This window comes from Psammomys obesus, unplaced genomic scaffold (assembly GCF_907164565.1).
Source record: "Psammomys obesus unplaced genomic scaffold, mPsaObe1.curated_primary_1811, whole genome shotgun sequence".
Lineage (NCBI taxonomy): Eukaryota > Metazoa > Chordata > Mammalia > Rodentia > Muridae > Psammomys > Psammomys obesus.
In genome coordinates this window covers 33,358,135-33,426,941 of record NW_026596046.1, presented here as the reverse complement: position 1 = coordinate 33,426,941, position 68,807 = coordinate 33,358,135, and the positions used below count along the sequence as shown (strand labels likewise).

Sequence of the window (68,807 nt, the reverse complement as noted above, 5' to 3'; positions counted from 1 at the left end):
TCTCTCTCTCTCTCTCTCTCTCTCTCTCTCTCTCTCTCTCTCCCTAACACCACAGCAGATGTCATTGTCAGTCCTCTCAACAAAGGCCACTGAGGACCAGGGGTAAAGGAAACAATTTCAAGATCCTCAGCCAGGGTTCCAACCCAGGCACCTGGTCTCCAGACTATTCTTGTTTTATTATCAGCCCACGGATTTGAGACCTATACATTGCTGCCAACCTTGCCCCATTCCCTCCATGCTGGGAGTCCTCCCCTCTCCACCTCTCCACGGCTGTGGGAGCCAAAAATGTCTCCAGGCAGTGGCAAATACAACATGAAGGGCAAACAAGGCCCCTGGTGAGAATTGCTGCATTCATGCTGTCCTGACAAAAAGCACAGAGTTGTTTTGAAAACACCAGCAGCTAATGAGATAAATACTGTTTCTGCAGATCTCTTTCCAAAATGAATGAACATTGAGATTCAAATTAGCCTTAACTGCTCACCCCCATACCCAGGCATTTTATAGACCAATGAGCTGTTCAGAGCAGTCAAATTTCCTGCTGCCATAAGAAAGCTGATCTGTGGGAGAACGGGAATTGGAACACTGGTCTTGAATTCCATATTTCTGACTCTGAAGTGACAGATCATTACTCTCTACTCTAAGACACACATTCTCCTTTGATTTAACAATCTTGGACTCGAGTTGTAACTTAAAACCAGTGAATGCATGGTAGAAATGCTTTTTAGTTCCTCTGAACACTATTTATGATTCAATCAAAAATATGTCTCAACAATTTCTTAGAATTGAGAGTTGGGACATGAGCCATGAGGACTGAAGGCCCGAATGGAGGAAGACCCAGAGGAAGAGACCACTTATAGCTTTCCTTGCTCTAAGCTCTCTGTTGCCTCTTCATCTTGCTGTCCACCTTGGCCAGCATCCTGATCTGCTGATGACACCCACCCACCTCGCCATTTCTAATTCCTTCTAGAAGTTTCTATCTATCAGTGCTTCAATTAAGTACTACAGTGTCATGAGTGACTGGACATTTTCTCCTTCATCATAGGTGACATACACCCCTGATTTACAGATGATGTTCAGAGAAGGATCAGCAGTCAGGCTAGCCACATGCCCCAGTTTCTGTTATGGTTGGGTTCTACATGCCCTATAAAAAAATCATGCATTAAAGGCTCGATCCCAATAAAATAATACAAAAGCTTGATCCCCAATGGATCAATCCATGACTAGGTCATAATTTACCAGGCTACTGGGAGGTGGCAAAAACATTAGTAGCTAGAAGGTGGTCACTGGGACATACCCCTGAAGGGGTTATTCTGTACACAGCCCCTTGTACTCTCCCTGCTTCAGGACCCCTCAAGGCAAGCAGCTTTGGTCTTCCACACTCTGTTGCAATGTCTTCCTTGACACAGGCCCAGAAATGACAAAGCCAGCCAGCTACAGGCTGAAACCTAACCTTTGAGAGTTGGAGCCAAGAGGATCTTTCTCAGGTAGTTTTCACAGCAAGGAAAACTGACTAACAACTCCTAGAGGCAGCATACAGCCCAGGCTTCACCTAAATGCCTGCTTTCCCCTCTTGCTGTCTTACCCTGATCTTCTCACTCAAGCTCCCAGGCCTGCCTCCACTCTCATCAGCAGAAAAGAGCCAGCAGCCTCTTCCAGGCCTTTCCAAGGATGAGAAACCCTCACCTCTCCTCCCACAGATGGCACAAGCATTGTGGGCTTGCTGTTCCAGCATGCTCTACCAGTACTCCACGTCTTCACAGCTAAGCTTAGACCCCTCCAACCAGCCCAATGGCGTACAAAGGGCCCTGGAGAAAAAGCCACAGGGACAGTGGAAAGAAGACACATCCCTAAGGCCAGTGGGGTGTCACTGAACCAGTCTCTCAGGGACAGTACCTCCAGCTAAGAAGCCATTACGAGGACTGAGCAGGCGTAAGGTCTGTTCTGGGGTGCATTCTCATGACCCATGGTGGGGCTGGGGTTGGCTGCAGAAGAGTGCAGACCATGGCCTTTGGCCCTGCACAGATACGGGCAAATGAGCTCTTTGAAATTTGATTGGCCTGTATGGACAATACACCAACCTCATCAAATCATGGTCTTTTAATGAGATGATGTGCCCAAGTCATTTCACATTGCCTGGCATAGAGGAGGCATCTGAGAAACATTCTGTCCCTCTTAAATGTGATTTAACTGCTGTAGGATGTGGCTCAGTGGGAGAATGCTGGACCAGCAGCGTGCAGAATTCAATCCCAGGCTTCTATTATTTAAGCACATGGATAAAACCCATGCCATGTGGAGGAAATTTAACCTTAAGTGAGCCCACCCTTGCTAGAGCTCTTAAATCAGCAGCAGCTGCCTTTGAATGTAATCATTTTCCTCCCAGAAACTCCCAGGCAGGAAAAGGAGCTGTCATCCTGGGGGAAATGCCACTGTGTGGCAGATGATTTAGAGGACCCAGATCTTCACTCACTGTTTCGGCTCTGTTACCCTTCTCTGCTAAAAGGCAGTAGCTCAGAGAGAAGCCAGTTCTAAAGACGGCAATGCAAGCTGTATGGGACTGCTTGACTAGGAAAGGAAGAGGCAAGATGGTGGTAAATACAGAGGTATTACATCGCAGGGAGGATGGAGAGTCCCACGCTAAGGTCATTATTGTGGAGGGGCCTGGGGGCATCAGGGGCCTTCTGGCACCTTGCTGCCCCTTGAATTTTGGCATCTGGCTTGACTGGTCTACCACTCAATTACAATAGTGCATTCCTGGCTGACCTGGGGCTTTCGATAAGATCATCTTCCTGAAATACCTTAAACCCTCCCTTCCCTCAGGGCTTCCTAAAGAACACTCCTGAGGAACTTTCTAAACAACCATTATTAGCACATCTTGGTGGGCCATCCTGTGATTTCTAGTCACTTAGTAACCCTGCAAAGGCAATTACATTCCTTCCGCCCTGCCTATATAGTTGTATGGAAAATTGGAATAAACGGAGACTTTGATCAGAGATACTGTCTTGGTCTTCATTTCTTGAGCCCTTGTCCCCTTTTTCATTCCCACTCCCCCATTCAGGATCTCTGGTGATAGATCTTCGGGACGGATCAAGGGGGATCCAGAGGGATCATGTCTCAAGCCTTAGAACATTTTGAGACAAAGACTATACCAATCGCAGACTTTATTAATAATCATGATTAGCAGTGACAAAGATGTTTTAGTTTGATGGTGTCTCCCACTTTCTAAGGAATCCAGAAACTGCAAGCCAGATGTTGCCCCACTCACCTTGTGTGTAACAGCCGCTGATCTTGGCCAGTTCAGAGTGTTCGAGACTCTAAGCTCAGCCTCTGTTGACTACCCTTGACCTGGGACAAGGTGCAGCACCTGAGCAGGACTTCCAAGGCTCTCAATCAGCTTCTGAAACTCTTTCATTTCTAGTGGCTTTCCTCTCCTCCTCCAGCTACTCTGCATTCCCCATTGGTCCTGACACACCCTTTGGTCATTCACTAGAAAGACATGGAGCAGCTGGTACCTGCCAGGCTGGCTCTGAGCTAGGAGTACAAGCACAGTGCAGAAGACCCGGGTCTAGAACTTGAACTAGAAGCCATTTCTAGAGAGGGAAGCCTGGTTTGGGGAGCACCTGGAGCAGTGCTTCTCAACCTTCCTAATGCTGTGACTGTAACTACAGTTCCTCATGTTGTGGTGAGCCTCAACCACAAAACTGTTCTGTTTCTACTTCATAACTATAATTTTGCTAGTTATAAGTCATAATGTAAACAGCTGATATGACCTCCAAAGGGGGTCACAACCTCAACCTCTGATCTAGAGAAAACTCCCCGGTGAAGAGAAAACTCAGACAGCAAAGAGGTGAATGATACAAACAGCAAGCTAGAGTAAGTGAGCCTGACAGCTTGCAGACACTGGTTTTTGGGTTTGTTTGCTTGTTTTTTGTAATACTGGGTATTAAACTTAGGCTCTCATAAGCTAGCAAAGTGCTCTACCAGCTTTCAAGGTGCATCGTGAGCATCTTCCTGTATAGGCTGGGTGAAAGGGAGAAGGCCAAGAAAAGCATTAAAGATGGGGCCACTGGTGGGTCCGGAGCACTTCGCACTGGGTCCTCACTCGTGATCAGCGGCCTCAGTGTGGAGGAACTCAGGTGAGCCGACCACACTGGAGAAGAAACCCAGAAAGGTAAAGTAAAAGATGGTGACAGTTTGGACTAGGGCGGCAGCAGTAAGGGTGGTAACTGGGGGGGAAGTAGATAATAGACATCTGGGCTTGAAGAGTGAGCAGCCTAGCATGTTGCCTCTAGGGTCCAATCTTTGCAGATAAAACATCTAAGAGTAATGGCTGGCATGATGTATACTAAGGGATCCAAAATCATATTCTTGAAAAGAAATATCCTAATATTGAAATTTCTCCTTCAGAATGCTACTGGAGTCTAAGACAACCATATATTTCAGAACATAAGCATTATAGCAAATATGTAAATGCACCCGTGCTTGCATACACACATGCACTTTCAAAAAAAAAAAAAGATGTAATCAATATCAAGTATTTCAGAGCAAACTTTTATGGTAACAAAACCCTGAGTGTGCCCAGCACTAACCCAGACCCTGGCCTGCTTAATGAATCTCTCCCTGTGACGCTGACACTAGTCCAGGATTACTGTTTACACTAGTCAGAGTTGAAAGGGCAGACACTGCTCACCTGCCAAGACATGATTCAGTCTTTCTTCTGTGTGGTATGACAAAACACAGCATTCACAGGACACTTCTGCTCACCCCTGGCCTCCACCACCATCCATGGGTGTGATCGGAGAAAGCTGTCCTGTTCTGTCCTCTGTAAAATGAATGGCTGTCTATGTAGCCTCCACTGTGCCCTCCAGCCCTCAGTCTCCATGTGATGGCTAATCTTGGTTGTCAACATGACTACATCTGGAATCAACTAAAACTGGGTTTTCTAAATCAGATTATTTGGAGCAGACAGACCCACCCTAAATCTGGGCCACACCTGGTACAGCCCAAATAAAGAATATGGAAGAAGAAAACTGGTTTTTTGCCTGCTTGCCCCCTCTCTTTCACTGGCAAGTTTAGCCATCCCGTTGCCACAGCTGGTACTGAATTCAGCTTCCTCAGGATTCCAATGTAGACTAAAAACCATCAGCTCTCCAGGAACCCTACAGGATTCCAGCAAAACACACACACACACACACACACACACACACACACACACACACACACACACAGTGGCACGGATAATACTCATGGACCTTGCATGCAGGATATCACAGTTACAAATACTATCTGCTTGGGGGGTGGGGTGTCACTGTCAAATAACAGCCCTGTTTGCACTAGGATAAAAAACTTAAATGGTATTTCTCAGCGGCTTCAAGCTTGTTCTCTACATCTTAGTCTACTTTACTGGAAATGGCAGTGGCAAGCCTGGTTGAGTTACATGCCATCATTCAGCAGTTTAGAGAGGTGATGTTTTTCAGGGAACAACTATTGCTGTGACAGGCTTCTGCAAATGCTGTTGCTTGACCTGCTGACTTTCTGTGCTCTGCGATGTACATGCTCTGAGCTTCAGGACAGGAGCACCCAATAACCACACAGGTTCTCCCAGGGCTTCCATCCAGGAACGGGCCGGGCCAACCCAGCACAAGTAAGAGCTGCTTGATCCAGAGAAGCCTCTACAGAAAGTGGCATCTACGTTGAGGCACAAAGGCTAAGCAATGAGGCTGGCGATGTGCCACACAGGACATCACCTCTTCTGATTGGCTAGATGACTCCTCACAACCTGAGTTCTGAGTTCTCTAAAAAGTCTGTTTATGCTACCTTGAGAGTGCCGTTTTATTCTGCAGCGTGTCCCAGTTAGGATGGTCAATTATAGTTGTCTCCCTGTGGCCCTGATTCTGGCAGCCCCTAGCCTGCATGTCTTGCTCACCCATGACTGAAGGCCTGGATTCCATCTTACTCCCCTTTGTATCCAGGGCATGGGCTCTGTTCCATTCTCCTCTGTAGCCATCACACTTAGCCTTGTGCCTGAGGCTAAAACAGTTGGAGCACTTCAGCCATCCAACATAACATTTGAAATTAGGTTAAAAAGTAAGCAAGAGTCAACACATTAGACCTGCAAACCTTCACAGCAGGCTGGAATTCTGGTTCCATAGCTCGTTAGGTGTCTGACTCCTGAGTCTTGGGCTCTCACCTGGAAAAGGGTTTTATGTACCCTCTTTATGGGATCGAGGTCTCAGAAGACAGGTCAGGCAAACAGCCTCAGCACAGGCCTGGCATACACCAGGCACCTTAGAGCGGCTGCTACTGTGAACAGTAACTCTCCTACTGCTGTAGGAAAATCAAATCGGCCCCTCACAAGCGTCCCACGGGGACTCCGCTAACTACATTAAATGAATGCTTAGTCTAGTGCTAGGTGCTGGCTGCAGACCAGATTCTTGAATTACAAGACCCATTAATCAAAATTACAATTTAGAAGTCAGAAGTTTTGACTTCTCTAAGTCCAGTTTTAATAATTCAAAAAGCCCCTCATCCTGACGTCCTTACGAATAAAGAAGCAGATGAGAGAAAATGGCAGGACTGCCCACTATATCTCAGATCTTAATTAGCAGCCTTTAAACTCACCCCTCCTCTAACTGTGCGGAAGTTACTCACGTAAGCAGTGAACTTGGATATGTGGGTCCAGCTCTTCTTTGCTGTCAGCCTCTTGTGTTTAGTGATTAATGTACATAGAGAAAATAGAAAGGACTCAGACTGAGGCAACCGTTTTCTTGATCCCTCAATTACAATATCCTCTTTTGCAGTATATCCCTGTTGAACATTTGGAACGAATTAGGACTTTAAACTCCCAGATGTTCCAACTACTACTGTAAATTTAAACTCATTAAAAAGGGGGCAGATTTACTACCTCTACTTAGTTTTGAAGTCTGTTGTTCACTCTGTCCAAGTAGTTTATGGAGACAAATACAGTGGTATGCATTCTGTTTCCATCGCACTCACAGTGAGAGATAAGGGGCACAAAAACAGGTCTGGAAGTTAACTGCCAACCTAGAGACCAGACTTACTGTTCCTAAGTTAGCAATTACTTCCTGACGCTCATCACGGAGATAGCTTTATGCTAATCTATACTAAAAATTACTTTGCTTTTCCTGGCCATAGAAAGCTGGCTAGAGCAGCGTTTGACGATGGCATGGAGAAAGCTGCACCCACTCTCTTGAGATAAATGGACCTGGACCCACAGCCCTTTGTGGTAGTAATGTCTTGGCAGCCGAACAAAGGCAGCGGCATTTCTACATCCAGTTTGTAAAGCCTCAGAAGTTGCAGACTCCAACTTTTCTTTTTTTCTTTCAAGGAACCCATGTCGACTATAATGAACGCATTTTCAATGTTGTGCTGAAAGCTGGCAATGGATGAAGCAAGAACGTAAAAGAAGCCTATGTCCAAGGCAAATATTTCCTTTACAAACCTTAAGAATGAAGTGGCTTTCATAATCAATTTTAAGATCAAATGCCTGGGCTGAAGTACCTGGTTCTGGCACTCGTTAGCTATAATTTGGGAGAGCTGATTTACCTCTGTGTGCTTGCTTTCTCAACTGAAAAATGGGGCTAATGCCTGCCCAAGTTTCCCTGGGAAATGAATGAGATAATGAAGGCGCTTTGTCAGCTCTGAAGAAACATATAAATAACAAACACTGCAAGTCCAACTTTCCTGTGTGCCTGATGAATCACTTCACTTTACAGTGTTAAAAAGTGGCTGCCCCCAGAAGAAATGAAAATAAACCATATCCAGCTAAATTACTAGAGGGGATGGTCTCCAGAGGAAAGCTCTTCCAACGCAAACTACTGACCTACTGGAATCCATATAAGACTGCAACTGCAACAGAAATTATACGCAAATCTGGATAAAGGATTTGTTCCCATCTATTTTACAGGACCATCATCCTACAGTAGGATTCAAATTCGTAAATTTTCCCTCCCCACCCCACGTGAGAGTAAATGTCAAGAGCAAAAATCCCTACAATTGAATGTTAATTCTTGAATACATTTCTTATGACATTTTGCAAGCTGTCTAGAAACATGTTTTTATTCAAACTCCACAAGGCTTTTGTGGATACTTCTATTTTCCTTTGCCTTAATTTTAATAAATGTAATCTACTGAAGTCATGCAATTTGTGTGTGTGGTTAATTGCAAGTACAATTGCAGGGGCTGAAGAAATGGTGGTTAACAGAACTAACTGCTCTTGCAGAAGATGGGGCAGTTACCTGCACCCACATGTGGCAGAGTTAATAACCACCCGTTAATTCCAGCTAAAGAGCCTCCAACGCCTTCTGGACTACGAGGGCACCTGTACTCACACATGCACACACAACCCACACACAACAATTAAAATAAAAATAAATTTTTATTTTTATCTGTGCAACTACCACTAACTCAACCACTACCAAGAATCCATTTGTGAAAATCCTTTTTCTGTTTATTGAAAAAGGGTTTCACTGTTGTAACTTTGATTGGTCTGGAAGAACGTAGGCCAGGCAGGCCTCAAAATCATACCAAGCAATTCCTCTACTTAAGAGCCCACACACCACCACATCTGGCAGAAAAACACCTGTTAACTAGGGTTTTTGCCAGGTGCAGCTCTGGCAAAATGGTTGGCTGGCATACATGAGACTTTCACAGCCCCACAAAGCCCCAAAATAAAGAATACACACAAGCACAAAAGATGGCACCTTCAAATGCTTCTGGACACATGGTGTGGTGGACTAAAGTGGGAACTGTTTTGCAACTATTGCTGTCAGGGGGAACTTACTGCTCATCCCTTCCACCTAGGCTAGCCAAGCGACTGGCTTTGACAGTAAGCATGTGGTGTAAGTGACACTCCATGAGTTCCTGAGTCCAGACTTTGAAGGTCCCCTTGCCACCTTGGTACACCAGGGCCACAAGATTAACAACATGGAGAAACCCAGCCATCCCACCGAGAACCCAACAAACCTCCCAACCAAAGGCAGAAAGCTTACATGATACTTGCAAAGACTCATTTAACCAACCTCAAAACTGTGGAAAGCAAAATTGTTTCTTTAAGCCATTAAGCCTGGGCAGCAGCAGGTCACTGACAATAAATTACCTAATCCCCACAGCACAGCCTTATGTGGGAAATATGGTGAAGGGAACAGGCCCAGGTTGGGTGTCAGCCAGTTACAACACTTGTAAGTGTCCCACGAACTAGATACAGTCGGCAGGCCATCTCTGGTCTCCTTCACTGCCACCCTGAATTGGTCAGCTCTCTCTGTTAAAGACAAAGGCATCATGCAAAACTCTAACATAAAGTCATTCACTCTTACAACCTGAACGAGAAGCGTGTCCTGATCTGACACGTCTACCAGGCCCGACCCACTACTACAGCAAACGCCTCCAATTCTGCTAAGGCTCAAATAACATTAACTCACCTCAATACTAAACAGCGCAACTAAGTTATAGAATTCACCCATCAACATTTTAACCAGCCACAAGGGCTGTAATATAAATTTAGCAAATCAGTTACTGATATAATTTTGTTTTCCTACACCTTAAAACACAAACATAAAAATAAAAACTGGAAAATAGTTCATCTCGAATTGTAAAAATTGTAAGGCTGATTATAAAATAGACATTTTAAGAAAATACACAAGAATGTGTTCTGACTTGCGAAAAATACCTCATCTGAAATTTAAACAAAATTCACATTTTATTTAGATTGAAATAAACTATACAAAATTGATTTTATTCACCAAAAATAACAGCAATTTTTCTGTATTATTTTTTAGATAAACCACAAAGCATTTATTTTTGTAGGTTTTGCTTATGAATCAAGATGAGGCAGTAGACATAATCATGTAAAAAGACAGAAGAAAACAGACAAGTCCACTGCCTGTACGGATAGCCTCTGGGTCTGTCTTCACCATGAAGCAGAAGTGAATTTACCTGCGAAAAAGCCTGTGAAAATGTGGGCTCAACAAAGGAGTGTAAACAGCGACGACCAAATGTGGAGAACAGTGCCATAACTTGTTCCTTTGAGGTTCTTCCATCCTGACAGAATCTACATGAGAGCTGCTTGCTGAGCTCACAAACTTCTCTCGTAATTCCTGTGACTGTCCATTACACAGCTGGATTTTATTGTCTTTTGCTTTGCTGTACTGAGGCATGAGCCTAGGGCTTGCACATGTTACGCAAGAGCTCCACCACAGTCCTCATTCTTTTTTTTTTTTGAAACAGGGTCTCACTGTGTGGCCCAGACTGGCCTAAAACTTGTGATTCTCATGCCCCTGCCTTCCAAGTGCTGCTACCACAGATTTTACACCTATAACTCCTACAAGTCAAAGGTCAATGGCGTACTTCATTGTAACACATCATAAAATATATTTCTCTCACAAAATTCATTTTCCAAAGGCCTGATAAGTCAGTAACTGACAACTAGCTCCACAGTGATAATGTTAAATCTAAAACGACTTGTAACTGAAAACATCTCCAGAGTGCCACTAGCACAGAAGCACTTTGGAACTCCCAATGCCAACTTCGGAAGAACAGACAGGTATTGACAGCATGAGAGTTCAAACAGGGGCTATTTAAATATGTGGATTACCAATAGCTAATGAAGTGTTCAACTGGAGGTCTACCGGCAAGGTGCGCAGTGATTAACTGGCCTACTATACCTTACGCTTTTCTTCCAAACAGCAAATATAAGACAACGGCCATTTTTAAAATCTTTTAAGTATTTTCAATGGTTTCTGAATTACTTGTAGGAAGCTCTGATTTATTTGTATACAGTTTGATGTATGTGTCCACCATTAAATCCAGATCATGTTTTATATCAAGATTTATGTTAAGCAAAGCCAGATTACTTGACCTCTGGTCTGTCAACGTGTTCCGCAAGTATGCTTTGAGACGCTTTCGTCCATTTTCATAGCGCTCATTTTCAACTTTCATCACAGGGAGAATACACAGGACCTTCAGCAAGGCATACACATTAGGAAAAAACTTGATGTCAGGAAGATGGAGGGCTTCATAAATGGTGGACGGGAGCTCGATATCTTTCCCTCTGTGTTTCCACTTGATCCTCCAACAGTGAAGCTCGGCGGAGAGCGTGTCGGGATTGGGTAGGTCACTTCTGTACATGTCAGCATGGTGCTCTTCTGATGTGTTGAATTTGAGCTGCCCCATCACTGAGGGTACCAGAGATAGGCATTTCAGAGCCTTGAGGTGCTGTTCAGAAAATATATCTTTAAGCTCCTGAATAATGTGCTCCACTGTTGGAACACTGAGGGTGTCTTTATAGTAACTCTCAGAGGTTAGCTGAGGTTCCAGGTTACCTTGCTGGGCCCTCCGGAACTTCCCTGGGAGTTTCATCTGAATGTCAAGTTTGGTTGCTAAATTTGTGGCTTCCTCAAACCAAAACTCATGATAAACTTCAATATTTTCCATCACCTCGTTAAGTGAATGCAGTACCGCAGTCAAGCTGCTGGCTGCAAAGAAGACGTCAGAGGTTTGTCCCTGGAGATTCTTCCCAAAGGCCCTTGTAAAAGATAGCACATTTTTAAGAACAACAATGGTAACAATAAAATCAAAATCTGTCACTGCACTACAGAGTAGAAATGCTCGTCCAGCTATACAGTTATTCCACCTAATATTTGTGTCGCTATTTATACCATCTAAACATAAAACAAGTGCTTGTAGTAGATCCACTAAGATCTCAAAGGCATCATGCCTGCCTGTCCAATGGGAATGGCAAATTTCCTTCAGCTCTTTACCCCGTTCTTCACTGTTCTGGAAAAGAACAGAAATTACATTGTCGAGTTCTAAAAGCAGCTGTGGTGACCGATGGAAAAACGAACAGACTTCCTCAATCGTTCCTAGAGCCACGGACACACCCATCACCGGGACAGACTTTGCCAACCACGAATTTAAGGCACAGGAGGAGCAGAGTGTGTAGACAGCCTGGGGATATTTTTCTAAAAGTCTTGAAGCAACAACTTTCATTTTGGAAGAAAATCCACTGGACACAATGTAAGCTTGACCACGACAATACTCCATATTCAATCCCCATTTCTCAGTTATTGTAGTGTGAAATTTCACAGCCAAAATCTCTGCATCAGCTTCATACGGCAGGAAACCCATAAACTCTTCTCTCAAGTTATGAGCTTCATCGACAAACCTCACCAGCACGGGCAGGTGCTCTTCTCCCGCTATGTCTACCACATCATCTGTGATAATGGAAAAGAAGTGCGAGTCTCTCACTTCCCTGAGCGTCTCCTCCCGAATGCAGCTTTCGCAGATCTCCAGCATCTGTCTCTGCTGAGTTTTAGAGCAGAATAACGTGTTGACCGCCGTGGTCTCAAAGCGCTTCCTCAGAACCTCTTCTCCAGAATTGATGCGGCACTCCAGGAGCGCCTGGAAGTTATCTGGAGCAAAGAGGCCTTCTGGGATCTCGTCAGCCTCATGCCCATCCAAGGGTATGTTCTGCTTTCCCATGAGAATCAGAATCTCAAATAATGATTTGAGGTACTCTTTGTTCTCCTTTTCTTCAAGGGTTAAAGGCAACACATTTCCATCCTGCTGATTTCCCCCTTCTGCATTGGAGTTTTGAGCATTGCTGTTAGTTTCTTGTTCTTGTTCAGAAGTTTCCTCAACTGGAAAACAAAGAGTTTTACAAACAGATTCATGAGGAATCATAAAAGACAAGACAGATTACACTTTTGATTGGCTAAATATTTAAAATCTACAAACTCATTCATTCACCATTAATAGAACATCAACAGAGTAGAAGACAAATTAAAAGGAAAGAAAATACCACAGATTTTAATAAACGTAAATGCTGTCATAAAATATGAACCATTTTTAACAAACTTACAAGGCACTTCACAAACTATTAACATGAGTGACAAACGGTCCATGCCCAGGTGAGGAGAACAAGTATTTCCACAGGCACACTGTGTCCAGCATTTTACGGGTATCACACTCTTTCTTCAGGCAGATGGAATCAACCCCACTCGACAAATAATGACAGTAAATGACAAAGCCACAGATACATTTACAAGGATAAAATAAATGAAATCTGCAACCCACAGAGATGCTACTTCTACCTAACTGCTAAGCCACACTTCTATATGACAGTTCTACAAAACCAGCATAATACAGAGTCAGAGAACAGGGCATAGCTAATGTTAGAATACCAGAAAGCTCAGCCTTGTCTCTTCAAATCTGGATGGGGAACCTGCCCTGTTTATAGTCATGCAGGCCAATAATGGCTTCAGGAAAAGAATTAAAAGCTGAAGAATTATTTAAAATGCAGCTCTTTAAGTCTATGAGATGGCCACCAAAAAAAATTGCACAGCATCACCGAGGGACAGAAAACAGCTGAACACAAAGTTGCACTTGGCAATGACATGAGTATGTAGGACACAGACAGGGAAGGCACATTAGGTGGCTGGTGTGCGTACTCCAGTCAAAGCACTAAGGTGCCAGAAACAAGCAGGCTGCCTGGTAAGAGCAAAGTCTAGAGTGACTGGGACTGTGCAAGCTGTACTTCTAGGCATCCCAGGCTCTCAGAGTTCACCAGGGCCCAGTTGAGTCCAGGAGCAATGCACATGGCTCCTTCTCTATTATATATACCACCTAGAAAAAGGTTAACCTGGATAGCTGCCATCTTTGCCTTCTTTGCTGTCCCTTCTCCCTTCTATCCTCCTTTATCCCTTCATTTCCAATCAACAAGTATTTATCCTACTATATTATTTCAAAAAATTGCTCAACAAAGCACAAAGCATATAGAGTGTTTCCAGTCTCTCTTCTTTGGACACCTTTCCGTACGTGAGTCACCCATATACAAGTTCCTCTAGTTCTGGCCCTTCTGTCCACATAGTTGCCTTTCCTAGAGTCTGTAGTGCCTCATGAAGCCTGGCCATGTTGTCACTAATTACAAAGCCCTCAGTACTTCAATGGCAGCTACAACTCTGCAAGTTCTGAACTCTGTGCTCTCTCCACCGGGCTCACTGGCCGCCCACCACTGGCTATTAGAAACCCTAAAAACACTAAGAGTGTGGTTACTGCAGCAGCCTGTCTTATACTACTCTATGTTTGTATTGAATATTTTTCCTGTCTTTCTTTGCTGAGTCTGTTTCCTCATCTATAAAGGAAAACAATATTACTAATGATGGAACTACTGTGAGAATTTTAAAAAGCACCAGAATGACAGAATGATATCAATCAAAGCTTATGTGTATAGTAGCACGACAGGATAGAGGAGAAATGGGGGCAACTGTTAAGAACAGAAACAGCTTCTAGCCTCGCCTTCTGATAGCACAGCATACATATCAGTACCTACAAAGACTCTGTAAACACGACAGCCCATGTACCAACTGTTTCTACAGCAATTAATCCTCAGGCCAAGAAATAGTTATGTATACAGGGTACATGGGGAGAACTGGAGTGGGCTCCTCTGTGGTCTGCCACTACTACCACACTGAGAGCACCTCAAGGTGAGAAAGACTCCCTCTGAACTCTGTAATGGCAATGCATATAGCACAGCAATCCTTTGCAAAGACAGAATGAACTAAGACTTTAGTCTGTAACAATTCCAGGCCGCAGGACAGAGTCAACCACACTTTTACATTCACTCTCAAGGGAGGTTTTGAAAATAAAACATATTTATTTGTTCTTACCAGGTCAAGGCCTTTTAAAAAGGCATTCAGGGCTGAGTCATTAACACTATCACTTACTTTTTTTCTGTTTCAGTGTCCTGATTTCATCTTCACTCTAAAAAAGAAAAAAAAATTAAGAAAAATCACCTCTAGTAAATCATCTTAGACTTACAAAAAGGCTGTATTGAACGAAAATGTTCTCATTTAAGAGTTTAAGGGGTCCTGTTACTGTTGTTGTTTAAAGAAAAGTATCTCATGTATTCCAGGCTGCTCTTGAACTCACTAAGTAGCTGGGGATGACCCTGAACTTCTGATCATCTTGCCTTCACCTTGCTGGTTTATGTGGTGTTAGTGATCAAACGCAGGACTTCATGCATGTTATGTAAGCACTGTAATCAACTGAACTATATCCTTAGCTTCAAAGAGCATCAATTCTTCATGTAGAATGCATCCTTCAAAAAATGATAGGAAACAAAACTATGTAATGTGCTCATGATTCCAAGTTTAAAATAGAGTACTAAAAGAAAAAGCAGATGCTATTTAACCTCTTTCTCCCTGAAGTATCCTAACCGGACAAATGTGTGTTGAGTAATAAATGGGATGAAGGTACACCACAATACTTAGGATCAAATTCAAGAGGACGCAACAGATTCCTCTTATAAATCTAACCCTAAAGATGTCACTAAACAAGGAGGCTGCTGAATCACAGAAGCTACAGAAGGTAATGAGAAGTGGCTAGGAAACAGAAAGTGACAGCATTAGCTCAGAAGAGAAATAACCATGCCCCAAACCAACACTCATAGGTAGACTAAGAAAGCACTGTCCAGATTTATCTTTAATTCTCCCCTCAATGCTCTCTAATGTTTACATCATAATCTCTTATACTATCTGTGGCAGGAAAACAACAGTGCCAACAGAAGCCAGAGATAGCAGTACCTGATGGCAGCTCTGGACACCACTACTAACAAGAAACATTAGCAGGCTGGTCAGCTGGACTGGTCCCTCCTAACCCAGAGGGCAACAGCTAACGGACGCCAAGCGTGGAAGTGCACCTGCCATGAAAAATGGTACAGGGATGCAACAGCCACAGAACAGGCAGAGGCATCTTCACCATCGGACAGACTACTCAGAAGAAAGCGAATGCAAAGAACTGCCACGTAAGCGTCAGCATTCATCTACCAGAAACACCAGAGAAAAACGAGGAAGCAAAATTAAGTGTGAAACACTAAGATGTAAAATGGTCAAAAGACTAGATAATAAAGGGAATGAAAACATACTATGGCATCTGTTTTTTAAAAAATAAAAAGGTATTGGTGGTGCTTGGGCATCAACCCTGTCCAATAAAATATAAATGTCCACAATAAAAAGCTCAAAAACTTTCAGGAAGGAAAAGTGGATTCCTTGAAGAGAGGTGAGAATTACGATGCCAGACTTCAAGGACAACAGAGATGCACAAACAAGATCTGTGGACTATAGGTATCCTCTATGCATCACTTAACACCTGCAAAAAACATCAAGGTTTTACAAACAAGAACAATAACTGTAGTTAAAGAATTAGGAGAAGGCCAGGTGTGGTGGCACAGGCCTTTAATCCCAGCACACTAAGAGACTGAAACAGTCAGATCTTTGTGAGTTTGAGACCTGCCTGGTCTACAAAGAGCGTCTAGGACAATCAAGCCTATGCAGCCTGAGCTAAGGAGGGAAAGCGTCACACCTCTAAGCTGGAATAAACACACATGAGCCAAAACATCCAGGAAGCTTAAAACAAAACAGAAAGATACTTCCCCAATCAAGAGGACATTAGTAAGATAGAGTGATTGCTGATTAACTACCAATTCCAAAACACTACTGAAATAGTTTCAGGAGCAGAGAAAGCAAAGCATTAAAAAAAAAAATCTAGATGAAGATCACAAACTTTTGAAAACACAAACCACAAGAAGAGAGAAAACCAAGAAACCGGGCAGGCAAAGAAAACCTTACACCTATTCCAAGCAATGAGGACTTCACTGAGTCCCACCTAACTTTTAAGGGCAATATCTACAATATGCAAACTTTCCTCGAAACAAAACAAAACAAAACAAAACAAAACAAAACCCAAACCTCTGAAGAGCTAACAACAGGATCTTGTCTTCAAAACCAGATAAGGGGAGCTAAGCAGGAAGCTGGCTTAGCAGGTAATGGCTTGTGCCACACAAGCCCATCCTAGGGCTCCAAAGGTAGGAGCGACCAATTCCTAAAGTTTGCCCTGGAGCGTGCATATGCATGCCACTACTCGTGTATTTAATTAATGTATAAATAATTACAAAAATGGAACAAAACTGAACAAAAAGGGCCTTGATAGTGGTAATTTGTCAGTAATCGTGTTCACCTAAGGTTAACAAAAGATAGGCTGGTTTCAGCTATCAGATCTGAAAGGTAGCAAAGGACGAAAAAAGCACATATAAATAAAGAATAGGACATACAAAGCTACTTTTTTTTTTAAGGTTTAATACAAAGTTTTTTAAACTTTTTCTAGAACCTGTCAACAAAAATAGTGAAATCCTTCTCTCTAAAACAATCCAGATCTCAAGTTCCAATACTTTCTTTTTCTTTATTCTTTTGTGCTGAATCCTGGAAACACAGCAGTTTCATTTTCCTTGCTTCAGTCCCAGGAAAGCCATGAGCTAGTGGCCTGTAGTCAACAGCACTTTGCTCCAACTCAACAGCACCAACTGGCTGTATTTGGAAAGTTTTTCCAATTTAACTAGTACTAAGACAGACTGACTGTCTTAATAAGCATTGCCTTCATTTCTGAGCATACTACGTGTGAGACACAGAACTTGGATAAATTGTTAACAAATGCTTCCATACTTATTTAACAGGATTATGGAGAGATGGGAAAGCTGAAGAGCCACACATACCAATTCTTTTATTCGTTTTCTGTGTCTGCTATGTGGATTGTTCAAGTGACTGGTAAGATCAAATATTGTTGGTATTGCATTATCTCGAAGAACTGTCCGATAAGGACTCTGAAAAAAAAAAATGTACCAATTCAGAGATGGTCCTTCAAAAGAAGGTAAATAAAATTCTACATTAATGACTTCTCCAGCACTTCTTTACCTATCTCTAAAGTACAGACTTGCAAACTCCAATGCCTTCTGGAGAGCTTACCTTTTCTGTCCTTCCATGAGCTACCAAATCTATAGGAATCACATGTTTCCCAATGATCTACACCCTTTCATGTTCAATCACAACATTCCTTCCTTACCTGAGGTTCGTACCACTGCTGTTGTTAGTACCAGGAAATATAAAGGCACAGTAACATTAACTTAACTAACAACTCATTAAGAAGCCCTAGTAAAACTAACTCCCTTTTTAGACCTCACTTTCTTTTTCTAAATAGGAGTCAGGTGTGAGTAGATCATATTCCAAGATGAAATTATTAACATACTAAGGATAACAAAATACACAACCACAGCTCTACCAATACTCAATTAGGTATTTCTAAACTCCCTTCTTGACCCAATGATCATATCACTGAAGAAGCACCTTCCTCTGCCCTGCTTTGTACCTTGTCTGAAGCAGTGACAGTCTTCCATAGTGAGCCAAGAGGAAGATGGGACAAGACATTAATTAAGGAGAGTAACTGATGAATAACTGTTATCCCACTAGCTAGTCCAAAGAGACAGTGGTTTTTATTTCTCCCTCCAGTTACAGCAAAAAACACAAATTACAGTTCATCTGAAAGAACTTTCTTGCCCAGCAGTGGTGGCGCATGCCACTCTAGAGACAGAGGCAGAGACAGGTGGATCACTGTGAGCTCTAGGCCAACCTGGTCTACAAAGAGAGTCCAGAACAGCCAAAGCTACACAGAGAAACCTTGTTTCTTGGTAGTAATGATTATTTCAAAGCTGATTTCTTAAAAAAAAAAAAAAAAAGCTCTCTAAATTGCTTTACCTTGGTAACGAAGGTTGGAAAAAAAATAGGACAGGAAAATATATCTAAGTGGAACAGATTCCTTGTCTTCCAACCAAAGAGAGGATGAAAATACTCTTGAGAGAATTGCTACTTAGAATGAGTGTTTCCTAATTCAACCCCACACAGCACAGAGAATAAAAGGAAGTCTTGATTTATTATTACTATATTTAATTTTTGGTATGTTGGGACATAGCTTCATTATATTATTCAGGTGGGCCTCAACTCACAATTCCATCTACCTCTGCCTCCTGACTGCAGAAATTACAGTACATGTAGAGCCACCATGCCAAGCTAAAATGTAATTTATTTATTTATTTCTTTTTTTTTTTTTGGGTAATTTCTTAGTGATACTCAGTTTCTATGCTGGACTAAATACTCTCAGTCTACCAGAAAGTTTAGGTTGGGATTGGTTATGGACAAAACTACAAAGAAAAGCAAAATGCATGATAATCCAGGTTTTTCCACTTCCTCACTAAGCCAAAGTCTCAAAATAAACAGTTCACATCAAATAGCTGGGTGACTGGGGGAGGAATAAGACACCTAAAAAAATAAATAAATAAATAAGTGGATAGATAGATAGATAGATAGATAGATAGATAGATAGATAAATAAGTAGATAAATAAGTGGATAAATAAGTGGATGAATGAATAAGTGAATGAATGAATAAATGAATGAATGAATGCAATTTACTCTAGCAGACAAAGCAAAGGTCAGAAAAATTAGAATGTGAATGAAAAATGGAACATTCTATGTTCATTTATAAACACACATTTCAGGAAGATTATATCTAACTCATATGAACAATTTTAAACTTTATACCAAGATTTAATCTTTGCTAATATAAAGGAACTACACTGACCTTACTCAACATCAAAGATAATAAAAATTTTGGCTTTAGCAGAACTACTGATGTATGTTAACAAGATCTTAAATGCCAAACTAATGAAGACAAAGAGCTTACATGTTTCAATACAATTATTGTATAGGCCATCTTTCAACAGCTGCTTGTTCTACACAAACAGAAAAAATATTTCTCACATTTTCGTTAATTTATTCAAGATGAAAGACTCTTTGGAAAATTAAAAAGAGCAAAACTAGCTAATCTTTCTATTCTGTATGCTGAATAAAGTCAACTACAATAGGGAGCTATATTTTAAATTTTTCAAATTAATCTGAAAATTATGCAGTTAAAAGATTATATTTACTATACTAAAATAAAAATAAAAAAGGCATGGTTCATGTATTTAATTTTTGATATTTTTATTTAATGTCAAGAACAAAAAAGTAGTTTGCTTTTTAGGCATATGAAACCTTTTGGCTGATCAGTATTATGCTTGTAACAAGGCAAGGCAAAAAAAAAGAAAAAAAAATCTCTGAAATATTTGTGATTAAATTGTTGAACCAGAACTGCTCCCTCCCAATGACTTCACAAGTATTTGCTTCAATTAATATTGAGGAATAAAATAACCCAATCATTCTTTAGTTTTCTGATGCCTCTGCAAAATGCATCTAAAAATATATTAAAAAATTGCTGCACAATTACATAGTGTACCTTCAAATTTATGTCTATACTAAACCTATTATAAAATGTTAATTATACCTAACTAAGAACACTATGGATTTACAACACTCTTCCTTATTAGTTTTTATAGTGGTTCACACATGTCAATCAAATCTGCCTGGCTCTGCCTTTATGATTCACAGCAATAACAGAGTCCTAAAACATTAGAAATTTTAAGTAACAATTCAGAAAAGGCTACCTGGTTTGATCTCTTTAGAAAGAGGGGCCCAGAAAGGAAAGGTCAGTGTGCCAGAACGTCATGTTACCTGTGTTATATTGATTCTTGTTCTAGCTAGTCCTTACGAATTAGATACTAAAAACAAAGTGTCAGTTCTTAAAAGGACAGTAAATTATGAACACAAAGAATATCATTCCTAGATGAGACTGTTATTCACAAGAATGCTCTAGAGAGGGGTCCGGGCTAACTCAGTGGTAGAGTACTTGCCTAGCATAAGGAAGGCTCCAGGTTCTAGCCCCAGAACCACATAAAAAAATAAATAAACAAAATTCTAGAAAAATTGCTTGATATAAGTACACAGAGTAGTATACACTTACATTTTCTATACACATGTATAGAAACATGTGTACACTGAACAGCTTAAAAGGTATTACCTCTAGTGAAGGGAGATGGGGCTTCAAGAACAGGGTTTTAAAAAAATCAAGTTTTTGAGAACAAGATACTACTAAACTCCAAATGCATCTTCAACTTAGATGGTAGGGTATAGGTAGACAGTCCAATAATAAATAAAAACGTACAATGCACACAAAATACAGCAACAGAGAAACAGAAGCCAAGCTGGCTATTACTTACAGTTTTACAGATCATGGAGGTCTCAAAGTGTTTGGCACATAGTCGATAATGCTTATTTAGTTGATCAGGTGTTTTATCTTCTAAGTCTGCTCTTCTACAATTCTCAACCCACTTCTGGCATCTATAAATAAAACCAAAATAAAATTATGAAATATAAACTCAGAATTTACATTTTAGCGTTTGGGCCAGGTATAGCATTACACTCCTATAGTCTCAGCACTTGGGAGATTGAGGCAAAAGACTGAATTTGAGAGCAGCCTCAGCTCTCATACAAGTCTCAACCTAATTAGAGCCAGGCATGGTGGAACATGCCTTTAGTCCTAGCACCTGGGAAGCAGAGGAAGACAGTTTCCAATGAGTTTCAAGCCAGGCAAGACCACATAGTGAGACCTCAAAAATCAAACAAAAAAATTAATTTTGCTCTAAGGCAAGTATGTATTATTAAGAGTGGATCCCTGCTGTACTTAATCGAGAGCACAATCTGGAGACATCCTTTAGAATAACCCCTTCAGATACAAAGTCAGGAAATAATTTGTTCAGGCAAGACATCTACAAACCAGTGAGAACTCAACCAGCAGCAGCAGTTACTCAAGCACAATGCCAACAGCCTAACATTTCCTTCACAATTTCACCCTAACATTTTCTTCACTAATGAGATACCACCAGCACTACAGTTCTACAAACAACTACAGTACCTCGTATGAGCATAAAGGACATATTCATTCGCCTAATAACAAACAAGATTTAGTTCACACAAGAATATAGGTTTCAAATAAAAAAAGCAAACTCCAAGAATACAGAAAAAGCAACTGCACACTATTATACAAAAAGTATTGAAAATGCTAATAAGGTAAGTACATGTGTTTAGCGCTTAAGATTTCAGAAAAGCAAATAACAATGTTTACTAAGCACTTACTAAGGGGTCCAAGTCTTTCCAAAGGTAAATACAGATCAAGAAATTAAGAATTAAGATGTTTATAATTATTAATTATTATAATTAATAATTATAAATATTATAATAATAATTCCCTAATGGTTACAACTGGATCTTTCCCTCATTACAAGTTACGAAAAACAAAAGTTATGCCATGGAAAAAGTGTCATAAGTTTGAAAGCAAATTCATGTCCTATTTATATATTATAATGTATTATAACAAGAGTATATTATTATGTTACAAGTATAATATATATTAACATTCACATATATATTCTTTTATGTCTTTTACTTTATTTTTGTTTGTTTTTGAGACAGGGTCTCATTATGTATGCCTGGCTGGCCTGGAACCAGATGTACAGACAAGGCTGGCCTTAAAGAAAGGCACCACAGCACCCCGATCCTTTTAGGTCTTACTCTACATTAACCCCGGCACTTATTGTACTCTTAAGTAGGTGAAGCCACAGTGACTGATATGATTTGCACACCTAGACTAAAACCATATGCCTAAATTGTGTATCATTTCATTTAGCCAAAAAGTATTATGCTGGGGGCTGGAGAGATGGCTCACAGGTTAGGAACACTGGCTGTTTTTCCAGAGGTCCTGAGTTCAAGTCCTGACAACCACATGGTGGCTCACAACCATCTATAATGAGATCTGGTGGCCTCTTCTAAAAAGCAGGCAGAACAGAGTACACATAATAAACAAATAAAAATGTTTTTTAAAAAAGTATTGTATCAATCAGTTACCATGCCTAAGGTATCCATATTTTAATATTTTACACAGTTGTAAATTATGATTATAAACATTCTGTTTCAAAATACAAATATTAGGCACAAAAATGCCTTATTATAAAATAGTATGCCAAATTCCTACAGTTACATTTTTAAATTATCAGTCTCTGGAGATCCTCCACACAGGATACTGCTGTCCACACTACCTCTGGTTTAAAGTAAAATCAGTTCTTTGATACCAACAGCAACTCAAGAACTGAATAGATGTGGGCCAAAAAGATCAAACTGACTAATCCTATGCATTTCCACATCAAACATCTAGGAATAAATATTGGGAAAGAAAAGATGTATAAAGTCTCTCTTAAACACAGAGGTACAGAAGTTCATGAAAAATTTAACTCTAAACAAATCATTCCCCCTAAATTGATTTTCTGATTCAATTCAATCCCCAAAACAAAACAAAACAAAAAAAATCTTTCGAAAACAATAAAAAAAAACCCAAAGTAGCATTAACAGAAGTGAAGATAAATGTTTTTGTCTTTAAAAAAACAGTACTGAGTAAGATATCCGTATGAAAAAAATAAATCTTCACAACATAAACAAAAATATGTTCTGAGTGACTATAAATCTAAATATTAAAGATAAAACAAGCTGGGCATGGTGGTTCACTCAGGAGAGTAAAGCAGGAGGATTGTAGCTAGTTCAAGGCCTGCCTGGGTAACAGTAAATTCTAGGCTAGCCTGAAAGCCCATTTTTCTAATAAATAAATTAATAAATTAAGTATATTTTGAATAGACAAAGATCTCTTTTAAAAAGCCACAAACCACATATCCAAGGTTGGTTCAAAATATATAAACATATTTATAAATAGACTTAAAACAGAAATCTATCCAGGCATGGTAGCACATGCCTTTAATCCCAGCAGAGGCAAAGGCAGTTTGATTTCTGGGAGCTTGAGGCCAGACTGGTCTACAAAGCCAACCCAGGGATACACAGAGAAACCATGTCTTAACACAAACAACCAACCCAGAAATTTATGCCAAGGGTGGTGGTGCACACCTTTGGTCTCAGTACTCAGGAGACATAAGCAGGCAGATCTCTGAGTTTGAGGCCAGCCTGGTCTACAAAGTGAGTTCCAGGCGAAGGAAGGAAGGAAGGAAGGGAGGAAGGGAGGAAGGGAGGAAGGGAGGAAGGAAGGAAGGGAGGAAGGAAGGAAGGGAGGGAAAGAGAGAGAGAGAAAGAAAGAAAGAGAGAGAGAGAAAGGAAAGAAAGAAAGAAACAAACAAACAAGAAAAGAGAAAAGATCCCCCAGTCCATATGTGGTATAAAGATCCCTATTTTCCCCAGTACAGGGGACAGAACCTAGAGCCTCATACATGCATATCAAGCTCTTTGGTGCTGAATTCCATCCTTTGGCTGAAGCCATCTCTCCAATGCTCACCAAGCCTGTCAGATGTCACATTACAAACCAAACCTTTAATTCCCCACCCCCAACAAACTGTTGTTTCCTAGTCTTTCTTATTTTGAAATCTCAGGAGTCTAGAGAGAAGACTAAGCGGGAGAATTACTTTGCAAGCATGGGAAGCCGAGTTCAGACTGCTGCACTCACAGAAAGAGCTGTGCAGGTGCTGTGGGGAGTGGAGACAGGAGGATTGCTGGGGTTTGCTGGCCACTAGCCTGGCTACAGGTTCAGAGACCCTGTCTCAAAGGAAGGAGAGAACTGACACCTGAAGTCCCCTCTGGCCTCTGCATAGCCACACTCATACATGTGCCTAACCACACTCATATCACACACAGAACCTCGGGAGTTACCCTTGACTGTTTTGTAACCCACACCCAAACTACTAGTGAATCCTGTTGGTTTCACTGTCAAGCCTTACTAAGTGCATCAATTCACCTCTTCCCCCACTTCTACTGATCTGGATTACCGCAACAGTCTTTCACAGGTCTTCCAATGGGTTCACCTTTGCTTCCCTACAGCCAAAAAGCAGCCAGTAATTCTGTTAAAAACTCTCTCAACTCTAAACTCTCCCACTTCACTGGGAATAAATACCAGAGTGTTTTCCACAGGCAACAATTTCCTAAACAATTTGTGACTCCTTATACACCTCATCAGCAATCAGGCCTTGACTTCCCTCTTACTGTTTCCAGATGCTTTTCCAACATATCTCAAAACTGTCCCCTCCCCTATTTCTTTTTCTTTTCTTTTCTTTTTTTTTTTTTTTTGCTCAAATTCACTGTGGGGAGACTTTTGTTCCCTTTGTTCAAAATAGCAATTGTGCCTCCCTTGTTACAGGGCTTTTTCTTTCTTTTTTTTTTTAAATGGATGAATTAAACAAGATCTCACACTATAGCCCTTGGTGGCCTGAGACTTAGTTTAACCCAGGTCAACTTCAAAACTCAATTTTCCTGACTCCTCAGAGCTGAGATTATAGACCATGTCACCATGCTCAGTTCTCTGGCTACACTTTTTTTTTCCCCCTTTGGTTTTTCAAGACAGGGTTTCTCTGTGTAGCTTTGGCTGGCCTCGATCTCAAGTGATCCACCTGCGTCTGCCTCCCAAGTTGCTGGGATTAAAGGCGTATGCCACCTCCTAGCTATAATTCCTTTTAAAACTCTTACTTACTTTACGTGCATGAGTGTCTTGCACATCGAGCGTGCCTGGTACTCACGAAAGCCAGAAGAGGTTGTGGGATCCCCTGAACTGTGGTGACTGTGTTAAGTCACCTGAGGCTGGTGCAGAACCCGGGTCTTCTGCAAGTGCAGCAGGGCCCTTTGGCGCTGAGCTGTCTTTCCAGCTACTCCCTGGCTAAAATCCCTTCCACACTCTGCTGTATTTTTCCTCAGGAGACTTTTCATTATTGGACGCACTATCATGAACATTTTACTAGCCAATTTCCCAAGGCTTGAATGTAACCTCCGAGAGCTGGTTCGGGTCATCCACCCTAGTGCTCAGGACAACTTCTGCCAATTGTAGGCTTTCAATAAATATCTGCTCGACTAATAAATGCCATGCTACATTCCAATGCCTGTTGACAGATCCGCTCCCTCCACGGACTACGCGCTTTCTGCGGACGTCACTGAATCCAGTCGGGTCTCCAGCACCTGACAGGAGTGCTTCAAATACGTACGGTTAAGCACTGATTTCCAAATGAATGAACCAAGAGCTAGGCCTGTGCGTGAAACACCTGCAGCCAATCACACGGGGTCCCCATCGCACCGAGTCTCTAAAAGTCCGACCCGGCGGGAGGGCGACCTCCCAAAGAGTGAAGTCTCAATACCTGTTCCCACGCCCTCACACGCACCCTCTGCGGGTCCCCACAATAACCGAGGGAGACAATGCGTAACGGTCTGCATTTGAACATGGTGATGACAAGTCCCTAAGGAGGCGGCAGTTGTGACCTGATTTAAGATCAAAGAAAGCGGCCCGACTGCCCACAGAAACGCTGTCCCAGAAGAGACGGGCGACGCGGAGGAAGGCAGGGCCCCCGGGGCCGCAGCCCCCGAGTCCTAACCCTTCTCTGACAGCTACGGAACGGAGCCGGGCGACCGTCGCGTCCCCGGGTGGCACCCTCCGGGCCGGGTGGCCGCGAGCGCACGTGCGCCGCGGTCCCCGCCGCTTCCGCGACCCGCTCACCTGGCCGGGTCCCGCGGGAACCTGAAGAAGGCCAGGTCGGACTGCGTGCTCTTCCGAGTGCAGTTGGGGGCAGCGCAGAAGTTCGGCATGGTCGCTCGGCCGCCGGCCGGTCCAGCCCTCCCCTCCCCGCCTCGTCAGGGCAGCTCGGCCGCCCCGCGGGGCCGGGGAGGGGAGCCGGGCCGGCCGGCCGGCTCCGCGAGGCCGCGCGCGGAGGAGGGGCCGGCGCGCGGAGCCGCGAGGGGCAGGAGGGGCGCGCGGGCCGAGGCTGGGCTGGGGCCGCGGCTCCACACTGCTGTGTGCGGCCGGGAGGATTTACCGCCGCCGCCGCCGCTGCTGCACCTCCAGCCCGCCCGGGACGCTGCCGCCTCCTTCCCACAATGCACCCCGGCGCTCGAGGGTGCCCTCTCTTCCCTCAGCCCTCCTCCCCCGCCCTCCGCGCCGGCGACCTCTCCTGCGGGCGGGCATGCGCACCCGAGCGCGTCCGGCCGGGTGTGGCGCCGAGTCCGACGCGGCTGTTTCCGTGCGCATGCGCACCGCCCAACCCGCGCAGGGAAGAAATTGCGCATGCGGCGTAGCCTCCGGGACGCCCGAGCAGAACCCCAGGTTGCTTCGGTAGGTTTGCTGTGTGCGGGTGTCCGCCGGTCTGGGCTGAGCTCGAACGTTCCATCAAGGCTGCGTCTTCCCTGCCTGTTTTAAGTTGCCATTGTTTATACGTCCACAGACTCTTGAGAGCCACAGATTCGGGACCACCTTGGTGACTGCTTTGCAGACTACTCGCACGGATTGGACGCAAACATTGGGTTGTAGAGGATTTAATTTTTCCTAGCTTTGCCTCTTGGTTACTCTATGACCCCCCTAGTGCGAGATTGACAGCCTCACGCCTCGACTAGACGCCAAGGGCAAAAAATCAGAAAGGCAGTAACTTCCCTGTTGGCTTCCTGAGGCGCAGGAATAGCGAAACGATTAGGCCAGGAGCACCCTAGAGAGGAGTACCTCAGGTTTCCCACAGTCCTGGCCTCATATCGTTCCTGTATGGCTTAGTGCCAAAATGAGTGACCGCTATTTAGAACAAAGGATTAGCATCAAGTTTTGCGTGAAATTGAACAAGTCTGCAAGTGAGACCTACCATCTTTTGAAAGAAGCCTATGGGGATGGAGTGATGTCCAGGGCTCGGGTTTTTGACTGGCACAAAAGGTTTAAAGAAGGGCGGGAAGATGTCCGAGAGGATGCAGGAAGTGGTCGCCCAGTCACCCACGGGACGGATGAAAATACCCAGAAAGTCAAGGACGTGGTTTGCTCGAACAAGCAGTTAGTGGTGTGAATGATGGCTGAAGAATTAAATTTAGATAAAGACACCGTTAGACTCACTCTGAAAGAAAACTTGAACATGAGAAAAATGACAAAGTTATAGCGAGTATTTTGAAGGATGAGCCTAAACTTGAGCAATTTGAATTCCCACCGACCATTCAAAAAGGAGATTAGGAAAGCCAGCTTATATTGAGGAAAAGATAACAAGCTCTGAGATGTGGAGTCATCTGCGGCAGATAGCTGGTGGGGAAATTTTTCTGCCTGTGTCAAATCCCAGAAGCCACTCCCCCACACACACTCAGGCCCCTGCCAGCCAGCTTCTGCAGGGGCCATCCTCAGCAAGCATTCCCATTTTCTCAGGATTGGTTCACATCCCGGTGAAATGAGCCTGAGGTAGCCAGAACGTTGCCAGGAAGCTGTCTTCATCTGCTTCTCATCTGTTTCCTGTCTTATGTTCCTCCACAGTTCGCAGGGTCCTCCTAGAGTACTGACCTATGAGGTCCTCTTCTTTGCTGTTCTCCACTATTTTGGAAGGCCTGTGGCTGTTGACTTTTGGTTCTAAGTTCTTGATTTCTTTGGCTTAACAAGTTGGCTCTCTTCGGTGTCTGCACCTGAGTTTGTGTTGCCCTGCCAGTGAGAAGTGGGGATAGGAGTCTATTTCTGTGCCCAGGGAGCCACACTTTTCTGAGAGGACAGCAAAAGACGCCCTACAGCTTCAGCCTGCTTCACAGTCAGGGCCTGAGAGGCATGGTGCAGAAGGCAGTGGCGGGCTGATTTGAGTGGTGTGATCTAGCCGAATGACTCAGGGTTGGCCACTGATACAGAGTCCCCCCGACAGGATAGCTAAGTATGTTTCATCCTCCTGTGCTTTGCAGCACTATTCTTTTGGGCATTCCCTTCTGGCACAAGGGAAGGATTTGGCCCTGAAGATTTAAGCCATGAGACCAGGGCCAAGACTGTGATGTCACATGAAGAGATCAGGTGATTCTTCAAGCCCTACAATAAGGGAGTCAGGTACAGTGCTGATTCACACACTGCATTTATTTAGTAACTGAGGCCCCAATAGTGTCAGGTGTGTTTTGAGCATCACCAGGTTGAAGCTCTGAAGTGAGATCTCTGTGGGTGGGTGGGGTTTGTGGAGGAGGTGGGGGGCTTTTAACTATATCCATAAAGAAGGGTGAGACAAAGGGCTGTGAGGATTAAAGGAGGTTCCCAGAAGTTGGTAAAACATGAGGCTTGGAACCTGTATAAATAGACAGTTTAAATGACATTTATACAGTTTAAACTGTATAAATGACAGTTTCAGCTAAAATAGCAAAGTCTGGGGACAAGGGTAATGGTGTTTCAGATGTTTGAATTATTTTGCTTCCTCTTTTCTGTCCTTAATCTTAGGAGTTTATAAATTACTACCCCTATATCTGCAGATAGGTTTATAGTAACTCACTTGTTTGAGTAGCTAGTTTTCCATTGGGTTCCCAAAAGCAGGCTCTACAAATTGAAACAACCTCTTCCTGCCTCCCTGCCAGAGTTCATGGAATGAAACTTGTATCAAGTGGGTTGCAAATACTCGGTACAGACCAGAAGCATCTCAGAATGCCTAAAAGGGTGCATCAAAAGGAAGGGAGGCAATAGCATCTCATAGCAGTGGCCAGTGTGTGCCAACCCAAAGGTTCTGACACTTACTGAGTCCTCCTACTAAGTAATGAGGCATTGTTGACCAGTGTTGAGCACGATCATCAGTCAGTTTAACAGTCTTTACCATCTCTCTAGCTTTCAAAAAGTTTCAAGGCCAGGCGATAGAGCACACACCTTTTATCCAAGCACTTAGAAGGCAGAGGCAGGCAGATCTTTGAGTTTAATACCCATCAGTTTTGAAGTTCTTTAAAAGCTAGATCTTGTCTCACAAAGATATTACCTAGAAAAACTCTTAAAAGGGAGCTGGAGAGATGGCTTAGGGGTTAAGAGCGCTGGCTGCTTTTCTAGAAGACCCAGGTTCAGGTGTAATTCTCAGCACCCACATGGCAGCTTACAACTGTCTGTATTCCAGTTCCAGAGGACTCAACATCCTCATACAGGCAAATACCAATGCATATGAAATAGAAGTAAATAAATTGAAAAAATATATAAATAAATTTAAGAACAACCCCTGTAAACAACAGCTTACAGACATCTACCTGCTGAGTAGTTCCAAGACACCCCACTTCTAAAACATTAAGTCTCCCTATGAGATGAAGTCCTGTTCCTCCAGAAGTGCTTGCCACCAAGCACAGCACGTTTTTAGAATGAGGTTCCTGCTATTGTACTACTATTGATAAATTTGCTAATCTTTGGTGCAAATTTGCTTTGCGTAATTGTGCACAGATCAGGGTCCCACAACCACCACTTCAGGTCTTATCTCCATCTTCTTTCACTTTATTTTGGTTTTTTGAGACAGGATCTTTCCATGTAGTCCAGGCTGGCCTAGGACTCAGAGATCCACTTGTCTTAGTCTCCCAAATGCTGGGATTAAAAATGTGTGCCACCGCTCATGCCCCTCACTTATTCTAACACAGGTCCTGAGAGAATCTGTTTCTGTGTAGAGTGCTGGAGTGAAACTGGCAACGGTGCTGGACTAAGACCCATGTTGAAATACAAGGTGGCAGAAGTGAAATGGTCACAGGTTTAGACACAGGATATGCAGAAAGCAGGTAATTTGGAGTGTGAATTCAGATTGTTCCAAGTGGCTTCCCTACAAAAGGGAGTTCATGTATTACTTGAAGTCTTGCCCAGAGCAGAGTGCTTTAGTATAGGTCCTAGGTGCCAGGAGAGTTTCTAGTAACAGTGCTCGCTAAGTGCCTACCTCGGTCCATGTCATCAATGACCCAAGCTCTGGCCTGGCCTGCACCTTTTTTCACAGTTGTCTAGTCCTATAGACTCAGGTCCAGCCATAGCCTCATCCCTCAGTGTTTTCTCCTTGACCCTCCAGACACTCAGTTTATTCTCTTCTAGCTTGCTATTGATTCTCTTCTAGCTTTTGCTATTGATTGCTATCCCTGTTGTTTGTTTTCTGATTCCCGGCCACACCTCCAAGTGTGTCTGCTTTGGGCCTTTGGGTGAGAAGATCCTTGAATTTTTGGAATGCTTTTCCACTCACATAACTCTCCTTTCAGATTTTTGGGCGTTTCTTCCTGCTCCTGACTTAAGATGTGGTCCAGTTGGAGCAGAGAGTTCTTCAGCTTTGACTACAAATTCTCTTCCTATACCAAAGAAGGGGGATGGGGAGGGATGGTAGAGGGGCTAATAGCCAAGCTCTTGCAACTTATCCCAGGCAGCCATGCACTGGTCTCAGCCTTGTCCAGTCCTAGTAATTACTGTGCAGCGTGTATCATACTTCATCCCATATTAATACCTACAGACAAATCTAATGGGGGCCCTCTGAGGATCCACTTGGACCCAGTGCGGCTGTCAGCAGAGTGGGATAGGAAACACCCTATATTTTGTGAGCCATTTAGTTTCTTAGTGCAAAAGCAGACGTAGCTCATATGGAAACAGATGAGTGTGGCCGCATTCCAGTTAAACTCTATAAATGGATTTTGGAATTGGAATTTCATAGTTTTCATTAAATATTTTGATTTCCTCCTCCAATCATTTTTAAGTGCAAAAAAAGAATTTTTTTTTTAAAAATCGGGACCAGAGGAAAAGAGTGATAACCACATTAGTCTGTGGTCCTGTCCTTGGCTTGTGTATGTGAAGTATATAAAAATGTATAGAAATGAATAAATGTATACAGTGTATATAAGGCTGACTCGTGATTGATTGTTTTCCATTAACAATATTGTTCATGCCAAGTCACTCTGGCATCATCTCACAGCTTACTCTCTAGAAAATGTAGCATATTGGAAAGAATATGAGACCAAGAGAGTGAACCCAGGCTTGGCCACATTCTGATTCACAAAATGAATTTTATTCTGTTTTTCACTAAAAATGGTGTTAAACAAACCATTGTCTGCATTAGTCCTGTGATTTATCTCAAACCTATTTGGCAGTGCTGAAAATGATGCCATGCTGCAGCAATCAGTAAGAGAGAGAACTTTGGTCCATCCAAAAATGCCTTGACCATGGGCCGGATTTGAATCCGTTTATGTCATCACCTATTAAAGTACATCCTGTGGAGGGGATAGACTTCACCAAACTATGTGGGGTTTTTTGTTTGTTTGCATCCTTACTAAAAACAACTATGTATAAATGCTGTGACCAGTGCTCGGGTGTGTGGTTTTAGGTAAGTCTGTGTGTTTACCCTGACTAGGTCTCTACTGTGTTGTCTTCATTGGAACTGCTTTTCCATCACTGTGGTAGAATTTCGGGATTGAACAGACCCCTCTACAGGATCGCTTGATCAGACAGTCAGTGTTTCCCAGGAACCAGAGGTGACCAAACCCAACAGCAGCTGTCTGACAGAAGATTCTGTGTCAATTCACCCAGCAGATGTGTACTGAGTGCGCCGCGTGCCAAGTCCTGCCCCGCAGGCTGGAATACAGCAACGGACACTAACGATCCGAGCCTCGGGTCTGGCCGTGTGAAGTCTGATTGTGTCACTGTTGAAATCTGTTGTCACGTGTGCTTACACTAACTCACTGTTAACTGCTTACCTGGAAACGGGTGACCCTTGGCATAGGCCTCTGTGCCAGAAGTCACTGTGCCTCTCCAGCTTCATTAATATCCCGAGGACTGTATGTTCCACTTAAGTTTTATTATCCTTTACACAGATCCATATTGGTAGAAAAAACATGCTGGCAATGTTGGAAGTGTAAATTGGCAACAGCTCTCTGAAAGGCAATTTGGCAGTATATGTGGGGAGCTTTAGAAATGTTTGTGTCCCCTGATCCTCTAAGTCCACTTCTGGGAATCTGTCCTAAGGAAACAGTCTAAAATATGGGCAAAATTTATGCTTAATAATTTGAAAGTCTCACAGTAGAAATTGGTTAAACACATTAAAGTCTGACTGTCATAGGCTAGTGTGCAGTCAAGAGTATCTAATGGCATAGCAGAAATGCTTGTGATGTTTAAACAAAAATTATATGCATACATCCACAAAAGTTTTCAAATGACCAGAAAGGCTTTGTTAACTTTAGGGTTAACATTTTTTTAAAAAAATTAAATTTTGGGGGCTGGAGAGATGGCTCAGAGGTTAAGAGCATTGGCTGCTCTCCCAGGGGTCCTGAATTCAATTCCCAGCAACGACATGGTGGCTCACAACCATCTATAATGAGATCTGGTGCCCTCTTCTGATGTGAAGGCATATATGCAGATATTGTATACATAATAAATAAATAAAATAATATTATATATATATATATGTATATGCAGAAACAAATTTTAAAAAATTAAAAGTTTAATTTTTTGAGGTTTATATGCTTTTGAAAGATATTTCTCTAAAATTAGTACAACAATAAAAAAAACAGCATCAAAACTTGGCAGTGAAGGAATTGAGGTTCTCTCACTAGTAGTTAACTGGCTTGGTCACGTGGAAACTGCCTGGTCGTGTGCTGGCAGCTAGAGTGGGACAGAAAGGGAAAGGATCCCCACCTGTACCCCTGAAGGGGTAGACTGGGTCCGCTACAAAAAGCCAAAGTAGTTACAAAGACAGAAGTGACACGTCTAGCATGTGGCCCTAGGTAGGAGAAAAGCTTTCCAGAAAACCACTGAGCCCCCATAGAGTGTCTTTAGTGCTGGGAAAAGCTTTCAATGTGCTAATAAGTCTATTGCCATCCATAGTAGGACATGCAAGCAATATGGCTGAGAGCTGCAATACTTGTTCTACATTGAGAAAACCACACAAATCATAAGACATTTAAGATTATAACTTGGAACTCTTGAGATTCAGAAATGTTACTTCATTGCTGTCTGGAATTCCCAACACAATTGTGTTGTGTTTATTTTTAAGATTTATTTTTAAATCTTTGGCTACGTGCATATGAGGATGGGTGCCTGTGATGGGCAGGGTAGGGGCCAGGAAGGGAGTTCAGATCTCCCTGGTGCTGGAGCTATGAGTGGGTGTTGGGAGCTGAACCCAAGGTCTTTGCAAGAGCAGCAAGTACTCTTGCCCAGTGAGCCATCTCTTCAGCCCTTATGCTGTAGAATTTTAAGTGATAAACTAGCTGATGTCTCCCCACAGATAAAATGTGCACATCATCATTGCTTTAGTAAAATATGAAAATGTTTGATGTATCACCTTAGTAAAATTCCAAGGCTTGAAATAAAAACATGAAATAAAAGGCTACAATTTAGAGTTGTGCAGGCCATAAAGTCTATGAACTGCGTGAGTTCCTCAGCACCTAAGTGTTAATCCCTCTGTATATAGAAGGAGTAAGAGTGGGCTCAGGCTTTGATTATAGCTCCTCAGCTGGCCATGTGAGTGAGCGGTTATCTGCACCGTGAGTGCCTCAGTTACTCCTCTAGATAAGAGGGAAAGAATACCACATATGGACAATGGCATTGTCCATTTCTCCTGTTCAACAAAAAGTGCCTGACACTGTCCTAGGTAGAGCATATGGTAACATACAAGATTAAAAAAAAAAATCTGTGTTGTCATACACTTAAGTAAGGAAAATGAGTCAAAAATACAGCATCAGTGTGTTTTAATAGCCATGACTCCTACACCGAACACCGAATGAGGTGGAAGACGTGGTCCATAGCCAAGCGCTCCACTGTCTTCCTGACAGCTCCTAGGTATTCTACACAATGGCAGAAAGCAGCAAAGCATGACCCATTCAGTTCTGCATTTGGTCTCTGGCTGGTTAGTACCTAAGCCAGTTTTTGCTCAAGACAAACAAATTCTTCCATGTCCTATGATTCTTACAGTGTACTTCCAGATGTACACATTAATCCATGTGGGACCCAAATCCTTAAACGTGACTTTATCTAGAGCTCGTTGTCAGGAGCCCTTGCATGGAACTAGATGGTAGGTGCTAGGCACACCCATGCAGTGTTGCCCTCTAAGCACAACATATACAATTTTAATGGTTGTTGCTCTTCAGGAAAAGCCATCTTTTACGTCCACACCAGACACCGGAGGAGCAAGCCGTGCTTACAGTGTTAGAACTGGCTGCTGTGGTATTTATGAGAGACAGGGACATTGACAAAAAGCCAGGAAAAGGACGTTAATTTGTGCTTTGTTGATATTTTTGCTTGTTGAAAATTGAGAAAGTTGAGAAATGTTTACAGAAGCAGCCAGAAGTTTGCCCATGGCCCTGGAGGCCTTCACCAGCCCCATCCCTGCCTCAGCTTCCTTCCTCTGGATTATCTAGGAAAGTGCCATTTACTGAATCCCTTCGGGCCTGGCCTGTAGACACAGACGCCATAGTCCTTGCCCTTGGCTGCTGCCTGGCTTTGAGGGGTGGAGGGAAAGGGCCAACTCTGGAAAGATGTGCCTATTGTGGGCTCTTGCTTTAGAAGACTAATCTTTCCCAAAACCAAGTTATAAGAACCGAACAGTTATAAAGAAAGCAAAAAGTTTGAACTGTTACTTTACATTTAAAGTAATTGTATAAATAAGAAAATAGATAAGAGGCAAAATATGCAGTGAAATAATTATGAAGCTCATGCCATCACTAGTTCCTTTTAAAGCAGAAGGGCATCCAAGCCCTAGCTACAAGGCACTGGTTTGAAATACTACCTCCTGGAAGAAACTGGACATAGGCCTGACTTTAAGAACTGAGTAAGTGGGGCTGACAAAATGGCTCATTAGGTAAAGGGGTGTCTTGCCAAGCCTGATGAGCTCAGTTCAATCCCTGACACTCCCATGATAGAACTAAAGAATCAACTCCACAATTTATCCACTGACCTCCATAGGTGGGCCATGACACAAGCATGCCCCTCCCACACACACAATAAATAAATAAAAATGTAATTAAGAGGCTGGAGAGATGGCTCAGTGGTTAAGAGCACTGTCTGCTCTCCCAAAGGACCGGGGTTCAATTCCCAGCACCCACATGGCAGCTCACAACTGTCTATACTTCTAATTCTAAGGGATATGACACCTTCACAGTAATGCACATAAAATTAAATAAATTATTTTAAAAATGTAGTTAATACAAACCCTAATAAGTAACAAATATGAATTGAAAGCCCAGGTCAGATGATGTCTAGGTCCAGGGAGGTTGGACAACGTCTTGAATCTCGTTTGCTTGGTGGCAGAGCTGGGATAATAACAAAGGACCCTGAACTCATCCAACTCAGGCTAGTGAGATGGGTTTCCTTTTCCTATTATGCCCTGGGAATAATTTCTTTTAAAAAATGTTTGTGCTTACATTTATAGAGAGTTTTTAAGAATATGGTCACCACACAGAACATGACACAGAGGCTTCCCATGTTCCCCTGGTGTTCACGGCCCCAGTCCTTCCACAAATGTGTAATTGTGACTACATACTGGCATGTCCTCCCCACGTTGTGTATTGCATTTTTGTGTTTTTAGTATTTCTCATGGACACGTCCATGAGAAATTTAAAACCTGGACACATAAATCTTCATAGCGCGTGCGCCCAGCTATCTCCTCAGTGCTGGCTCATGTTTCTGTTTGTTTATGACACAGTATATGAAGTCATGAATACTGTCACGTCATTTGGGCTTGTATCCCCTGAACTCTAACATTTCTGCAGATTCTAAAAAATTCTTAACACTTCGCTTATGAACCCCACTATAGTGGGCCACAATGTTTCCATAGTAACATGTTTCAAACAGAAAAACAGGAAGCTGGAAGAAGAGAGATGATTCTAAGGAGGGAGAGGGGAGTAGCGAAAGGAAGGGTGAATCATTAGATGTGGTCCAACACAGGAGGGGAGGCACAGTGAGGCTTGTGCACACACACATTTCTCAGCGTGCATGTGAAGTTCAGAAGACAGCTTGTGCAAATAGGTTCTCTCTCTTCACCATGCGATTCCTGGGGACCAAATGTGTCAGTTTTTACCTCTAGCCACAGAGCCACCTAGCAGACCCTATATACACTATTTTTATTGTAATTATAAACATTACTTTTATAACTATAAATTAATGCATATGAACACTAAAATTACTTTTTAAGAAAGAAAAAAAAATACCCATATTATGACAGGAAGGTGATCTGCCCCCAAGGAGCTGATGACTTAATGGGAGGCATGAGATACAGACACAAATAAGTTTCTTACAAGGCAATAAGGACGATAATGGAAATTTTACCAAGTGTGGGTAGAAGGCTCAGCTCTGCCTGGGAGAGCTGTCGTTTGGTGAGAAGAGGTGACATTTGCACAGGGTCATAAAGATGAGTAGAGTTCTCTAGGGCTTTGTAGATGGTTAAGCGCTGTGCAAACGTAAGTTAGTCTTCAGCCTTTGTTACTACTGTCAAGGCTTACCGAATATAACCTCTCTTTCTCCTCTCTTTCCCATGCTCCCCGAAGCCCAGGGTCCCCGAACACAGTTAGGCGGCTACACACCACTGCTGTAACGAGTGAACTGAAGTGCATCCAGAAGATGCAGGTTCAGGACCAAAGGACATAAAGTCACTGCCGAGCTGAGCCAGGAAGGCCAGATTCGCCTGGGCCTCCACCCTCACTCATGTGGACGTCTCTACCTGGGGGATGGTAAAAACTGAGAGCAAGTATCACACATCAGTCTGTGATTTACCCTGGCAGGAAGTGACACCTTAAAAGTCTTAGGTCCTCCAGACAGGGTGGAGTAGGGAGCATGGTGTGAGCCAGGGGACAGGATGCGTGGTCTGTTCTAGATTAATGTTTCCTGATTGAATCCTCCTGGTCCCCTCCCTACGGTTCCCATCACATTGTCACAATTCTCTGCCTTCAGGGTAGGAATTAGAAACCTTCTTATTTCAATTTCCCTATGGAAAAATTGTCAAAGTCTGTTCTGTGGCAGAGAAAGGGCCTGTATAAGTCCCTCGATACAGAGTGTCCTCCTTTGCCTGCTCTCACTTACTTACTTGCTTCACATATACTGGATACTCACAGTATGTTTGAGAGGCGGAGGAAAGCAGCCAAGACTTTAGGCTCCCATGGACTGGGCATACTATTTTATTTAGTTTTTCTTGGTTTGTTTTTATGTAGCCCTGGCTATCCTGGAACTCACTATGAGCCAGGCTGGCCTCGAACTCGCAGAGATTTGCCTGGCTCTGCTTCCCCAATGCTGAGATTAAAGATGTCTGCCACCATGCCTGGCTTTATATGGTTTTTGAGACAGATAGACTCTCATGTTGCCCAGGATGGCCTCATACTTTCTGAATAGCTGAGGTGGACCTTTATCTCTTTTTTCCCCCAATTTAAAAAATTTTACTTTTATTGTATGTATAAGTTTGCCTGCATGTATGTACATGCACCATGCTTACCTGGTACCCTCAGAATCCAGAAGAAGGCACCAGGTTCCCTAGAGCTGGAGTTATAGACACTCATAAACTGCCATCTAGGTTCTGGAAACCAACCCCACCTTGTCTGCAAGAGCAACACTTGCTCCCAACTGCTGGGCCATCTCTTCAGCCTCCTGAACTGCTGACCTCTTGATACTCCTGCCTCTGCCTCCCAAGTTCTGCAGTTACAGACATACTCCACTAAGCCTAGCTGGATTGATCACTTTCGTTCTGGGAAATATAGAATTAAATTCAAAATAAGAAACTATCAGCTCATAAATACCAAGACGGAAACAATAGTCTATCGTTTTTATTTCTGTGCTAGGGTTCAAACCCAGGACCTTAGGCCATGCTGGACAAATACTCCTGGTATTTGAGCCTCTCGTCTCACCTCTTAAAAGTATACCATTTCTAACACTACCACACTAAGGAGCTAAGTTTCTAGCACAGGAACCTCTGGGGACAGACGCAAAACATGCACCCAAAGCAGAAGGATACCATGCTGTCATGCATGGGGTGCCTTTCTTTCTCCGAAAGGACAATGTTCTCTTTTATCAGGCTTGGCTCAAGTGTCACCGCCTTAGGAAAGTCTATCCTGCTTTCCCAGGTGAACGGCCACTGTTGCTTCCTCCTTGTTAACCCTGAGTAGACTTGTGTCAGTAGACCTGTAAGAATTTGCCACTGTTTTTACTGACTGGCTGATTCTGAGACAGTCTCAGTGTGTAGACCAGCCTGGTCTCAAGCCTGCCTCATGTTGGCCTCGAACTTGAATCTTTCTGTCTGGGTGCTGGGGTTATAGGCACCACCCCCATGCTTAGCTTGCTTTACTGTGCTAGACCACCACTGCCTCCCAGGAGGCAGCAGTCTCATCCAGGGTGGCCTGAGCTTCCTATATAAATGTCTGGTGTCCAGAAGAGAGGCTAGCAAGGGGCATCTGAGCAGTAGCCACTTGTTTCAGGAAAATATGATCCCTCACATGGCACTCTCATCAGAACTTTACTGCCTTTTTTAACTGGTGATTTCGTTAGATTTTTATTTTATTCTATGTACATGAGTGTTTTGCCTCACGCATATCTGTGCACCAGACTCTTGTGCCTCGTACCCACAGAGGTCAGGAGACAGCGCCAGATCCACTGAACTGGGGTTAGGGGCGGTTGTGAGCCATCACGTGGGTGCTGGGAACTGAACTCATGTCCTTTGAAGAGCAGCAAGTGCTTTCAACTACTGAGCCAGCACTCCAACTCCCTGATGGTGCTTATTACATGTAGACCTGATGAGTGCCCAGCCCTGGGCTGTGGGCTTTCCAGCCCGCTAACTCACAGGCTTCACGACTCCCATGTGCCGGACTGTATAATATACTACCATCAAAACTCAGACCAAGGAAGGTCAGAAATACAAATGTGAGCTGAGAAATGTCTTCATTTTTTGTTTTTATTTATTTTAGGTGTAAGGATTATGGATGTGTGCCTGCATGCATACCTGCACATGTGTGATGTGCCTGCAAAGGGAATCACATTCCCTAGAACTGGAGTTACAGGTGGTTGTGAGCTACCATGTGGTTTCTCGAAATCAAGCTGTTCGGGCTGTGGAGACCGGGCCGGTGACGCACCAGGATTCTAAGCCTGGATACCACTACTGTTTTTTTGTTTTTTTTTTTGCCCGAGTCTTCTGGAAGAGCAAAGCAGCCATGCTCTTAACTGCTGCGCCATCTCTTGAGCCATCTGAGTTTTTTTTTGTTTTTTTTTTTTAACAAGTAAAAAATTTTAACATGTGTTATTTTAGCCAGGTGCAGTTGCACACGCCTGTGATCCAGCACTCAGGAGGCAGAAGCAGGTGGGTCCCTGTGAGTTTGAGGCAGCCTGGTCTACAAGGTGAGTCCAGGACAGCCAAGGCTACACAGAGAAAGCCTGTTTCTAAAAAGAAGAAGAAGGAGGAGGAGGAGGAGGAGGAGAAGGTGGAGGAGGAGAAGAAGGTGGTAGAAAATGAACTGCAAAGCATATTAAGATTCTGGCTTCTGGTGTGTCTGTATATCATGTCAAGCATATGTGCAGGTGCCCAAGACGGCCAGAAGAGCACACCAGATCCCCTGGAACTGGAGCTACTGGTGGTTGTAAGCTTCCCTGTGGATTCTGGGATTGAACTCAGGTCATCTGCAAGAGCAGCAAGTCCTCTTAACCAAGGAACCATCTCTCCTGCTTCTCGAAGCTGAGATTTGAACCCAGATCCCCCTGATACCATATCCTAGTGCTTCAACTTCAATGTGATGTGATGCTACAGTCATACATCAGGTCATGGATTTTGTGGACTCACCCTCTTGTCTCCTAGATAACTATTCCTGAAGGAAGACTATATCTGACTCCACACCCTAAAGTGTGCATGTGTAATACACACACTCAAAGTATATGTCTTTTTTTCTTTCCTTTTTAACTTTTCTTTTTCTTTTCTTTTTTTTAAGACAGGGTCTCACTATGTAGCCATGGCTGGTCTGGAGCTAACTTTGTAGAGCAGGCTGGCCTTAAATTCACAGAGATCTGCCTGCTTCTGCTTCTGGAGTGCTACGATTAAAGCCATGCACCACAATACCAGGATGCAGGTGGGTTTCTGTGAGGTGGAGGCCAGCCTGGTCTACACAGGGAGTTCCAGGACATCCAGGAATACACTGTAAGAGCTTGTCTCAAAAAAAATAACAACAACAACACACACACACACCACATATGGGTAGATGTGGATGGATAGATAGATAGATAGATAGATAGATAGATAGATAGATAGATAGATAGATAGTTTTGTTTTGTTTTTTGTTTTTGTTTTTGTTTTCCCCAAGACAGGGTTTTTCTGTACAGCCTTGGCTGTCCTGGACTTGGTTTGTAGATCAGGCTTGACCTTGAACTCACAGTGATCCATCTGCCTCTCCATCCCTGAGTGCTGGAATTAAAGGTATGTGCCCCCATGCCCGGCTCTCTCTCTCTCACACACACACATATTTAAGACAGCATCTCTTTGGGTGCTGAGATTAGAGGTTCGTATCACCATACTTGTCTTATTTACATCTCCAGGGAATAGGAAAGAATGGATACTTCTGACATCTGTTCATAGGATGGTGATGGGCTAGAGGTAGGGAGCATCTGAGGTGGGCACATTCCTAGTTACCCTCAGGCATCATCTTTAGGAAGGCTGCAGAAACACGAGGCTGCTCTCAGCACTATAGCACTTTTAGAACTCATACCTTTTGCTCAACTGTACGGCTCAGTAGACAGGCACGCAGGCAGGTCGGGCAGAGGGGAACATGCCTGGTTTCCAGTGAGTTGGGAAAACGAGGTTGGGTTTTGATTCAGATAATTATTTGTGTTTTCTAGGTCTGCACGGTCGATAAACGTTCAATGAGCAACGATTCTGTCCCTCATCTTTCATTGCTTTATGGGACGTCAGGGAATGAAAGCATAACATCCTGCTTTCCCATAAGTTCCCTGGCCGCTACCCTGGCACCGATTAAAGACATGTCTATGTGATTAATCAAAAACCGATGTGGAAGCACTCTGGCGCTGCTCCTCTGATGTGCTGCCTGTTTCATATACAGTAGTTCTTCAGCTGCATGGCAGAGCCAGCACATAGGGGCTTTTGATGAACTGGCTGTGCCTGCCCCAAGTGTTAACTATGTCATCTGACATGACTAATGAGGCTCCAGGTTTGATCTGTGCAGAGCGGCCCTGCTGTCTTGAGGAGGCTCGGGTTCCGCAGCCAGCCTGGGAAGAGGCTGCAGTGTTGGGCTACACACTCCATCACGTCGGCTGCACTCTGGGAGGCCTCTAGTGTCGGAGCTGGGAGTTGTCCACCAGGAGGGCGAGAGGAGTTATGTGCTAGGCCCTTGAGTGAATGTGACCCACTTACACTTCTAGCTCAGCCTCCGTTTACAGAAATGAACACCAAGACCCAGTAAAAGTGAGAGTCTTGCCAGAGCCCTGAGCTCTGCACAGAGAAGTAAAGGAGCGGACGCACATAAACACGTATGACATTAATGACTGGGGCCCAGTACAAACACATCATATGATGGTTCAAGTCTGGCCTGCCTGCCTGCCTACCTGCATTAGCAAAATGTTGTCAAGGGTAGGGTAGGCAGAGCCCCTGCCATCTTCATAGTTCAGAGGAAGGGGTGTGAAATCAACAGAGCTGCCTGTCTGACAGCCAGTTTAAACTGTTTGAGCCACTTTAATCTTCAGCAGATTGCTTCGTTTTTCTGAGCATTGGTTTCCTCAGCTAGAGCAGCCATCTACTACCCACAGGCTACTTCCCAGAGCCCTGTGAGACTTGGCAGAATTAATGGGCGTATGGTGGTTGCTCCTCACTTTAATGCCCCTCTGGGGAGCATTGGCTGAACTCCAGAATGAACAAGGAGCCACAGGTACCTTTAATCCTCTTTCTCTTCCTGCTTCGTCCAGAATACACAGGAAAGCAAGGGACAGAAACCCAATGGCTCACTTGCCTAAAATCTCAACAGCTTTCACAGATAAGCCCAGGGCATACAAAGAGGAAACACACCCATTGTCACTTAATGCCGTTCCAGAAAGTGACTGAGCATGTACCATATGCCAGACACTGGCCACACTATGTGGGGAATCAGAGTGGGATAAAAGGTATTCCTTGGCCACTGTAAGAGGCTCATCACTTAGTGAAAGAGCCAGACATAGACAAAAATAGCTATAATGTCTGGCAGAAAAAAAAAAATACAATTGCCACAGGAAAAATGCAAATCAAGGGCTTTTGGAGAAAGAGGAAGGGTGGATTCATTCCCCACAAGGAGACTAGAGAAAGGAGTTCGAAATATGTGGCACTGGGGAAGAGATGTAGCCCCGTTGGTAGTGTTCACCCAGCGTCCATGAAGCCTGCTTTCTACCCAGAGTCCCACATAAACTGGTTATAATGGTGTAGACCTGTAGCCTAACCACTCTTGGATGGAAGCAGAAAATTGGGAGTTCAAGACCAGCTTCAGTTACACAAGGCTCTTCGTCAAAACAAAACAAAGGAGGCAGAAGGCTGTGGCATGACAGGACTGGCAGGGGTTAGCTGTGCTGGGAGCCACAGGAAGAGCAGGTAGCGAGAAAGGTGTGTGATGGACAGCATCTGTAAAGTGTCGGTAACTGAAAGGGCAGAATAAAAATCAAGGGACTCATGACCCCAGCTAAACTTCAGGTAGTTGATGGTGGTTCAGTGTCACCTCAAGGTCACCTTGGCCTCTGTCCTTCGATCAGAATCTTCACAGGGCCTTCCTCTAACAGGACCACGCTGGCGCCCCAGCCAGGAAGAGCCAGCAACAAACCACTAGGGAAAAGCAATCACCTTCAGACGGGAGGTGCTAGGTCATAGCTGTCCCTCCCAGCCCAAGACAGAACTTCTTCACTGGCCTTGGCAACTACTCCAACATTAGAGCATGGCGGCAGACAACCAAAATTTCTCAGCCTGGGCTGAGTGATAAATCATTCTCTCCTGTCTAGGAGTCAGCTTCTTTTACAAGTGCTGCTGTCTAGACAGCTCTGGGAGACCCAGGGCTAGCACTGACTCCAGACCTGCCTCGAGCTACCCTAGGGATGCACATCCTCCCAGGCTTCCCACCCTTCCTCAGGAATTGTCCTTATTGTGCAAACAACACCGTGATAAGAAAGGGAACTCACACGCCGAAAGAGCAGCCACTGGAGTGTTTGTGTCTGCACCCCTCACCATCTAGCTCTGCTCTTCAGCTGTGCCACCGACACAACTGCACACCTCGTTCTTACTGCTCAGCGTCATATCAGGGCGCTTTTCCTATTTTTCTACCCACTTCTATCCACACAGGCTTATTTCCCTGATACTGAACCGTGGTACCAGGACCACACCAGGCATGAGCAGTACATTTTTTTTTTATAATCCTACTTGGGAAGCTGAAGCAGGAGGATAGCTAGGTTGAGGCTAAAATGCTAAAATGAAATGTAAAATGTGAGGCTATGAAGCTAGAAGGGTCTGGAAGAAATTGGGGTAGCCAACATATATTACATGTATGAAGTTCTCAAAAAAGAAACAAAGTTAAATGTATTAAAGAGACTTCCTATAGATGTTATGGTTTGGTGATATGCTCCCCCACCTCCTCCTAAATACCTCATTTGTTGGATGATTGGTCTAGCTGGTAGTCCCATTTTGACAGGTGCTGGAAACTTTAGGAATGGGACCTAGATAACAGAATAGCTCAATATGCTAGGATTCTTGGGTCTTGTCCATGGCCTCTTATCTCTCTGCTTCACCATCAGGAGGTGAATGGTTTCCTCCTCCACATGTTCCCATGGTAATGATGTTCAGCCTCACCTCAAGCTCCACAGGGAGCCAGCTGACCACTGACTGAAAATACCTGATTTCTCTCCTGACGCTGTCCTCGGGTATTTTGGTATCAGCCACGGGAAGTTCACTGACATACATGATCTTCAGTGAACCCTGCTCTAGCTTCACACCAACTTGAGTTGGAATCTCAGCTTCTCTCTTCAGAAGCCAGCTGTTTCTAAGCAGATCACGCCATCTCTTCTACCCTCTGGTCCTTATTTGTAATATGAGAATGGCATTAGCACCTCCATTGTGGGGTCGCTGGGACAGCTGTGATATCAGAAGGGAAGGGCTGGGGCTAGAGGGATGGCTCAGTGGTTTAGAGCAGTCACTGCTCTTAGAGAAGATCCCAGTTCAGTTCCCTCAGCCTACATCTGGCAGCTCACAACCACCTCCAACTCCATTTCCAGAGAACCCCATTGCTTCTTCTGGACTCATAGCCACACATACACATAATTAAAAATGAAGAACAAGTGCCCCCTGGTGCTCCTCACTCACACCGTGTTCTCTCCAGCCCCAGCCAGTGCCCTGCCAGAAGCCCCCCCTCCCCCCCGTCATGCTGGCTGCTAGCCTCCCTGACTGCACCGCAGCCACAGATTTCTGAGTTTCCTGCATGCCACCTCCACCCCAGTCTTTGCCTCTGCCATCCGATCAACTTGATGTTATGTTCATGGGTAGCATGAGACAGACGGGTGGCTAGGTGACACCTAAACAAGCCAGAAGATGCCTGGGGCTTGAATAAAGGACTGAACCTACTTGTTGGCTATCATCTGGTTCTCGAGCCCAAAATCATGGATGATACTTTATAGACATTCTGACAACATAATGACTTTGCTAGTGCTGTTTGCATCCTGGAGTTGGTTATGGCCAAATAGGAGCTCATAAAGAAATCTACCTCTCTGGAACTGGGCCTCGGCAGTGAAACTTCCCTTGGTGGGCTTTCTAAGCATTTATTGCAATTGCTATTAGATGGAAGCAATCACCTGGAAATGTTTTATTTGCCTTTGAGAATCAAACCATGTAATAGTAACTTGGACTTTAATAAAGGGAAAATGAGTTTGAATGGGAAAAACAAAAACAAAAACAAAAAACCTTTAATTGGAAATGCTCAGTAAATGGGAACTCCCCTTGGTGGGACCAAGAGGGCCCCTGGTTTTTAACTTGCTTGCCTGACTTTAACTTTCTTCTCGCCACTAAGGTCAGCAGGCCTCCTGAGTGAGTCTGCTGGTTCTGACTGGCTCAGCAGTCATAGTCATTGGTAAATGTGCTGCTTGCCCCTGAAGTTTTGTCAGTTTTCTCGTAGTTCCCGGAATGATGCAGGAAATGCCTTAGTGACCTGGCCCAGCAGCTAAGAGTGTCCGCTGCTCATGCACAGACACTGTGTTGCATTCCCAGTGTCCATGCCGGGCAGCTCACAACTGCCTGTAACTAGCTCTAGGAGGGACGATGTCCTCTCCCAGACTCCGCAGGCACCCGCACTCACATGCACACACCATCCACCAACACAGATTTTTAATATTTTAAATATTCCTTTAAAAAGGAATACCGTAAGCCCAGTCATTGCCAGGGGCTCCAGAACTCTGCCTAAGAGGACAGCATCTACTTAGCTGCCAGCCTCTGCCAATCCCGGCCAATCCCCAGCCTCCAGTCTTTTCTGGGGCTCTAGCCTTTGGCCCGTGGAGAAGGCCTTATGTTAGTCTTGCTTGCTGCACCCATTTGTCTCAGGAACCCTATATGGAAGCCATCCAGGGCTCTTCTAAGTCCACTAGCCAATAGCCAGCCCATCTCAGCTCTCATATATTAAGGTCTGTCCCTAAATGTCCCTCCTGCCCACAGCAGGCTCAAGTGTAAGACCTCACCAGGAGACAGAGCCCTGGAAAGGACGATGGTATCTCAGAGCACAAATAATTTCAAAGATTATCCTTATTATAATATATAAATACTGTATAATGACTTAACCCCAAATGTGATAGGAGAAAGTGGAATCAGAGAAATCATTCATTGTTCAAAGTCAGTTAATAATGAACTTAAAAATCAAGAAATAGTGTGTATATCTCATTTGGAAAATGAAAGTACATGCCAAAAGACAGCTGGAAAAATTGAAAGTGGTTCCCTGCCTCTGAGGAGCAAAGCTTAGCATGGAGAGGGATGGGCAGGAACCTACCATTTATTATTGTTGTTATTATTTCATAAGGTTTAAACTTTTGACCTTTGGAACCTATATATATATATATATATATATATATATATATATATATATATATATTACTCTCTTGCATCATCATCATTTTTTTGGGAGACTGCTGCAGGAATCCTGATGAGAGGTGATGGCCAATGGTAATGCTAATGAGACAGAGATGATCAGAGCTAAAATTATTCAGAGATTGTATTAATTACTTTTTTCATGGCTCTGACTAAACACTCTGACAAAGGGGAGGAAACAATGACTTAATTTATTTCAGCTTATAGGTCCACAGAATACAGTCCATCACTGAGGGGAAGGCATGACAGTAGGAGCAGGAGGCGGCCCTCCCCATCTTACCCACAGTCAGGAAGTGGAAAGCGACAAATGCCTGTGTTCTTCTGTTCAGGACCAGACTCCTCCCCCCCACTCCCACCCCACCCCCACCCTGCCCATGAAACGGTAGTACCTAGTACCCACATTTAAGATTCCTACTTCAGTAAACCTAATCAAAACAATCCCTCCCAGACACGGCCAGGGACTTGTTTCAAGTTGATAAGAGAGAGATTAAGCACCACAGAAGTGAACCGATAAACCAGAGAGGACTGCTGGCGCAAAGGGTAAGGGAAGACGAAGAGAAAGAGACCCCTACAGGCTGACGCACATAGCCGAGGCTAGGGAAAGGCTTCCCCTTTGTGAGCATTTGGATCCCAAGAGTCCCTCTAGGCACCACACACAGCAGGAACGGCCGACCCTTCTCGGGAGAACTGGAAGGTGTTCCTGGAGGGCGGGTGTCCGAAGGGAGTCTCGGAGAAAGTACAGACCTCCTCAGTTGCACAGAGGTGAGCTATAAGGTGAGCGGGGAGCTCAACAGAAGGGAAGTTGTGGGAAAGGCTGGCAGAAAGTGATAGGAAGCACAGAAGCTTTTGAGCACGATGCTGCGGGTGGGGAAGTCAGGTGTTCCGCAGTCTGGGAGCGTAGGAGGCACCGTTGCAGAGGGCCACCGTGAGAAACAAAGCAGAAACAAGAGTTTGTAAGTAGATCCCAAAGGCGGGTAGGTAATGCAGCTCAGCTGCTCCTCTCTCCTGAACTGGTGCAAACCTTCTGAAGGAGCCACGAAGAGTACTTCAACGTGTCTGAAGGGTCCTAGGCAGGGCTTGTTCCTGACAGATATGGCTTTAGAAAATAACATCAGCAATATACACTAAGATATCCTTTGTTTGTTTGCTTGTTGTTTTGAGACAGTGTTATTATGTAGCCCTGGCTGGCATGGAACTTGCTGTGTGGATCAGGCTGGCCCTGAACTCATAGAGGTCCATCTGCCTCTGTAGCTTGAGTGCTGGAATTAAAAGTGTGTCTTGGGTTCTTTAGCTGCTGAGTCCTGGAAGTTCTAAGATCGGCATCAGGGATACTCAGGGAGTTTTGGGTAGCTACTAACTAACTAGACAGAGCTATGTCAGCCGTTTAACTAATACAGTTTGATGTAATTAGTCATCCTGTGGGCATAGATTATGTCTAGATAAATGCACTGCTTAGTCGGGCTGTGTAGGGCTCTATGATTTCAGTTCCATTCTTGTTCAAACTTTGGTTTTTCCTGGAGATAATAATGTCTTGTTGTTTTCTTTTGCTTAGTTTCTATGCAGCCATCACTAAATCTTTTTCTAGGCCCTTTGATGGGACAATGCGCTAACTGTATCTGTCAGGTAACTTATTATGTCCAGGTATATTGCAAGTACTGTGCTGGCTCTGGAGATTCACCTGGGAGCCACCGCCTCCTCTGGAGACTCACCTGTTTTCACTGAGTTTATGGCGTAGTGAGGGATAAAGTACAGAATGTAGCATCCCTTTGGTATCTGTGAAGGATTGGTTCTAGAACCGCCCCCCACCCAGCAGACACCCAAACCCACAGACGCTAAGATCACTTACTTAATATGGAATAATATTTACATATAGCTCACACACGTCCTCCCACGCACTTCAGACCCTACCTAGAGTGCTCAGGGTGCCCACCACAGTGGAAGTGCTGTGTAAACAGCTCCCCGGTATCGCTTAGGCACCAATGACAGGAAAACCATGCCTGCACATTTTCAGCGCAGACACAGCTTCGTTCCCTGTCTATTTTCAGTCCTGGATCGGCTGAACCCATAGGGATGGAATTTATAAACCTACAATGTGAGTGAAAACAGAGATCATGTCTGTCTTGCTCGGAGCTGAATTCCCAGTGCCAGCCTTGTGTGTGACTGGAAATGATAAATTGCTCAACAGCTTCGGTCACCGTGTTCTGTCAAAGGGCCAACTGTAATTGTAATTAAGTGTTATAATGAGAGAATGTGTGGGTCCTCTGGGGACACATAGCAGAAACACCTCACCCAGGGAGACAGGAAAAAGTGCATAATTGAAGAGTAGATGGAAACAATTTATCCAGGCAGTACAGTTATCAAGTACCACTCTAAGCACTGAGAACACAGCACTTAGCAACACAAGAAAACAAGCTGCCTGCTTTTCTGGAGCTTGTGTTCTAGCAAGAGGAGAAGGAAAACAAACATAGAAGATGATTTCAATAAACAAAACCAGTGAAATTAACAAGTGGTATGATGAAGTTGAGCGGGGTGTGTGGGATGAGCCTATTTTAGGCTTGTTGGCAAGGTCAGGTCATGGAATGTCTTTCTGAAGAGAAAATGCCAAACATGCTACCTGAAATGTGGAACCAGCTAGCCAGCTGCAGGAAGAGAGAGAAACCAGGAATACAAGAGCCTCAGGGGTGGAGCACAGTGAAAGGTGAGACACTAAGGGCTGAGGTTAGTAGCAGCGGCTAGCGCTGAGGAAACCAACGTGAGCTCCGAGTTGCCTGTCCTAACAGTATCACTGATACAGCCCCTCCCCCATAGGCTGTTTGTCTACTTACTGTAAGATTCGTTCCCGACAGCACGAGAGGCCCATCCCTATCAGAGGAGCTATTAACAGTTAATGATCGCTGGGGTGTGGGAGGGGGTGTGCAAGGCGGTACAGTCACTGGTAATTTGCTTATATTCGTGCAAATGACTAAGTAAATTCATGGACCAGAGAGAGGGGCGGAGGGGGGATGTTGGGAAGAAAGGGTTCATTGGAAGTGGGAGAAGAATGAGGTATAATGAGATGAATATGATAAAAATGTATTAAATACATGCATGAAGTTATCAAGGAATAAATTAAAAACACTTAAAAGAAAAATTCGTTTCCACTTTCTGCATCCTCTTCCATATTATAGGCAATGTAGAAAACTTGTAAATTAGAATGTTTTTCCATATCCCCTTGCTAGATGTCTGTGCTGGCAGGGGACTAGAAGGGATACGGACAGAAGAGGCTCTTGTTCTATCCTGCTTTTTGGTGGCATCTCTGGGAACAGCAGCAGCAGACAGCCCCGGGTTCATCCTAAGATAGTGTGTTCTTTGCAGTGGTGCCCAGTGGACCCGTGTAACTGGAAGCTGGCTGGCTGGCTAGATGGCTGGGTGGGTGGATTCATGGTGGCAGCACCTACCCCATTTCACTCTTTTTTAGCCCCACTAAGTCTGTTTTGAGATTTTCTAGTATACTCAGCATCTTTGAATTAATTGACCTATAGCATCATTACCCAATAGAATGCTCCATGGCGATAGAAGTAGCCTTCTTGTACTGTGCCTTCTAGCCAGATGCAGACAGTGAGCTCTTAGAATAAGTGATTAGTGTAAAGGACTAACAGCTCAGTTTCCTTCAGTAATTTAAATATGAACAGCCACAATGGCTGCCATATTAGAAAACACAGTCTACAATGATTTGCTGAGATAGACACTGGGTAGGTAAAGCAGTTGTGGTAGTCTGACCCACAGACAGGACTCTGAGAGAGTGCCTGACTGGGCTTGACTTCAGTGATGACTACCCTGCCAGCGTAAGATCAGACGCTGTGTTGGGGAGGAGGCTCCACCCCGAGAAGATACCAGGGAGCCCCAGGACACCGGAAGGCTTAAGAGAAAATGTCTTCTGCATTTTCAGTGGCAGCAGGGTGACAGCCTGGTAGAGCAGTTTCATTGCCTGGAAGTCCTAGGGACCAATGTAATGGCTGGGATGGGAGTGCTGAGGAGCCTCGGGCCGAGAGCTTAGAAGACTTTGTGGCAAGCCATCAATTAGCCTGTTTGCTTCCTCTGGGGGGGTGAACTGTTGGCACAGAAGTCATGCTATAGTCCCTTTAACCTACCTAATTCCTTTATGGTTAATTATAGAAATAAAAATAGAATTATAGAATTCACTCAGGTGAATAGTTAGGCTCAGGCACACGCAGGCACACCTGACAAGGACGTAGAGCAAACTTAGAGCTCTGTTGGACAGCATCTCTTAACAGCTAATGGTCTAAGGCATACAAGAGGAAAGACTTGCTTAAACTAGCACCTCTGAGTACCTGGGACAAGATGCCCACTGGAGACAAGCCTCTGGAAGACCAAGAGATGGCTGGAAGGGACTTTAAGGATGGGAACTGTTAGTAAAAGGATTTTTAAGGTGGGTTGATTTCTGACTGTTGAAGGTCTCACCAAAATAAAATTATAAGCCCAGAGTTTTAAATCCCACTTTTTGGGACCAGATCTTTGTTATTGGCTCTGAGAACTTTGTGTGTGTGTGTGTGTGTGTGTGTGTGTGTGTGTGTGTGTGTGTTTTCCTGGGTTTAAACCCAGGGCCTTGTGCATCATAGACAAGCTCTCTACCACTGAGCCACAAACCCAGCCCTAGGGAACATTTTGTAAAATCTCTAGGACTAGTATAATTGAATCTCAGACCTCAACTTTGACCCTATTGGCACAGAATTATGAAGGCCAGCAGGGTCACAGATGCCTCAGATTCTAATGTGAAAGGACATGGAATGGGAAAGAAAAGGACCCCAAATTCTGAAACGAAGGCATTTAGTTCAGCTCAGCCAAACACAAGCATCTAGAAAGCCTAAATTCATAAATATCTATCTAATTCATTGGGGGGGGGGCATGAGAGTATGAGCTTTAAAAAAAATATGTGTGTATATACAGACAGACATTCATGAGGTGAGGTATGGGGTATGCATTATACAGAGGGTGTGTGCAGGTCAGAGGACAATTTCAGGGGTTGGTCCTCAGGTACCTTCCATCTTTTGTTTGAGACAGTCTCTCGCTGACCTGAAACTTCACCCCAGAGTTGCAGTCTCTAGTTCCCATGTCACCATTGTTAAGATCGCAGGCACACACCACGCAGGGCTTTATACATGGCCGTAGAGAAATTTTAATTCGGGTCTTTTGGCAAAAGATCACATCCAAAGACCTTCTAGGTCTGTGTGACCTGGCTGGAATACAGGCCTTTAATTCCTTTAATTCCTTTAATTCCAGGAGACAGAGGCAAGCAGATTGCCATGGCAGCCTGGTGTAAGGAAGTTTCAGTAAAGAGACACTTAGGTCCAGGTGTGGCGGTACCCCTTTAATCCCAGCACTCAGGAGACAGGCATGCAGACTCTGAGCTCTAATCAGTTCTATTCAGGGTTCGGTTGGGTCAGTGAGTTAAGAAGCAGTGCAACGGAGTTGAGTTTGTAACAATTCAGTTCATGGAATTCAGAGGCAGTTTTTTTTTTTTTTTTTTTTTTTTTTTTTTGGTTGGGTAATGACCACCACTGGTTACCCTGTATTGCCAGACCTCTTTTTTTTTAATTTAATTTAATTTTATTAATTACACTTTATTCACTTTGTATCCCCCCTTGTTTTTTTTTTTTTAGCATGTTTTTTTTTTAAGATTTATTTATTTTTTATGTATACAATGTTCTGCTTGCATATACACCTGCACACCAGAAGAGGGCACCCGATTTCATTATAGATGGTTGTGAGCCACCATGTGGTTGCTGGGAATTGAGCTCAGGACCTCTGGAAGAGCACACAGTGCTCTTAACCTCTGAGCTATCTCTCCAGCCCCTCAGAGACAGTCTTACAGGCAGTTTTACAGTTTTACTGAGACTGTAAAGAGGCTGAAGAGAGAACAAGCTAGACACAGATAAAGACAGAAAGAGCCAGAGAATGAGAAGAAGACTGAAGATTATAGCAGATTATTAAGAGTCAGTTTGAGGCCAAGCAGAGTAATTCAGTCACAGGCTGAGAAAGAAGCCAGTTTTGAATCAATCAGCTTGGAGAGGAGTTTGAGCCAGAACAGCTGAGTTGAACCAGACAGCCAGAATTCAGAAAGAGCTAGAAAGGGTGAACTTATTCAACAGCAAGTCTCAGAGGCTGAAAAAGCTCTGGGCCTAGATTAGACTGTACAGAGGCTAAAAACTTCTAGGACCAGGTCTAGGTTAGCAGACGGAAGGCTGTAAGCCTCCGAGAAAATTAAATCAGGCAAATAAAAGTGACTTTTACACATGGTTCTAGAGATAAAACTCAAGTCCTCACACTTGCAAAGAAAGCCCTTTATCCACTGATCATCAAAAGAGGAATCCCTGCTTATTGGGGAGGGGCATAAATAGGGGACAGGGGCATACATGGGGGAGGCAAGCGGCATGTACACATTCTAGCAGTTGCAACCCCAAAAGACTATCGGAATGTACAAACACAGACTTCCTTCCAAGTAAAATGAATGTAGGTGTCCTACCTCCTCCACATCATTCTGGCACCGTGTCCTGTCCTGTCTGGTAACTATTTTAGAGCAGGCAGGCCCGTGTGGAAACACAAAATTCCCAGTCATAAATCTCTGGCTTTGAATGTCTTCCCAGCTTCTTGCCAAGTCGGATTCCAGTGCTCCTCCTGGGACCCCACATTTCCCCTCTCCCATTTGCTCCACACTTTTATTATTTGTTTATTGAAATGCTCCACTTGCCGGGATAGTCTCTCCAGGAAGTAAGTCATCATGCTGTTTTGCTATGGCGAGGACTCCAGGGGTGACTCTTGGGGGCTCCACACAACACGGACTGCGACTTCACTAGCGGCTGCAGAGCCCTGCTTGGTCACCCCTGACCCGTCTGAGAGTGAAGCGATGCCCATGTGTCGGGGGGAGGGGGTGTTGGGGATGACCTTGTTCTCATAAGGCTTAAGATCTCACTGTCCAGTGGTGAAGACAAACAGTTTAAGAAAGTTAGAACCCTGGGAGATCATTGCAAAGTCAGAAACAAGTGCACGGTCTTTTAGGGGCCTTGTTGGCAAGAGATACAGGAAGAGGAGCTTAAAACTCTTTCTAAAGGGTGAAAGATGGTTATCCAGGAGAGGATGGGGGAGGGGTTGACACTGATCAAAGGGGAGATCCTGCTGTGCTGGTCATTCAAAGTCACTGCAAGGGGCTGGAGAGGTTAAGAGCACTGCTTGCTCCACCAGAGGTCCTGAGTTCAATTCCCAGCAACCACATGGTGGCTCAGAACCATCTATAATGAGATCTGGTGTCCTCTTCTGGCCTGCAGCCAGAACACTGTATACACTATAAAATAAATAAATCTTAAAAAAAAAAAAAAGTCACTGCAAGCTGGATTGTGAGACAAGGGAAGTGCTTTGCTGATCAGAAGTGATGGAGATAGGGCCTTGACCCAGACATAGTGGTGGCTGCTGCAGAGGAGCAAAAGGTGCTTTCTGCCCAACAAGAAATGAGATCTCCTCCCACAGTGGTTGGAGTTGTTGGTCTTGGGCTATCAAATGCTTCAGTAGGGGAAGCAGGATTGCCTCTCATGCCCTCTAGGGGCGAGAGCATCATGACAGTGGCCTGCCTTCTGGAGGTCACTGTCACACTGAGCCTTTCACAAAGGGAAAAGAGTTGGGGGTGCACAACTGCACTAACAGGATTAACAAATTAACCTGCAGAATGGCAAGCGGAGAATGTTCGGGGCTGAAGAGACGGCTCAGGGGTTAAGAGCACTGGCTGCTCTTCCAAGGGTCCTGAGTTCAAATCCCAGCAACCGCATGGTGGCTTACAACCATCTATAATGAGATCTGATGTCCTCTTCTGGCATGCAGGCACACATGAAGGCAGAATGCTGTATAAGTAATAAATCAGTCTTTTTTTTTTTAAGAGAATGTCGAGTATAAACTGCCTCTAGTGATCATTCTTTTGAGTTCTGCAGCAGAGCCCAAACCCTAAGGACCTCTGTAAGAGCCCTGCATACGTGTGTGTGTGTGTGTGTGTACATATATATTGTTTTGTTTTGAGACAGGGCTTCTTTGTGTAGCCTTGGCTATCCTGGAACTAGTTCTGTAGGCCAGGCTGGCCACGAACTTACAGAGGTCCACTTGCCTCTGCCTCCCCAAGCACTGGAATTAAAGGTATGTGCCACCACAGCCAGCTCAATCTACTGGACTTATGGGCAGTTCTGAGCTACTCCATGTGGGTGCTGGGTGCTGGAAACCAAACTCCAGTTCTCTGCAAGAGAAGTACAAGCTCTTAACCGCTGAGCCATCTCTCCAGTTTCCTGATTTTTTTTTTTTTTTTTTTTTTTGAGGTAGGGTTTCACTTTACCAACTTGGCTCTTCTACAGCTCACTCTGTAGAGCAGGCTGGCCTCCAACGCTGAGATCCTCCTGCCTCTGCCTTCCAAATGCTGGGATTAAAGGTGTGTGCCGCCACTGCTGACCCTTTTGTATTTTTGTGGGTTTTTTTCCCCCCCAAGACAGGGTTTCTCTCTGTAACCTTGGCTATCCTGGACTTACTTTGTAGACCAAGTTGGCCACGAACTCAGAGATCTGCCTGCCTCTGCCTCCTAGAGTGCTCGGATTATAGTTGTGCGCCACCGGGCCCGGCTCTGTTTCCACTTTTCAAGTGCTGGGATTACAGATGTATGTCACTATTGCCAAACCAGATAATCTTTTCCTCATTTTTCAGGTTCGTGGGGCCTTAGATTTATCACCAATAAGTTTTACATAGTAAAGAGTTCATAATACACAGCTAACAAATAATGTTTATCACATAGCTACACATGTAACACACTGTCAGGTTCTTTCCCAACCTCCATCCTGCCCTTTCTCTGCTAACTGAATCCTGATTGTTAAGATATCCATCTCTTGGGCAATGAACTCAATCTCCAGCATGACTAAACATGGCAATCCTTATCACCCTTGTCAGTTGTTGGGTTCAAGCTTGTGTTGTTACTCAGCGCACAAGTCAGTGAGGGGCTTCTAGGTAAGGTTTTCTCACTTATAAATGAGAGAGGGAGTGGCCTCTTTTCTGCTGCTGTGTAGGGGTGGGGGTTGGGGGGAATCTGGATGTTATTCTTGGAACGGGAACCCAGCCTAGGTGAGCTTCACAATGAGGTTAGTGGAGCAAATAACCTGGGTCCTTGATGAATGCACCAGTCGTGGATCTCCCCTACTTCTGGATTTCTTGTGTAAGATTACAAAATGTTCTTCATGGTGGCAGCCATTTTGGGTTTTTGTTTATTCCTAAAAGCTGAAGACCTTCTCTCTGATGCCCATGCATTTTCTTATCTGTCAGCAACCATGGAGAACAGTGCTGTTCCCTCTTTTACATACAATAGAATGAAGCCTCAGAGAAGCTGGGTGATTTATGGAAAGTAACAAAGATAGGAAATCACAGACTATCATTTGGAACCAGTTCTCAGCCAGACAATGAAAGCTGAGCCTTGCCCATCTGGCCAGCTCCAAAGACCGTGATCTTTTGTTTATACTTCATTGTCTCCCAATTGCTGGGGTAAGTTTTCCAGATTCCTGCATCTTTGATGTTTAGTACTTACAATGTCCCACCCCTATAAGAATGAAAAGGTACAGCCACAGTATACTGTAGAATGGTGACAAGTGACACACTAGTGGCTTGGCCTTGGTCCCTTATGACCAGCAAGCTGGGCTTTTGCCACTTGGGATAGAGAACACTGGGCAGAAAGGAAAAGCCTGCAACCATAAAGAGATTAACCATGGTGTCTTGGCACAGGAAATTCCTCTCTTGGTACAGGCATTTAATTCCACCTGGATAGGCCTAGCCACTTTTCCAGCTGTCCTTGTGGGAAATGACCTGACACCATGTCCTCCCTAGCTATGCTCTAAAGAGATTCTTGTCATCAAACACAAGAATAGACAAGATGACACTTAAAAACCATTCCAATGCTGAAGAGGCTAAGATTTCATCAGATACCAGGAAGGCCTTTTTCTAAACCTACCAAATAATATAGCAAGATGGAAAGCACAATCCATTCATAAAAATATTTCTGAACATCTTTCTTTTACTGGGCCCTGGTGTTATAGATAAATAATCTGACCTCTGTGGTCTAAGCTCTGAAGCACATGGCCAAATAATTAAATAGATGATACTTAGGATTGTGTCTGTCTGTCTGTCTAGTTATGTGTGCAGGTGGAAGCCATAGTTCAGCATTAAGAGTTTGTCTCTATCAATCTTCACAATATTAACTGGGGCAGAGCCTTTTACTGTACCTGGAACTCATGGCTAGACTGCTATGTTCTGGAACTAGGCCAGCTAGTTCCAGAAATGCAGCTGTCTGTGCCTCTCCAGCCCTGGGATTACAGACACATAGGGCTACACACGTGGCAAGGGAGAAGGAAAAAAAGAGTGGGACAAGCAAGCTCCTCCCCTAAAAAACCATAGTGTGCATCATTGTGGATGGAGAATTTATTGTTGATAATGGGAGGGAGGAAAGCCAGTAAAAAGCATTTTGGGATCTTCTTGGAGAAGGTACCACATGCCAACACAGACAGCTTGCTTTGAATTTTGTAGAAAAGGGGAAGCCACTGAAGGGTTCTGAAACGTGACTTGTAGCATTGTGCTGTTCTGTATGTTAATTCTGCAGGCATAAGCAGAAGGGTTGTGGGAGAACAAGGAGAACAGGGATGTCAATCTGAAGGCTTAGGGGAGCTCTCCTCCCTGATCCCCCAGTGAAAAGCACTGTTCCTGAGACTAGTGGGTCCCAGGCGTCTGGCTTTCTGCAGAAAGGCAGCCTGTGTGAGCTGGGAGGAAACTTGCACTTCATTGAGAGTTGCCGCCCAGCTGGGGGCTCACACATGTCATAGTGTACACAGAAGAGGTGCTGACAGAACCAGAGGACTGGGATCAGTTACACGGGGAGAGGAGGCCAGACTGCCAAAGCTGAGCTGCAGAGAATCATCGCCGAAGACAGGAGGTCCCCACGGGACCTAGGCAGCCTCCTCAGAGCAGCTGTTAAGAGCGCAAAGCAGCGTCCAAGACTCTGGAAGAGTTGGAGGGTTCAGATACTTCGACGTGAAGGGCAGCGCTGGCATGTGAGGAGAGGTGGCTAGCAGGTGAGTGGCCAGATCTAGGGACCTTCTTGCTGAAGAGCGAGGCCAGCTCTCAAGTCGCTGGTGTAAAGTGCACCTCGGTCTTTTGGCCCTAGATAGGGGTGCAGGCAGATCTGCTCTTACATTTCCCCTGTGGTATTACTGGCTGCAGAGAACTCTGGCCGTCAGCAGCCAGGGAGAGGCCTGAACAAGCTCTTTCTCTGTGTCCTTTCAATTTCTTTCTACTTGATTCATCACTTATCTGAGGCTTTTGAGAGTCGGTGTTGGCCTCTCTTCCACAGGCCCTGGCCAGACACGTCTCCTACACCTTTCAGACTAGCCTGCCCTGACCATTCTTTCCTGCTGGCCTTGGAGCACTTAAGATTTAAGGAAAGCGACGTGGCCCCGTGAAGTCATCACGCATCACACAGATGACCCTGCAGATGACGAACAAGCGAAGGAAACAGGCTTAGGAGGAAGATGCTGTCTCTCCAAGGACAGACTTTGTTTCTTCTTCACAAAGACCTGCTGTTCCCCATTTCCTGAAATGCTCGCAGTGGTGGTTTGACCTCTGTGTCCCAATTCTTCAGTGAGACACTGATACTAGGAAGTATTATTCTTCTTAACAAAAACCAAGAACACAGGCACGTGTGACAAGGGTGTGGTGGGTCTGGGGAGTTACAAAACACTTGGGCGCGGCAACTAGGACACACAGCCCTCAGGACAACCAGAATGAGAGCCCAGGGCAGCCAGACCTCGAGCTGAAACATCAGCAAAACAAATCGTTTAAAACCTGGATCTGGGGGCACACAAGGCCCCTAGGCTGACGCCTGAGGATTAATTTACAGCCTCTGTCCTACTGGGTCGACCTAAGCTCTCAGCGCAGAGCTGAAGGCTTTCCCGCTCTGACCTTGGGTCTTTCTCCTTGCTTGCATCCCTCAGTCTTGTCAAGCTCTTCTACGGCGCCCACCTGCCTGCAGCCCCCTAGCCTCTGGTCACTCCTATCTTTACCCTCAGCACAGCTGGTCTCGGTCTGCAGCAGAGCCTCTCTCCAAAGGAATCTCCTGCACATGGACTCAGGTCATGCACTTCCGGTGTGCGCCCTTCCCCCGTAGGGTCAGGCGCTTATCATCATGCGTTCTCTGCTCATACCTTACTCTGCCAGACACTTTGGGCTCATCCTGAGCTTCTGTCATGTACACTATTTGAACCCATTTGAATCATCCGGGCTCCGGGGCTTCTGGAAACTCACCAGCTGCCCTGAGTCCTACTGCTCCACATCTCAAGCTCCAAGTCTGTTTTGTTTGTATTTCCATTTTCCCCACCGATTAAACTATTTTTACTTTGTTGGCATATTCTCTACCTAAGTTTTCAGGTCAGAGACTATGAAAGTCACTCCTCCCTGGGAATCTTAGGTTGACTGAGAAGGAAGCCATGAGTTTCTGGTTTATGAAAGACATGAAAAATGCTACCCTTGAGAGAGCCATGGAGGCTGTGAAAGGAAGGGCTCCTCCTGATTCACCAAGGCCCAGAAATGAGAACACACATGCAGTCAGTCATCTGGACAAGAACAGAGCCTGTTCCTGCTCAGGCCTTGCTCAACTTAGGGGTGCCCTACCCCTGGGATCCAGGCTCTCAGGAGACTGGGACAGGAGCAACCTGAGTCTGAGGCCAGCCTGGGCTACATAGTGAGACCCAGTCTCAACAAACAAAAAATAGCGGGGCTATTTGGAGGATTCTCCTAATCATTACTGGCCTTCAGACAGCTGCCAGACATTTACCTGTCAATCTACAGATTTCCTTAGCCATCTCCACCAATTTGTCTCTAGAAACTTTTCTCACAAGATTTGGGTACTTTTGAGTTCTGCTGGTATGACTGGCTGGGGACTCCATTGATCCCTGTTCCGCTCTACCTTTGGAGCAGGGTTCAGCTACTACTACAACTGTAGATGTCTGGATTCTTTGTTGTTGTTGAGATTTTATTTTTAAATAAGTGTGTATATTTGTGTATGGGTTTGTTCATGTGCATGCAGGTGCCCTTAGAGGCTAGAAAAGGGTATTGGATCACCTAGAGCTAGAGTTAAGGCGATTGTGAGCCATCCGACAAAACTTGGGCATTCTGTAAGAGCAGTACACACTCCTAACGGCTGAGCCATCTCTCCAGCCTCAAAATCTGAATTCACACACATCATAACTCATAGCTGTACCATGTCCATAGTTGAACACTATGATTTTCCTAATGAGGAAAACAACACAGTACAGAACAATAGACTAACATTAAAAGTCTGGCTTCACCAGTATCTCTGAAACCCCAGTGCCCTGAATTAGGATTTCACAAAATGTTGAATGAACTGGATTGAAGTTTTGGATTACTTCCAGTTCTTCATTGTTACAAAGAAGACAGGTGTGGAAGCTTCCGGGATTTACTTACTTTATGTTTACGTCATTTTTTTTAGTGTTGTGTCCATGCACACTCAAGTACATGTATGTTTGTGTGTGTGCCACAGTATGTGTGTGTAAGTCAAGAGTATAATCTCTTGGTGTCGGCCTGGAGAGATGGCTCAGAGGTTAAGAACACTGGCCATTCTTCCAAAGGTCCTGAGTTTGAGTCCCAGCAAACACATGGTGGCTCATAACCATCTATAAGGTGATCTGATGCCCTCTTCTGGCATGCAGGCACACATTCAGGCAGAATACTGTATAAACAACAAATAAACAATCTGGTGTCAGTTCACCTTCCACCATGTTTGAGGCAGGGGTCTCCCTGTTGTTTGGTACTGTGTATGGCCGGCCAGCTGGGGATCCATCTTTGGGGATTCTCCTGTCTCTCCCTCCAATCTTGCCATAGAGGTATCAGGACTGCAGATGTGAATGCAACTACATCCAGCTTTTATGAGGATTCTGGGAATCTCAACTTAGGTCCTCATGCTTGCACAACAAATTTACCCACTGAGCCATCTCCCTGTCCTTTATCTATTTATTGGTTCTGTTTCTTTTTCTAAGATCAATCCAAGGATAAAGATAGAGTCCTTTATGGCTTAGGCTCTGAGGTTTTAACCCAGGACAGCTGTTACCTTGACTACATATGTTCTTCATTGCCTGCAGTACAACAGATTTTGTTTTTTCCTTCTGGCTTCAGTTTTTCTCACTTTCAAAAGCCTTCTATATTTGGGGGGAGGCAGGGAAAAAGAGAGAAAAGAAAACTTCCCTCTTGTGCATTTTTTTTCCAAGGAATGTAGTTCACTCTGTAATCAGAGCAGCAGAAAAAGGTATATCAGGTTGCCCTTTTGGGAATAAGAATGTTCTCATGGGAATTATGGGAATGTTTCTCTGGTCTGGCTGGGCTGGAAGTGGAAGAAACAAAGACATCTGGAAATAGAGGCTCTGAGTATTTGGGCTGGATGGACAGCAATCAACTGTGAATCACTTAATTGTAGGGAAATCTCTTCCTTGCTGCTTATACCATTCAGCACTTGTTGGGAGAAGATGGACATGTTCATTTGTCTCCTGGATTAAGTGTTATTTCAATTAGACAATCATTTAGGGGATGCCTTTCCTAAAATAATCCCTTGAGACAAATTCAGCTGACCTAAGGGGATGAGTTATAGGGTCAGTCAGTCTAGAAGTCCTAGGAGGGTGTGGGGATGATTCAGTCAGTGCTTACTGCACAAACATGAGCACTTGAGCTCTGTTTCCAACATGCACATTACAAAGCCAGGCATGATGGCACATGCATGTAATCCTGGTGCTGGGGAAACAGAGGCAGGGGATCTTTGGGGCTTGGTGACCAGTTAGCGCACCTTAATTGGAGGCTCCAGACTTAGTGAGAGACCCTATTTCAAATAAGGTGGGGAGTGATACAGGAGGACAAACGGTGTCAACTTCTGGCTCCTACAGGTAGGGGCACACACACTTAAAAATTCAAAAAAAAAAAAAAAAAAAAGAGACAAGGCAGTGTGGAATGCAAGATGAGGTAATTAATGTAGCTAAAACTGTGGAATAATAGAGGAAAGAAATAACAGGTCTGAAGAATGGGTGGGGACTGACACTTAGCAGGCACCAAGCTGGGTTTCAGTGGTCAGTGAATAGAACTAATACCCCAGACAGTCTACCCTCTACCAATTACTGAGCTGGACACTTTGCATGGTTTATCATGGGATATTTTTTTAATACCATGTGGAGGCATTGTGTGACACTATTCCTGAGGAGACATGAACAAATGTCTACTTACCTCAAATAAAGAGTGGATGACAGACGCAACATAGGAATACCACCTAAGTCCAACTTCATGAACTACTGAGTTTTACTGGGGTTACTTACAGGAATATGGGTGAGGGGTTTCTTACAGGAACAGACTCAAAGACAGCTGTATCACCCACGCCCACCCCAGCATGGGTGACAGCTCAAAAAGCTGGAAACCCGGAGTGTACTGCACAACCTCCAGGCAGCTCAACAGGCTGGAGGGTATTCTTCCCCAGAGGCTCTGGTGGTGTGAGCCTCTTGTAGGCAGCTTCACTGGACTTCTTGGCAATTCTTCTGGTCCCTGCTTCTTCCAGACGGTTAGGCTCAGCTGAGAGTCTATTTGAAGCTTGGCCTATCTGAGAGTCCCTCTCAGCGGTCTTTTCTGCTTAGGGAGGGAGGGGCCTATTGAATCTGGTCAGTTTCAGGGATTTCCTGAAGCTATTTTGAGTTGTTACTTCGTGGGTCAATGAGCTCTGTAGGATGGAATGTTTTACCTCTCCTTAGAACATCCTGTTGTTTTACCTCCTTGTAAACATCTTGTCATAAAATTTCATTTCATTTCCCTTTACATCCTATGTCAAGAAGTTGCCTTCTAAGATGCTCCTCATACATTTTTAAAGAAGAAATTGGGCTGGGGAGATGGTTAAGAACATTGGCTGTTCTTCCGAAGGTCCAGAGTTCAATTCCCAGCAACCACATGGTGGCTCAAAAACCATCTATAATGAGATCTGATGCTCTCTTCTGGTGCCCAGGCACACATGCAGGAAGAATTCGATATCAATAACAAACAAACAAACAAACAAAACAAGGCAGTGAGTTGAGCATGGGGTGGTAGTGGAACACACTTTGAATGCCAGCACTCTGGAGGCAGAAGCAGGTAGATCTTTGTGAATTCTTGAGACCAGGCCTGGTCTTCAGAGTGAGTTCCAGGACAGCCAAGGCAACATAGAGAAACCCTGTCTCAAAAAACCAAACCAAACCAAACCAAACCAGCCAACCAACTAACCAACCGAACAACCAAATAAGGCACTGAGTTGGACAACATGCAATGACTGTTTAAAACATACAGTTGTGAGAAACAGACGAATCTCAGTGTCACACAAAGGAACAAATACAGAAAGCAGTAGTAGCTCAACAGGGCAGTTCGTCCTCTTGCAGAGAGTACAGCAGAGCATAACCAGGCTAGCAAGCACGCCCGGACAGGTGGTCACTTGATGCCAGTGGTGACTCTGCCTTTTTCCCCACTGGCTGGGATCTGACCTTGAAGCCTTTCTGTATTGGTTCATTTTAAAAGAACCAGTGCAAAGGAAATAAGGGAAAGTGGAAAGGGGTAGGTCACTTATTTATTTCATGTAAACAAGTTTTATTGGGTGTGAGGGGAAACATTTCCATGAAAGTTTTACAAGGTGGGAGAGAGAAAATGATTTGAATGCCTTCTCATAAAAGTTTTACAGTGTTAGACAGAAAAGACTAATATTTAGTGTTTCTTACACTTCAAAAGATAAGGACTTGGGAGGGGGGAAGGGATGCAGGTATTGCTGGTGGAGTGAGAATGGCAGGGGTGGAGCCACGAGAGAGCAGGGAGGTACAAGGCAGAGTGCTGTGACTCAAGGCCTATCTACTGCTGCCCTCTCAGATCCAACTCACCATTCACAGATGCAAGGCCTTAGGCTATACTCTCAATCTCATTGTGATCAGGTGACATAACTATTACCACTGATTGTCTTGTGATGTTTCAGAGCAGGCCTTGTACACATGCACGTGTGTGCACGTGTGTGTGTGTGTGCTTGTGTGTGTGCACCCGCGCACACTCGAGTTTGTGTGTGTGTGTTTGCACATACTCACGTGAACATTATTTGGTTCTTTTCCTTCCCACAGCCAAGTCTCAATTCACACTCCCTGGGCTCTCCACAAGCCTGTATTCCTTTATTACCTTAATCTTTAGTGAGGCTCGGATTTGAACCGCTGACCTTAAAGTGACAAGTTTAAAGCTCAAAGCATCACAACAAAGCTCTTTTAACCCAAGAGAGGCCTGACCTGATCTTCACTAGCTCACTCAGGAAACAGTGATGTACTCTGCGGTTTGCCAGGGAAAGACCTTAATTGGAACTGACAAAAGAAAGGACACCTTCTCCCATTTCTCTGCAGACTCCACGAGTTCTCAGCACTTCTTGAAAGAGAATATGCCTCCAAGCTTTACCTCCAGCTGGCTGAAATGGAGTGGAGGTCCCCCCCCCACCCCATTTCATCTCTGGCAAATTGCAGCACAATGTCACAAGCAGCTGGAAACTCTTGGAGGTGAAGACAAGCTGGATATTATGTTTGGATTCTCATCCCCTCCCCCATGGTAGCTGATTCCCACTTTTGACAGGGTTATTACTTCCATCTTTAGGAACTACCTTGGACCTTGCCTTGGATAATTGCAGACTATCATCAGTCCCTCACCTGAGGCATTTTAGCACTTTCGTGGACCTCAAAAAAAAAAAAAAATCTTTTTCCCAAAATGAAGTAGTGGGAAAAAAAACCTCAATGTGTGAGACTATGTCTTTGTCTATTTTCATTTGCAATTCTCCTTGGCTGTCTGAGGATCAAGCCATTAATCAGTGTCAAGTCACGGTCTTGAGCACAGTGCTTTAGCCACTTGGGGTCCACTGTGGCTTAAACGGTAATGATTTGTGTTATTAAATCTGGTACTCTCATGAGGTATAGTGGAAGTCACAGACCTAGGAAGTGTTAGGGCAGAGACACCCCACCCCAATGACCATCTAATGTTGTACATCTGTCTTCTGACATTCCAAACTGCTCCCCACATTATTCTGACCAGAACTCCTAGCTGAGGACTACTAAGACTCTAACATCCCACATTTTGCGTTTTGAGGTTGCTAATAACTATGTCCTTTGTCTCAAGATCCTGGATATTGGAGGGCTGGTGTGCAGCTTAATCAGTAGAATGCTTGCCTAGTGTGCATACAGTCCTGAGTTGGATTCCCAGCATCGAATTAAGCTGAGCAGCATGGTGGCACAAACATAAATGTCATCACTCAGGAAGCAGAGGCAGGCAGATCAGTGGTGCAAGGTCTCCTGACCTGTGTAACAAGGTCAAAGCTAGATGACTTAAATGAGACCCTAACTCAAAATCAAAACAAAATGAAACTCTATGACTTCAAGCCAGGGATGGTAGCTCAAGCCTGTAGCCTTGGTACTCAAAAGGCTGAGGTAGTACTTCATCAGGAGTGCGAGATTATTCTCAAGCTAGCCTTGTTGAATTGGAACTATGTAGACTAGGCTGGCCTTGAACTCAAGAGATCCACATGCCTCAGCCTCCCAAGTGTTAGGATTAAAGCCATGAGCTACTATGCATGGCCTCAACACAATTATTTTATGGAGTCTGTGGCTACTCCATTACCTGGCTTGTTTTTATATTAACCCCTTCTCTTTTAACTCTTCTTCTGCACACAGACCATTTTGGTTTTTAATTTTAATATCCATCTATCCAAGACAACTGTATCATACTGACACAGTAAGAAAAGCATGTGTTTGAAGAAGTGAGTTTAAATTTGGGTGTGACTGTTAACAATTTGTTCTTTCCAACTATGGGCTAACATTCCTGCCAAGTCACACACTGCAGATTCATGAGTGAAACTAAACCTCATTGTTTTTAGTCAGAAATTTTTGTGATGCTGTTATGTAGTAGTTGATCAGTAGGTCAAATTTTAGGATGGAAAGTAGAATGCTCTACCAGAACTTAAAGCGTTGTTTTGGGACGGGTGTCAGTGCTGACCTAAGAGGCTCTAAGACTGCCAGCAGAAGGCATGGGTTCTAGAGAAAGCCACTTGTGAAAGCATAAAGGAAATGAAAAGCTTACTGGAAGTGGGAGAAATTGTAGTGGTACTGCTACCAGGCATGACAGGGAAATTGAAAAGGTACCTAATAGGCTTGCTAATCTACTTGATGCTTTCCAAGCAGTGTTAGAAGTACTACCTGGCTTCTTGAGAAAGTAAAGAAAAACCTGTCAAGAACAAGAGACCAGGCCTGGCTAATTTTTAGAATAAAAGAGTTCTTGTTTTTGATTCCCCATTTTTCCAGATGCAAAATGATGCTAAAATTAAGAAACAGCATGCAGGTATGGATTAAAACTAGGGCTCTATTCAGATAACAAAGACTAAAGACAAAATTAAGGGTATGATTATAAAGCCCTCTATAAAAGATCTCAGATTTACCATGGTGCTTCAATACACACCAGCCCCTTTAAGCATCTTAACAGTATTCTTTAGCATCTTTAAAAATTATAGAAGCTCAGGGTAGAAGAGCACAACTGTAAACCCTGGAATTGGGAGGTAGAGGCAGGAGAATCAGGAAAGAGTTCAAGGTCACTCTTGACCATATCAGCCAGCTGGAGGTTAGCCTCAATTAAATGAGACTCTGTTCTCAAGTCAATATAAAGTCTGTGAGTAGTTGTAAGTTTATTATCCCACAGCAAGTTTACAGAAAGACTACAACAAGGAAGGGTTTCTTTAGATGAAGCCTGTTGGTGTGGCTTTTAACTAATCAAACATATAAAGGAGAATACAATTCTTTAGAAACTTTTATACATTTTTAAAAAGAATCATGTATTACAAAATTAGATGAAAAGAAACAAGAGAACAGTTAAGATGAAAATAGGACTTTGGACTCCTTAGCTTTGATGCGCAGGAAGCAAGTGAAAAATTACTTGGCTTCAGAATTTTTTTTTTTTTAAACTGGAAAAGAATCACTGAGAATTTAGAGTCCTGAAGGTGGGGTCAGGAGCTGTGGAGAATCATGCCTAGGCAAAGGCTGAGCCTCAATCAGAGAAATAGTTTGAGAGTTGACATGCTCAGCTAGGCTAAGATGCATGATAAGCCTAATTCAGCTTTCCTAGCATCATGATTATGGCCTGTGCCACAGGACCCTGGCTGACCCCACACCCCATTTGGAACAGAAGTTTATGGTGGCCCATTCTATGACCATTCAACATTGAACATTAGACACACAGGGAAAACAGTTTGCTACACCGAGAGTAAATGAGAGGAAACTTAGCTAGACCAGATTAGGATGACAAAGTTGTGGCCTTCAAGAATAAGATTCGGCTGACATGACTCAGAGGGTAAAAACACATTTTACAAATGGCTGAGGACATTTGTTTGACTCCCCCGCCCCCAAAATCAGAATGAAGAGGTTACTCCCAAAAGTTGTCCTCTGACCTGCAGGTTTCCATGTATAGCATGCCAATACACATGAGCGAATATGTGAGTTCATGCACACACACACACCAGACACACACACACACGGTTCATTTATTTATTTAAAAAAAAAAAAGAAAAAGAAACCAGAAACCTGCTTTTATAATGAGACTGGAAATTTTGAGTGAAGGGTGCAAGGGAGTGTAAGAGGGATGTGAATTGTTTTGGCCCGTACCCAGGATGTAAAATAGTTATGAACCATGGAAGATGATATTTTCAAAAACGGCCACAGTAATCACCCAGCTGCCAGTATTATGCCTGTAATCAGACCACTTGAGGCTGAAGTAGGAGGACTGCCAAGAGATCCAGGCCAGCCTGGCTACGTAGTGGGTTCCAGGCCAGCCTGAATTATAGGAGTGAGACCCTTTCTTAATCTTGTCTTCCTCCCGAAATCACTGTCAGAAACTACAAACTGAATTAAATTAAAATGTTCATTGTTTGGGTTTGGGATAATTCATTAAGTGGTTAACCAACACAGGCACAAAGTATATAAGGTTGAGGATGGTCTCAGGCTGGGTAGGACAGAGGCAAATGGGAACTGCTGAGAAGAATGAGTTCAAAATAAATGGCTGTGGGGTTCAGGGTAGAAAGTAAAAACAGGAAAAGCAAGCAGAATTGAACTGGAAGCCTGTAAATGTCACTGACGCTAAACAGGTTTGGTGAGGGTGAAGGAATAAGAAACTAGGATTAAAAAGTTTTTTTCAGAATGTGGAATAAGTTGGTCACTGACTTCAGCTGAACAGCTCGTTGGAGGGAAGTGCAAGATATGGTCACAGAAGTGAGTAGCAACGATGACAGGCTTTTATAATGGTGCAAGAGTAGGGGGACAAAGGGTGTATGAAGCTGATGACAGTGGACTGTCAAAAACTTTCTTCAGAGTAGACACTGAGGTTTTGCTTGATGGTGAAGCCCCAGCGTGGGGGATCTGTCTGGAAATGTGGGAGAAAGCTGGCTTTTACTCTGTTCAAGAGAGGGTAGGAGAGAAAGAAGGGACTTCAAGAGAAGCAGTGCACTTGAGCAAAGCGCTAGACATTAAGACAGGGCCCAGAGGTGGCGTTGTTCTAGAAGAGTTAGAACTGTAATTATGTCAGGTCTGCTTGCAAAACAATTGGAGCTTTCTTTTGCTGGCAACTAGGAAAGCGTCTTCTGAGTGCTCTTTCGGACAGCAGAGGGAGGACTGGGCAAAGTGTTCTGGGGGCATCTCTCCAAGAAGAGGATTCACAAAAAGGCCCAGTCCACAGAGGTGCTAAGGCCCTGTTACTGTTAAAACCAGGAAGCCAGCAACTGATAAGCTAGGGTCAGATGGAAGGGGAGGAGGTCCTCCCCTACCAGTGGACTTGGAAAGGGGCAGGGAGGGTGGGATTGGGAGAGAATGAGGGCGAGGGCTATGGCTGGGATACAAAGTAAATAACCTGTGATTAACATAATAAATAAATAAATAAATAAATAAATAAATAGAAGGAAAAAAATCCATTAAAAAAAAAAAAAAAAGATTCACCTTTAACCTGGGCCACACCTTCTGCAGGAAGCCCGTATAAAGGACAGGGAGAAGGATACTTGCTCTTTCTGGCAAGTCTATTCTTTTACTGGCATTAGAACCTACTTCTTCAGGATTCCAGAGT

At 44.1% G+C, this 68,807-nt stretch overlaps 2 protein-coding genes across 3 annotated transcripts; one reads left to right on the top strand and one right to left on the bottom strand.

Moving 5' to 3' along the window:
* Positions 1-9,696: 9,696 nt before the first annotated feature.
* Thap12 (THAP domain containing 12) lies at positions 9,697-26,546 on the bottom strand. 2 transcript variants are annotated; one of them, XM_055623561.1, is made up of 5 exons: positions 26,297-26,546; positions 20,991-21,111; positions 17,561-17,668; positions 14,739-14,775; positions 9,697-12,653 (listed from the first exon to the last, which is right to left on the bottom strand). In XM_055623561.1, exons 1-5 carry the CDS (start codon positions 26,383-26,385, stop codon positions 10,735-10,737), a joined length of 2,274 nt encoding a protein of 757 aa, XP_055479536.1. In that variant the 5' UTR covers positions 26,386-26,546; the 3' UTR covers positions 9,697-10,734. The 2 variants fall into 2 exon arrangements, with proteins under 2 accessions (XP_055479536.1, XP_055479537.1); XM_055623562.1 differs by lacking the exon at positions 17,561-17,668.
* A 401-nt stretch (positions 26,547-26,947) lies between these two features.
* Positions 26,948-28,120, top strand: Gvqw3 (GVQW motif containing 3). Its single transcript, XM_055623023.1, is given in 3 exon segments — positions 26,948-27,693; positions 27,696-27,749; positions 27,752-28,120. Coding segments are annotated over 3 exon segments (642 nt in total). The 5' UTR covers positions 26,948-27,344; the 3' UTR covers positions 27,991-28,120.
* The last annotated feature ends 40,687 nt before the right edge of the window (positions 28,121-68,807 follow it).

Bases quoted from the DNA above. Each gene is read 5' to 3' on its own strand.
- Thap12 (XM_055623561.1), bottom strand. From the start codon at position 26,385: ATGCCGAACTTCTGCGCTGCCCCCAACTGCACTCGGAAGAGCACGCAG. The intron at 21,112-26,296 runs GTGAGCGGGTCG...TTTTATTTATAG, and splicing joins TTCCCGCGGGACCCGGCCAG to ATGCCAGAAGTGGGTTGAGA. The intron at 17,669-20,990 runs GTAAGTAATAGC...TTTTTTTTTCAG, and splicing joins CCTCCATGATCTGTAAAACT to AGTCCTTATCGGACAGTTCT.